Consider the following 69,809-nt stretch of genomic DNA (forward strand, 5'->3'; position numbering starts at 1 on the left):
AAAAAAAAAAAAAAAATTTTAAATGCAATCCCTCACAAGAAGTTTACCTATTAGTTAACAATAATTTAATTTAATATATTTAATATTTATTTTATAATAATAGATGTACCATATATGTGCTATTTAATAGTGTTTATTATATCCCAGGCATTGAATCACTAAATTAAACATACATCAGATCAGATCAGTCACTCAGTTGTGTCCGACTCTTTGCGACCCCATGAATCGCAGCACGCCAGGCCTCCCTGTCCATCACAAACTCCCGGAGTTCACTCAGACTCACGTCCATCGAGTCGGTGATGCCATCCAGCCATCTCATCCTCTGTCGTCCCCTTCTCTTCTTGCCCCCAATCCCTCCCAGCATCAGAGTCTTTTCCAATGAGTCAGCTCTTCGCATGAGGTGGGCAAAGTACTGGAGTTTCAGCTTCAGCATCATTCCTTCCAAAGAAATCCCAGGGCTGATCTCCTTCAGAATGGACTGGTTGGATCTCCTTGCAGTCCAAGGGACTCTCAAGAGTCTTCTCCAACACCACACTTCAAAAGCATCAATTCTTCAGCGCTCAGCCTTCTTCACAGTCCAACTCTCACATCCATACATGACCACAGGAAAAACCATAGCCTTGACTAGATGGACCTTTGTTGGCAAAGTAATGTCTCTGCTTAGTTGTTAACTTCTCACAATAATATGTAAGATAAGTATTGTAATTATCCCCAAATTACAGATGGATAAAATTAGGCTCAGAGAGATTAAAGAATTTGCTTGAGATCTCAAAGTGACTGTCAGACCCAAGGTTTGAATGAAGGCATTTCTGACTCTAAAACTTGTCTTCTTAACCATTATACTATGATGCTTGAGACAGGTTTTGTATAATACAGTTTTCATGCATGTGTGCTAAGTTCCATTAGTCTCTTTGTGACTCTGGATTGTAGCTCACCAGGCTCCTCTGTCCATGGGATTCTCCAGGCAGAATACTGGAGTGTGTTGCCAGGTACTCTCCAGGGGATCTTCCTGACCTAGGGATCTAACCCATGTCTCTTATGTCTTCTGCACTGGCAGGTGGGTTCTTTACCACCAGCGCCACCTGGGAAGCCCGCTAATATAGTTATATTATCACTATTACAGAATGATATAACAACACACAAAATCATATAGTTCAACTGGAAAACATTTATATGAGATTATTAGTTCTCTGGTACATAAAATAATTGCAAAAGGAGTTAGACAAAAAAATATGGGTAAGGGTTAAAGTAGCCCAAGAAAGTGGCGTGGAGACAGAACTTGAATGAAGCTGGATCTTGGACAGTGGATCAGAGGAAGGGATCCAACACTAAAGTCTTTCTGTATAAGCACTATATGTACATTTTCTTACATCCCTCACAAGAAGCTCAGTTCTCCCCACTTACCAAGGGGAAACCAAGGCTCAAGGAGGTTATATAATTTGCCCAAGTCTGAACTTTTAAGTGTGAACTGAGACTCAAACCCAGATCTCTCTTCCACTTTGTACTGCATCTGGTTGGTAGAAAGGTCCAAGGAGAGCATTCTGGTGCAAGGGAGCAGGTGGAGCAGAGAGAGGAGGCTGGAATGAGCAGGATGCCTGTTTGAAGGAGGAAATGAATAGGGAGGCCTCAAGCCTTCCATCCTCTTGAGGAGCAGAGGGTGGGACTTCCCAGGAAGCTCCGCCCACTGCAAAGGATTGCAACAGGGTGAGGTGAGGGGGAGGGTTCTGGGGTTCCTGGAAGGTGACTGAAGCTCATAAAGCTGGCACTGTGCCCATTGCGTGGCTAAAACTGGCCCTGCCCAATAGTGCTGGGGTGGGAAAGCCATGGCTCCAGAGCTAGTTCCTGAAAGTCTACCACCCAGCCCCACAAACACTGCTGCATTCTAGTCCTGGTTCTCTCCCAGAACCAGACTGCCTCCTGGCTTCAGTTCTGTTCCAGTTATCTCTCCACCAGAGTCTGACTTCCAGATAAGTAGACTCTTCTCAATTCCCAAGCCTCTGAGACACTCTGGTTTCCAGGTTTCTAAGCTTCTGAAGAATACACCTGCAGAGATGTGGGTTCGATTCCTGGGTTGGGAAGATTCCCTGGAGGAGGACATGGCAACTCAGCCCAGTATTTTTGCCTGGAGAATCCCATGGACAGAGGAGCCTGGTGAGCTATTGTCCATAGGGTCGCACAGAGTCAGACACAACTGAAGCTACTTAGCCTAGCCTGTCATTCCCCAGCCTCGCTTATTGATCTCCTTTAATCTTCCCCCAAACTTCACTGAACAGGTATTATCATCCTTATCTCCATTTTCCCTTGTAAAGAAACAAGGCTTAGGAAGGTTGAGTTGCCCAAAGTCATGTAACCAGTGAATGCAGGGACTCAAGTCCAGGTCTTAAGATTCAAGATCTGAACAACAACAACATCATTCTACTTACTCTACACCACAAAAAGGTGCAGAAGTCAAAGGTCAATACTGAAATCAGCTTGATTATATTCTTTGCAGCCAAAGATGGAGAAGCTCCATCAGCAGTCAGCAAAAAAAAAAAAAAAAAAATTGGGAGCTGACTATGGCTCAGATCATGAACTCCTTATTGCCAAATTCAGACTTAAATTGAAGAAAGTAGGGAAAACCACTAGACCATTCAGGTATGACCTAAATCAAATCCTTTACAATTATACAGTGGAAGTGACAAATAGATTCAAGGGATTAGATATGATAGACAAGAGTGCCTGAAGAACTATGGATGAAGGTTCATGACATTGTATAAGAGGCAGTGATCAAGACCATCCCCAAGAAAAAGAAAGGCAAAATGGTTGTCTGAGGAGGCCTTACAAATAGCTGAGAAAAGAAGAGAAGCTAAAGCCAAAGGAGAAAAGGAAAGATATACCAGTTTGAATACAGAGTTCCAAAGAATAGTAAGGAGAGATAAGAAAGCCTTCCTCAGCGATCAATGCAAAGAAATAGAGGAAAATAATAGAATGAGAAAGACCAGAGATCTCTTCAAGAAAATTAAAGATACCAAGGGAACATTTCATACAAAGATGGGCATAATAAAGGACAGAAATGGTATGGACCTAACAGAAGCAGAAGATATTAAGAAGAGGTGGCAAGAATACACAGAAGAACTATACAAAGAAGATCTTCATGATCCAGATAACCATGATGGCATGATCACTCACCTAGAGCCAAACATCCTGGAATGTGAAGTCAAGTGAGCCTTAGGAAGCATCACTATGAACAAAGCTAGTGGAGGTGATGGAATTCCACTTGAGCTATTTCAAATCCTAAAAGATGATGCTGTGAAAGTGCTACACTCAATATGCCAGCAAATTTGGAAAACTCAGCAGTGGCCACAGGACTGGAAAAGGCCAGTTTTCACTCCAATCCCAAAAAAAGGCAATGCCAAATAATGTTCAAACTACCACACAATTGCACATATCTCACATGCTAGCAAAGTAATACTCAAAATTCTTCAAGCCAGGCTTCAACAGTATGTGAAACGAGAACTTCCAGATGTTCAAGCTGGATTTAGAAAAGGCAGAGGAACCAGAGATCAAATTGCCAATATCTGTTGGTTCATTGAAAAACCAAGACAGTTCCAGAAAAAAATATCTATTTCTGCTTTTTTGACTACGCCAAAGCCTTTGACTTTATGGATCACAATAAACTGTGGAAAATTCTGAAAGAGATGGGAATACCAGACCACCCGACTTGCCTCCTGAAAAATCTGTATGCAGGTCAGGAAGCAACAGTTAGAACTGGACATGGAACAACAGACTGGTTCCAAATCGGGAAAGGAGTACATCAAGGCTGTATATTGTCACCCTGCTTATTTAACTTCTATGCAGAGTACATCATGAGAAATGCCAGGCTGGATGAAGCACAAGCTGGAATCAAGATTTCTGGAAGAAATATCAATAACCTCAGATATGCAGATGACACCACCCTAATGGCAGAAAGCGAAGAGGAATTAAAGAGCCTCTTGATGAAGGTGAAAGAAGAGAGTGAAAAAGCTGGCTTACAACTCAACATTCAAAAAATGAAGATTGTGGCATCCTTTTCCATCACTTCACAGCAAATGGATGGGGAAACAATGGAAACAGTGACAGACTTTATTTTCTTGGGCTCCAAAATCACTGCAGATGGTGACTGCAGCCATGAAATTAAAAGATGTTTGCTCCTTCAAAGAAAAGCTATGACCAACCTAGACAGCATATTAAAAAGCAGAGACATTACTTTGCCAACAAAAGTCCATCTAGTCAAAGCTATGGTTTTTCCAGTAGTCATGTATGGATGTGAGAGTTGGTCTATAAGGAAAGCTGAGCACCCACGAATTGATGCTTTTGAACTGTGGTGCTAGAGAAGACTCTTGAGAGTCCCTTGGAATTCAAAGAGATCCAGCCAGTCCATCCTAAAGGAAATCAGTCCTGAATATTCATTGGAAGGACTGATGTTGAAGCTCAAACTCCAATCCTTTGGCCACCTGATGCTAAGAACTGACTCATTTGAAAAGACCCTGATGCTGGGAAAGATTGAAGGCGGGAGGAGAAAGGGACGACAGAGGGTGAAATGGTTGGATGGCATCACCGACTCTATGGAGATGAGTTTGAGTAGGCTCTGGGAATTGGTGATAGACAGGGAAGCCTGGCGTGCTGCAGTCCATGGGGTCGCAAAGAGTCGGACACGACTGAGCGACAACTGAACTGAATACCACACAACATACTCCCCTTTCTAGATTTAGAATTAAGCTCCAGGGGTTATGCTGGACTATTCTGGACTCATCTATCAGCCTTCGTGTGTCTTAGGTTAGGTGTGGGGTTCTGCTACCTGGGAATAACCCACAGATGCCAGGACTGGGAACCTCAGTCCTCCCCAACACTCTGGACCCTTGAGAGCCACAAGCTCTTTAGAGCTGATAGTGGGGCTCAGTGTCCTGACTCCTGAGTCAATTCTCTTAGAATTCTTATATATGGAAAGGAACCTCTTCAGAGACCTTTTTTTTTTTTTATCCTATCCTCATCCAAACTGGAACACAAGGAAAAACCAGTGGATGGCTTAGGACATCTGGCTCCACCATCTGGGCCTCAGTTTATATCTCCCTTTCCTTACTTGAGTAAGAGGGGCCTCACTATTCCCTGGTCCCAGACCCCCTCCAACACCTCCCCCATCCATCCGGGGTAACCGCCAGGCTCTGCAGCCTAGGATAACGCCCAGCCCTCCCTTGCACCCTGTGGCTGCCTCCCCTTTCCGTCTGTTGAGAGAGGAAGCCAGGGGGTGGCGGGTGCAATCCTGCAGGGCACTGATAAAAGGGCCAGCCCTGCCCCCGCCCCCTGGGGCCACTGCGGTCAGCCCAGCAGGCAAGCAGGCCAGGCAGCCAGCTCCCTCTGGGACCTGTGGCCCTCCCCTGGTTTCACCTCTACCCACCCCGCCCTACTCGGGAAGCTGGTTGCATAACCCGGTAGGGTGTTTGGCAACACGGCTGTGGCTTGCCCTGATGCTGATGGTGGTGTGCACACACACTGGGGTGAGGGTGGGGTGAATTGACCAGAGGTGACAATAAGACAGCCTTTTGGGGGTGCGTGAGCAGCATGGATGAAGAACGGTATAAGAGTAAAGATATGTGGCCATGTTTTTCTCCACACTCTGTCTCTGCCACTTTGGTTGACGCAGGAGGATCTTGGGGCTAGGAAAATCTTAGGTATTCTGCCTTGCCTAGCTGCAGGCACTGTCCAACCCATTCAGGCTCCTAATACCCTGTTAATCTTACATCAAGCAAAGGAGATTTAAGATAGAAGGAGGTTGACTCTAGACAGCAGGAATCTGAAAGGAGGGGACTAAAGGAACCATCCAGACCCCTGGGGGGCTGTAAAGAGTGTTCTTGGACTGCCCTTGAGGTACAGTGGATAGGAATCTGCCTGCCAATGCAGGGGACATGGGTTCGATCCCCATTCTAGGAAGATTCCACATGCCGCGAAGCAACCAAGCCCATGTACCACAACTACTGAGCCTGCATTCAGAGCCCAAGAGCCACAACTACCGAAGCCCATGTGCACCTAGAACCTGTGCTCCGCAACAAGAGAAGCCACTGTAATGAGAAGACCACACACTGCAAGAAAGAGTAGCCCCCACTCTCTGCAACTGGAGGAAGTCCGTGTGCAGCAACAAAGACCCAGTGCAACCAAAAATAATAAATAAATACATTAAAAAAAAAAAGAATGTTCTAGAGGCAGAACACAGCCTGCTAATCCCAGTAACAGCCTCTTCCTATGGGAGGGGAATAGGGTGAGGTGGGAGAGATATCCTGGCCAGCCGCCTAAATGAAGGCTGTCTGTTGACTTAGCTCAGCCTGTACAACCATGTCTGTCCCCGAAAACAAGTAAACTGCTTCAAACATGCCTTTGACTCGCACATGGGATGAAACACAACCTCCCTAGTTTGACTTTCAAGACTTTTACATCTAGCCCCAATCTCCCCAAGCTTATTTTTCACTACTTCCTTCCCCACACTCCACCCTAGGAAACCCTGAGTACTCTTCTCAGTCTGATGCCTCTGGGCTTTCACACCTCAGCTTGGAATACCCTTCTCCCCTCTTTTCCTGATGAACCCTGAGTCATTCTCCACAGCCCAGATCAATTGTCACCTCCTCTGTGAAGCCTGCTCTGAATTTCCCCAACAGTAGTTCAGCTCCATAGGACCTTTTTTTTGTTTTTTTGATGTGGATCATTTTTGAAGTCTTTATTGAATTTGTTACGATATTGCTTCTGTTGTTAATGTTCTGGTTTTCTGGCCACAAGGCATGTGAGGTCTTACCTCTCCAGCCAGGGATCAAACCAGTACCCCTGAATCGGAAGGAGAAGTCTTAACCACTGGCCCTCCAGGGAAGTCCCTCCATAGTACTTTTTATAGACGTTTATTACTGTATCTGACTCTTTGTGGCCCCACGGACTGTATTCTGCCAGGCTCCTCTGTCCATGGGATTTTCCAGGCAAAAATACAGGAGTGGGTTGCCATTTCTTTCTCCAGAGGCTCTTCCCAACCCAAAGACTGAACCCGCATCTCCTGAGTCTTCTGCACTGGCAGGCAGATTCTTTACTACTAGTGCCGCCTGAAAAACCCCAAATTCCCTGCGTAGGCTGTTAATAAGGACACAGACTGTTCTTATTCATCTTTGTGTGGTTCTGGAGTGGGAAACATAGTAGACCCACAACAAATATTTGTTGAATGAATGAATGATAAGTAGACACTCCATAAATATCCATTCATTCATTGGATAACTTGTGTTATAATTGTATGTGCGATGCCACAAATAGTGTCCTGAACTGGTGGCTTTCATTCAGCAAATGTTTGTTGACTATCTGATACCATTGACTATCTGACTAAACTGATACCATTATTGAATCAGCCACAAGTATGACTATCACCACCTCTCATCCCCTCCAATGGGCCCAAATAAATACATAAGCTACCTGAGTGTTCATGTTTGTGACCTAAATTCATACCCAGGTCATCAAGAGATTCTGAACCTGCATGTAACATGCAGTGAAGCCATGGGTCACCTCCTGCCCCACACAGATCATGTATGTAGAATTATGATCTCCTGGGGTAGAGATTCAAATCACTGAACTATGGGTTTGGCATGGGTGTTGATCAAACCCATACACACAGGCTGCAGGTATCACATTGCCTCTTGAGTTGCTTGCTTGTGTTATTGGGTTGGGGGCATCCTGAGAGAGAACTGGGGTGGCTGACATAGTACTGTAATGATGGGGAATACTTGGAAGACTCCCAGAAGCTATTCTTTACCAAGTGGGATAGAATGTTTTCATTATTTTTATAGTGAACACAAGCCTATCACAGAATGCTGGCTGAATGCCAGTCATGTCTTAGGGTGGCACCTGCCTACCTCCCCAGTCAATAACTGCTTCCAATTTATCTTGAATATCATAAGAAAAAAAATAAATAGAAAAAAGTGCAAGCTGCAGCTGTAAGGAGTGAAGCTAGACATAGGAAAGACTTTCCTTAGAGCTGAAAGCTACTAAAAGCTAGGAGGAAGCCAGACTTTTCTCCTAGTCTCTGGAGAAAGATCTGTTTGGCCTGGAACTTGGGTTGTGGCTTGGAGGCAAATGGATGAATGAGTGACTTCCAGGGGTACTTCCTGGCCTGCCCCAGAGCTGCTGTGAATGCTGGCGGGGGGAGGGGACCTGACACCCTACACACATGTCCTGTTCTGTCCAGAGTATGTGGCTGCCCTGTGACTGGGGGGACTGCCTGGAAGAAAGGACAGAGGGCATCTAGGGTCCCCTTTAAGGCAGGTGAATAATGTCCCTGCCAGGCGGCTCTCCCCTACCCCAACTCCCCTCACACACTGACAACAAACCTGGCCAAGAAAGAGGCCTTTGTCCTAGGACATCTGAGGCTGCAGAGGGAGGGGAGAAGGCTACAGGTGAAAGGACACATCAAAGCGGCTGGGCCCCCCTCCCCTGAAAGCTCCCCTACCCCTTTCCCAGAGCCCAGGCTTTCCTGAAATAAAAGAAGTGTCCCGAAGGCCTACCTGCCTAACGACTGGGATGCTAGACATCTGGTCCTTTTCTCCAGCTGCTCTCCACCCTGCCAGGACTCAGTTTCCCTGTCCTGAAGACAGTCAAAGGGGCAAAGGGCAGGGGGTACAACTTGTATGAAGTTTAGAGGTCGCTCTGTCGCTTAGATCATCAGGTTGGAATTCATCATACGCATGGGAGAAACGCAGAGCTGGCTGGACTCCTGGGCTCACACGGAGGGCTGGGAGCCATGTGTGCCCCATGCTGGCCGGGAGCAAGTTGGGGGCGGGGTGTGGGCAGAAACCACACCGGGCTCAAGTTTCCTCTCTTCGCCAGAAGGGGCAGGAGGAGAGGAGGGCCACGGGGAAAGGGGAGGGTTGGAGGAAGGACGGAGAACTCTGGCCGAGGGCTTCAGAGAAGAGGCTGGTGCGCCAGCCCGGAGCTCCCCGCACTCCACACTGGGCGCTCAGCGACCGCCTGGAGCTCCCGGAGCCTTCACACTGGGCGCTCAGAGATGGCCGGGGGGCGGGGCACGGCCCTCCGCGGCTCTCAGAGGTAGCAGGGATCCTCAGCCAGGAGGTGTCAGCCCAGACCGGCCTCATCTCTCTCATCGCTCTCCTCACCTCGCTGGGACCCTGCCACAGGTGCTTGCGGGGCGGGCGGGGAGAACTGCAGTGGATCTGGGGACAGGCTGGGGAGGTGGAGGAGGCAAAGGGAAAGAAGAATCAACTCGCAGGGCGATCCTAGGAGGTCGCAGACCTTACCAGGCTGCCCCTGGTCGAGGAATTTGACAGGTGTGGGAGACCTACGTGGCTTCTTGAGCCCTTTGGGATTCTTGGGGCAAAACGCTATGGATGGGGACCAGACAGTGGTTCCCCGAGGGATGCCTCAGGGGCTGGGGAGTGACCCTGAGTAACCCTTGGGCAGACTGGCTGTCGCTGGACTCTCAGGTATGCGGTACCATCCTTTCACCTACTCCATCCCATCACGCTGCCCTGCCCAGCCATCTGGGGAGGTCTAAGGGAAGTTGAGGAATCTGAAACAGTGGACACCTGGGCGGCTGAGAAGTGTTGTTGCACCAGGATGGGCTGCTAGGGCTTGGAGGTGCTGAGTTCTCGCCTCTCTGTGTGCCTTCTCTTCTCTGGGCCTGGGGCAGTGGGGATCAGCTCGAAGTGGGAGGGAGAGGAAGGCATCCCACTGCAGCATAGTTGCTTCTGACTGGAAATCTTGGCAGCTGAGGAGACAGTCGGCTGGGGACAGTGGCAGAGAGATCACCTGTCACAGCTGCTGGAGCTGAGATTCTCTATCATTGGGCTTCCTAAGGACTGAGGTTGGGGTCTAGTGACTGGGTGATGGGACGGCAGAAACTCGTCCCTCTTTCCCTTGTTCCCATGCACCTGTTTGAGTCATGTGTGACCCCACATATCTTACTGTGCTCAAATCTCTCTCCACACCCTCAACTCCCTCTCCCTCCCCATGGCTCCCTCCACCCACCCCCTTTCCCCTCCATTCTGTTGCTTTCTCTCACTTCTGTGTGCCTCCCTCTCTTTGGAAATTCTTTCTAATCTTTCTAAGCTGCAGGCTGCTCACACATCACTCCACACCCCAGGTTTTACTGATCCCTCCCCATCCTTTCACTGCTTCTGTTGACACCTGGAGAGGAGAGGGAAGTCTAGTAAGCCTCAGAACCCCCTTGTCAAGGTGTTAGAGACCTGGGGCAGCAGATGGGGCCGAATACCTTCCTCTCCACAGCATCCCTCCCCAAATGGTCCTCAGTCTGTATCCTGAAACATAAAGCTCCATGTCATTCTGTGTGTACTCAGGGATTGTGATAAAATCTCTTTGGGTAAGCCAGAATGGTTTAGGATGAGAGTAAAGAGGGTGGATTATATTCCCTGGAGATGGTGTCCATCCTACATGATACGCAGTGTTGGGGAGCAAGATGGGTGTGTGACCTCAAAGTGTGGGCTAAACTGGAAAGTGAGGACCATTTGCTGTAAAAGAAAAGGGACACAGGGAGGCAGGCTGCACTTTCCCAGGACCTCTTCACCTTCTGTACCCTTCGTGATGTTCTATTTGATCTGATTCCTTCTCTCTAAGCTATACCACTGGCTGCCAGCTCCCTGGCCTGTCTTCAGGAAGGTAGGCTCCTAAGACCCAGAGGAGCCTACAGCTGGTGTATAGACCACCACCCATCTCTGAGTGTCTAGGGAAGAACACACTACTCCCTTTTGGCCTGGCACAGACTTGTACCAGAGAGCAGGCTGGAGTTGATCCTGAGGTTCTCCTTAACTGCCTCTTTCCTTACTTCCTGTCTCCCCCAGTGACCCTTCTGGATTCTCATTTCCCTGTCCTAGGGTAAAGGGAGAATTAAATTCCTGGTCTTTATGAGAAGGGGCTGATATCTAGTTTCAGAGACCAGGGCAGCCTAGAACCCAGCCTTGCCTGGATCGAGGTTGTGAAAGAGAAGTCTGGAGATTACTTGCCAGACTTTCTGGTTTTGTGTTCTTTCAAGTAAATCCATATGGTTGGACTGGTTAACAGTTTTCAAAGTACAGTGGGCCTCTGGCACAGAAACACCTACCCAGGCCACTTGTTAAAGTGCTGATTGCCAGGTACCTGTACCTATGAACTCAGTTTTGATGGATCTGGGACAGCTTTCAGAATTCTGTGTTTTCACAAGCACCCCAGGTGAATGCAACCCACAATAAAGTTTGTGATTGCTTGAGCCAGATAAAATCTACTGTAAGGAGGTTCTCCAGGTCTGTCTCCATTTAATGGCAGAGAATGAATAGAAAGCAGTTTACCTCAGATCATGCATGTGGAATGCCAGAGAACCTGGTCTCCTGCCTCCTAGGGCAGGATCTTTGTATTGCACTTAAGAGTCAGATCCGGGAAATTATACAGAGGGACAAAACGGGATGTGTGTGTGTGTGTGAGAAGGACTATGAGGCAAGAGTCATTGTCCCTGCCCCCTAAACCCCTTCTCCATTCACTTTGCCTTTGGGCAATTTCCGCCAGAACCTGGGTGGAGAAGGTGGGGTTCCGGTGTTGAAATGGCATCCTGGACAGACATAAACACCCCGCCCTCTGCCCACTGGCCAAGGGCCTGTGGCAACTCCCAGCTCTAGGGATGGCCATGCAACAAGGAGTGGGCAGGCAGGGACTTGGGGTGATCCTCCTTCGAAAGGACAATTTGCAGCTCTCGTGAATTTTGTGGTGAGTCAGAGTGGATTCCATATTAAATACCTGTGATAGGCCATCCTTGTGGTGATCTAAGGTCATCCAACCCTGTACTCTGTCTGTTCTTCTGTAAGTCTCCCCCACCCACCCAGTCTGCCTGCCTTTATTTCTACAGCAAACATAGGGTACAGTGCGTGGCCCTAAGAGATCAGAGGGCCCCTGCCAAATCTTTTTGGAGTGTCTTGCCAAAGGAAGGGAGAACAGATGAGGGTGAGATGGGTGTCAGGGAATAGGGAGGTGGAGTGAGGAGAAAGGGTGACAGAAAGGAGAAGATGAAGGCAGGGCTGAGGGATTGCTGAGAATGTTGAACTGTCCAAGCAGAGAGGGAGGGACCTCCAAATTCAACTTGTCTCACTCTCTGGTTTTACAAATGAGGAAACAGAGGCTCAGAGAAAGGCGACGGCTTGCCCGACATCTTGCTGCTGCGCAGGTCTGCAACTCCAGCCCAGATCCAAAGCAAAGGGGCTGGAGGGGAGTGAGTATTCAAGTCTCTAAAGAAATATTCCCTAGAAGAGAAAAGAGGCCAAGATTCCACAGAAGGAGCTGACTGAAGCTGCCTGCCAGTAGAGTCTCGGCGTAGCAAGACACGGGAGCAGCACTGGGAAGGCGCCTGGAAGGTGGGACAGGCAGTAGAGTCAGCAACCCTAGGTACCAGACCTGCTCTGCTATTGAGCAGCTTGAGTCTCAGCTTCAGAATGGACCTTATAGGATCTTTGTGAAAATCAATCTCATAAATTAATGCCTATAGACTCCCAGGCTCAGTTCTCAACAAATGCCAAGTAAGTCTTTGCTGTGGTTACTATATGACCTGGTTTGTGGGGTGGGGTATAGCCAAGAGGACCCTTCAGGACACAGGGCAGAGGTCCAGTGTCTCCAGAGACCATTCCTCCTCTGCTGCCTGCCACTGATAAACTTCTTATCTGGCCCAGGCAGGGGAGCCCAGGACCAGGATAGGAGGCGAGGGCAGGGCTGCTATCAGCCAGCAGGCCTGGGCCCTATCTTAGAGAAAGGGAGGGGCTGTCTGCTTGGCTCTTCCCACAACACGCTCCTTGGGGATCCCCAGGCACTCACTCTCAACTTGGAAGGAAAAGACTGAGATCCTAAAACTGAGGGCAGAGGAGGAGATCAGGAGTGATCCCTGATGCTGCTGCAGGAGACAGGAAAAATAAAACCACGACCCTAGGTGATGTGGCTTCTCTCCTGGCCTGTGATACAGTCCTGAGGAGTTAAGCAGTAGGGGAAAGAGAAGGCATCTTATCTGAAAAGAAGATAAAACCTACTGTGCTCCCAGAGGAACTGCCTACAGCCATAGCAGGTGAGGTAGAGATAACACAGCAGAAAAAGGCTTTCTAGCTTAAGGAGTTGTTGATGAGTCCAGCATGAATGGGGGGGTGAGGCGTCTCCTTCCCTCAGGTGAAGCTGGAGGGAGCCGCTCCGTGCATGCGCGCGTGTTCAGTCGCTCAGTCGTGTCAGACTCTTGGTGACCCCATGGACTGTAGCCCGCCAGGGTCCTCTGTCCATGGGATTTTCCAGGCAAGAATACTGGAGTGAGTTGCCATTTACTCCTCCAGGGGATCTTCCCCACACAATGATCAAACCCAAGTCTCCTGCATTGGCAGGTGGATTCCTTACCACTGCGCCACCTGGGAAGCCCAGCTGCTCAATGAAGAAGGACAAAACTGCTGACCCATGGCAGGAGAGGCCCTAACCCTTGTTTCTCCTTTGATACAGGTTGCTGGGACCATCTGGGCTCTCGGGACCTCGGACCAGGCCCTGGCCCAGTAGGATGTCCCCGTGTCCTCCACAGCAGAGCAGGAACAGGGTAACACAGCTGCCCATTCCGGAGCCAGGTGAGATGGAACTGACTTGGCAGGAGATCATGTCCATCACTGAGCTGCAGGTAAGCCAGGTAGTGGGGAATGAGGTGGTAGGGGGAGGAAAAAGCAACAAAACAGGGAGTCTGGCTGGGATTGAGGCCCTGGGTGTGCGTGGCAGGGGCTGGTGCTGGAGCAAGCAGAGCCCAGGGTCTCAAGATAGAGATTTTCTGGACACTGTGAAAAGAAGGGCTGGAGTCGAAGAGATCTGGAGGGAGGGCCAGAGCGTTGAGGGGGAGGGGTGCGGATGAGCAGGAGATAGCAGTGGTGGGAAGGAAGGATCTGATTGGGGGTGCAAGCTCTCTGGGCAGCCACTCTGCTCACGTCTCTCTACCTCACCTCCTGCCCCGCCTTCCCTTCTTCACCTTCCTCTGTTCTGCCCTCTTCCAACCCTGCCCATCTTCGTTCCTCATTTCCCCCCACTGTCCTCAGCAGCTGGGCCCCTTTCCCTCAGGTAGCAGAGCTGTAGTTCAGGGGCCTCAGGAAGGTGGGGGGTGGGGTCAGGCTATGCCGGGGTCCTTTCCTCCTGCTACTTGGACAAAGGGGTGTCTGTTGGCCTAACAATGATGCCTTTGTCCCCAGCTGGGCTGGAGCAGGGTGGCTCCCCGATGTGGGTTGGGGGCCCAGTTCTCCCCGGCATGTTCTCTCCTCCTCTCTGCACCTGGGCAGGGACAGAGGGACTGGAGGGGAAAGGGCAGAGCTGACGGAGGCTCCCTGAAGTAACTCTCTGCCCCAGACCTGGCACTGTGCCCACTCCATTCTCTCCTGCCGCCAGCCTGGGCCCTCAGGATCTGCCCTAAGCCCTCTTCCCACACAGCAGCTCCCTCTGCTGGGCACCCGGGGCATGGCCAGGGTCTGAACTTGACCCTTTGACCCTAGATAATGGCAGCAGGAAAAGGGTTCCAAGGGTCATCGTGGAGTGACTCCTTGTCTTCCTGAAGGAAATAAAGGGACAAGAGACATCTCGAGCCAGTAAGAACTTCTCCCGAAGAGGAGGGGATTCCACAACTGTTGCGGCATTAGGTAGTCCTTTCTGAAGTCTGACTTCAGCGAGTGCCCTTCCTGTTTAAGCCGCTTTCTTCATGAACTTACTCTGTCACAACTTTGCCAGAAGCTTTCAATGATTATTAGCAACTTTCTGTTCCCTTGTGATTATCTCACTGGTTCTTTCAGTGGGACTCAGATTGGTTCTGAGAGAGAGATGGTTTCTTCTTTTCCTCAGCCCATCTACAAACCTCTTGGTGTCTTTTCTTGCAGGGTCTGAATGCTCCAAGTGAGCCATCGTTCGAGCCCCCAGCCCCTGTCCCATACCCAGGGCCCCCACCGCCTCCAAGTTACTGCCCCTGCTCTATCCACTCGGAGCCTGGCTTTCCCCTTCCTGCACCACCTTATGAGCTCCCAGCACCCACGTCTCATGTCCCAGACCCTCCGTACTCCTATGGCAGCAACATGACTGTACCAGTCTCCAAGCCACTGACCCTCTCGGGCCTGCTCAGTGACCCCCTCCCAGACCCCTTGGCCCTCCTGGACATTGGGTTGTCAGCGGGGCCATCCAAGCCCCAAGAAGACCCAGAATCTGACTCAGGATTATCCCTCAACTATAGCGACGCTGAATCTCTTGAGTTGGAGGGGACGGAGGCTGGCCGGCGTCGCAGCGAGTATGTAGAGATGTACCCAGTGGAGTACCCCTACTCACTAATGCCCAACTCCTTGACCCACCCCAACTATGCCTTGCCACCTGCCGAGACCCCCTTAGCCTTAGAACCCTCCTCTGGCCCTGTGCGGGCCAAGCCCACTGCACGGGGGGAGGCAGGGAGTCGGGATGAGCGGCGGGCCCTGGCCATGAAGATCCCCTTCCCTACGGACAAGATTGTCAACCTGCCAGTAGACGACTTTAACGAGCTGCTGGCGCGGTACCCGCTGACAGAGAGCCAGCTGGCCCTGGTCCGGGACATCCGAAGGCGGGGCAAGAACAAGGTGGCTGCCCAGAACTGTCGCAAGAGAAAGCTGGAGACCATCGTGCAGTTGGAGCGGGAACTGGAGCGGCTGGGCAGCGAGCGGGAGCGGCTTCTCCGGGCCCGAGGCGAAGCCGACCGGACCCTAGAGGTCATGCGCCAACAGCTGACGGACCTGTACCGTGACATTTTCCAGCACTTACGGGATGAAGCAGGCAACAGCTATTCCCCTGAAGACTATGCGCTACACCAGGCTGCTGATGGGGCCATCTTCCTGGTACCCCGGGGGACCAAGATGGAGGCCACAGACTGAGCTGGCCCGAGGGGATGGGACTGGTGATGGGGGTTTCCTTCATTCTCTTCTGATAAAGGTCCTCCCCATCCATGAGGCCCAGTGGGAGCTGAGTTCTGTAGACCAGGAGGGGACCACAGCTGGAAACCCGGCATTTGGAAGGTCCGAGGTGTGTTCAGTGAGACTTGCCTGGAGGCAAGGATGTGAGGGGAGGGCTGGAATCTCTCTTCAGTGGTTCAGTTTTCTAGGTTTCCAGTCTCGATTGAGCTTTGGTATATAAAGCACTCTATGGAAACGGCCTTGTGCGGTCTTCTTTTTCGAGGGAGGGTGATGAAGTGGGGTGCTCCACAGACCTCACTGCCTGTTGGTGGTGGGGAGGGTGTTCTGCTGAGCTTGCTCCTCTCTCTCCCCTATGACTGTAGGAGACGGGACACACGACAGTTGGGCCTGAGCAGTGTGATCTACCACTTTTAAACCCCTTCTCAGAGCCAGAGGCCATGATTTGAGGAGCCCCATCTTCTTCAGTGGCCCCCTATTTATAGAGCTAGGATTGCTGCTGGAGCTGGCTAGACCCTCTCTGTAAGAGGTTCCCGAGTGTTAGGACTGAAAAGCCTAGAATGCCCACAGGACAGGCCTTTCTTGATTGGAACAAGAGAATTGGATTGGAACCCAACTTTCACCCTGATACTGGGAAAGACTGAGTGTAAGAGAAGGGGGTGACAGGGGAGGGGGTAGTTGGATGGCATTACGGGCTCAATGGACATGAGTTTGAACAAATTCCAGGGGTGAAAGACAGGGAAGCCTGGCGTGCTGCAGTTCACAGGGTCTGAGCCGAACACCACTGAGTGATCAAGTTTTAGAGGACTTCACACACCCAGGACTGGTAAAACTTGCTCCACAGCAACATACCATGTGCATTTTGGTTAAATCATCCATCTCCCTGGTTATGTTAGATATTACCCAATTCTTGTTTTAGTGTGCTGCCCTTCCCCCACCCCCTACTTCCCCTTCTATATCTTTAAAGATCTAGGGCCTTTTGCTAGTATGTTTTTTAGAACAATTAAGTTTCAAACTCCCTCCACACACCTTTGTCCTGTTGCTTGGATTTGGGGCAGTTCCCAATCTTCCTGATCACTAGATTATATAAATTACCTCTTTGGAGTATTTTGCTTCTATTTAACATTTCTATTCCATTTCACTAGAGAAACCTTACTTCCAAGTTCTTGATACTCATTAGTTTTAAGACAAAAAAAAATCAGAAGTGATTGAAATAAAAACTTAATGGCTACAGATTCAGAAAAAGTTGGTCTCCAGTGAACAAAAACTTCCTAATAGATCTGAAGACAGTCCAACTTGTCAACTTTCTCAAAAACTTGAAAATGTGAGGTCAGGTAGTTTGAGATAGCAGACTCAAGATTTTTCATTCAAATCAAAGCCACAAAAATGGTAATTGAGACTAGACATTTATTCAACAAATTATTTAATAGGCACATAATAAGCTCCAGGTATTGTTCTAGGCACTGGAGATACTGCTCATGGAGGTACACTAGTGGGAAAGACTTCTCAGACACATATATTCATCAGTAAGTACTTCAGGTGAAAGATGGAAGGGTGGGTCACAAAAACTGGTTATTTCATATAAAAAATGGGGAATTTCCTTACTCGTAATTCTGGTTAATAATGGACCCATGGATTCACAAGCTTTCTTTTACCAAAGATGGAAACAGGCTAGAGAAAAATACAAGCACTTGCTCAGAGTTAAACTACTGCTTTCAAACACATTTCTAGGCTTATTACCTTTGTGAAGGTGAAGTACCTCCTTTACTTGTGGCTCTTTTTGAAGCTGGAAATAATTGACCAATAAAAGCTTGTTCACTCCTGGATGAGGTCCACTATGCTCAAGAACTTAACACTAATAAGGAATGAGGGTCCAATTCTGGTGTACCAGACACCTGGCTATCATTAATTCCTCTATTTCCCATTCTCAAACTTCATCTGGTAAAGAACAGGCAGCATCAAGTTATTTACCGTAAATATCATGAAGGAAGACAAAGAAAACAAGGCACAAAACCAAGTTAAATGCATTTTATTTTTTAAGTTCATTCACAAAACTGAATGATTGATTCAAGCTGCACAGCAGGTAGTAAATAACTGCATGGCAGTGACAAATCAAGCACCAAGAGGCTCAGATAAAGGTCCTCATAAGGATGTTTCTGCAAAAAGAAAAAAGAAAAGTACATAAGCAGATGAAAGAATCTACCATTATACCCATTCTCTTCACTGAGAATCCCATTGTTTTAATAGTGTTTGCTGGCTAGTCTATTAGGTAGATAACAGATCAAGCTATGAGACCTCTCTAGTCTATGAGGGACAGCTTGTCATTTTTCTTTAATACTAAACACTGTTGCTTTATAAAAGCTTACCTTTTTATCCATGAGCTTGGCCTGAAGTTTCTGGATTTTTTAAAGAGTTGATATGCCTGTGATAGCAGAGTCCTCCCTAGAAAAGTAAACAGCCTTTAGAACTAGCTTTTTTTCTGAGACAAGTTCCATCTCAGGCTAACCCCCCACCTCCCACTAACGGCCCACCCAACCTCCCACAAGCATTTGGGGGAAGATTCTAATATTACTTTGAGCCATTGTTTTAAGGAAATAGATCAAAGGAAGGTAAGAAATATAGAAATTAAAGGGTAAATATATATCACAGTAGAGGTAATTTAAAAAAGTGCTCACTTCCTTCATTTGGGAGCCACCAAGAGTAGGGTGTCAATTTAAAGCAACTCAGTTCCAGAAAAACCAAGTTCAGCTTAACTGGACTAGTTTTGGCTCAATATATTAAGGAAAATGAGAAGGCTGGATTTTAGAGAGCTATATGGATGTAAGTAAAATCTGTTCTTACCTATCAGCATAGCAATAAAACCTTTTCTCCTGGTTCTGACTGCTAGTCCTAAGAGTCAGGTGTGCCTTACTCTTGTCTGCCTCCTTCCTTGCGATGGTCACTGAAACTTCTCTCTCCTAGCTTTCATGGAGTGCCGTGGCCTGCCCCTGGCTTATCTGTACTCCACATACCACAAGTGTCTACTCTCAGCTGTAGAGTGTCTGGGCTCGGAGCCATTCGCGCTATACTTGCTAGCAGTTCCTAGTAGCTGAAACATCTCTCCTGGATCTTTAAAGGCATTGTCACGAATCCTGAGGTATCTGCAAACTCCCTCAATAGTTAAGGTTCCACCTGCCATTGCAAACTCAGCCAATATCAAGCCCATGGAACTATTACCCATGCTTTCCCACCCACCTCCACCTCCCACCCAACCCCACCCCAACCCCACCCCCCAACTTCCAGGTAACACACCCATGGGATGGAGTACACAATCCTAGTGGTAAACAATTATCTATACTACTAGGTACAATGGCACTGAAATTGAGGGCACCAAAGCGAGGGCTCAAAGGAAGCTATGTACAAATAACAATGATTGGATAATAACGTTATAAAGATTTTAAAAGTCATTTTCTATACAAGCAACATTTTAGGATGGTTGTGTGATCTTGTGCTGTATTTAAAGGAAAACTGCAGTTAGCATGTATTTAAGTAGACAATATGGTTTCTCACCACATGAAATTCTAATCTCCATATAGTAAGTGGTCAATCCATAAACCTCTATAAAGACCCACCCAACCAGGACAGAAAGAAACTGCAGTTTTCCTTTAATGTAAGCCTTTTTTTTGTGTTGAATAAGATTCTTAATGGCACTAGTCAGTTTTAAAAAAGGTCTTCCCCCAAACTTCTAATTTGTGGATTTACGAGGTGGCATTAGCCAGCAGCTGGTTTCTATTCTCTGGCAGAGTTTTGAACTTGAATTGATAGAAGCATTCAACATCAGGGGTAGAGGGTAGGGAAGGTCCAAAACTCTGCCAGTCCCGAATCCATACAGTTGTCATTCCATTCAAGAGGGTATTAAATCTTTTATTGATTACACATGATAATGGATGATACACAAGCTTCATTCCCATCTATAACTTTATCTGGTACCATAATTCAATTTAGATATATTGCATAGGATGTGCCAACAATCATTAATAACCAAAAAAAATAAAAAAAAAAACTCCATGACTTTGCATGGGTGACCCTTTTAACGGTGGACTCCAGGTCACAACACAGTAACTGTCAGTTCAACTACACCAAGGTTCTGAAGACAACAGCTTCTCCACCAAGCAGGTTGTAAATAAATTTCAAATGGAACCTGGCATCACCCTGAAGGAATTCTAACTTCACACTGTTGGGGTAGTTTACCAAAATGGCTTCAGAGTAGACTAACTTTACACAGCACATTAAAAAAAAAAAAAAAGACATTTATTCAGCGTCATGATCAGACTATTACATTTAGCAATCAACAGCATGGGTGCAAAAAAAAAAATCTACATTAAAACCCTTTGTTGGAATGCTTTACACTTTCCACAGAACAGAAACTAAAATAACCTGTTATACAATTAGTCACAAGTACAGTCCTCGAGTTTTTTGCCCATACACATGAGTATTGTCTAAAACATGTCTTCTTTGTAGCAGCTAGGCCCTGCCACCACTGTGCTTGGCTGAGTTCACAAATCTGTTGTAACCTGTAGCTTCCCTGTCACTTCTCTGGCTCTCCTCTCCTGCTAAGCTTTGTTTCCTGTTGAACAATATGGAATAAAGTTGTTAATCTAAACATATTAAGACTCAAGGCTACAATCCAATAGCAAGTTGTTTCCCACAAATTTTGCTGATCTGAATATTAACTTAATATCCACAATTTTACTGTAATTATAATGTTAACTATGTTGCACTGCTCAGCTATATTAGGGTTACTGGGTTCATTATAAATTACAATTAAGTGAGAATAACAACAAAAAAAGGTGTTCACTTACCTGGCAGTAATTAAAACCTTCTGCCACTGCCATAGCTACTGCTGCTGCTGGAGCCACCATAGCCACCTAAGAACAAAATTTATTCTCTTAAGCTTTAGAAGTACGAATAGTAACGATGTTTTTATAGTTGGGGCTTAACCTATTTACATTGTTTAAGTTGAAAATCACAGGTTGGGGGAGCCCAACTCAAACTATTTTAACTCAGTCATTTAAAATTTCCTCAACGTTTTAAATTGTCAGCATTTTGTTTTCCCCATTTCCTAAACAATATTAGTTTAGCCCTCCAATACAACATATATACCATACCTTGGTTTCGTGGTTTGGCAAAGTATTGGCCTCCACCACCATAGGGGCCAGAACTTCTGCCTCCAAAGTTTCCTCCTTTCATGGGTCCAAAATTTGAAGATTGATTGTTGTAATTGCCAAAATCATTGTAGCTTCCGCCACCTCCAAAATTGCTTCCTAAGAATGGAAAAGAGGACCTTTATATGTTATTCAGGGAAAATGAGAAATCCTAGTGTTCAGGGTAAAAAAGTTGCTTGATCTGCCTTGCTCCCAAACTTCTGTGGCTCCAATTTCAATCATCTTTGTATTTCATGTGCAAGGCACTCAATTGAATAATCCAATTAACTAAAACTTCACCCAACTCACCATGGCATAACAAAAGGTACACATTCTCTCGCCTTTAAGGCCTTCACCCAGCCAGGGGCACAGCAAACACATGCTGGATACATCAACTAAGCGCCTAAGATCCCAAGAGTTAACACTAAATCCTGCTAGACGCTAATCTAATTCCAATTGAAGACACCACTATCCACTTAACCATCTATCTATTTGGGAGTGAGGCGGCCCCAGCTTAAAGCTAGGAGGAGGTAGCATTGCAAGCCCATTAAAAAAAAGTACCATGCAGCACAACACACAATGCTTTAAAACCATCAAATCCTCCTAAGGATAAACTCTAAAAGGCTAATCTAGCTATTGCACCAAGTACTTGGATCACTGGATACCTACCACTACCACCGCCAAAGCCGCCTCCGCCTCCACCGTTGTTATAGCTGTCATAGCTGCCACTCCCGCCATAGCCACTGCCCTGGTTTCCATAACCCTGTCCACCACTTCCATAGCCTCTGCTTCCTCCAGAGTAACCAGGGCCGCCTCCTCCATAACCACCTACAAGAATACAAGTCTTCTCAATAAGACAAAAGTATTCAGCAGTCAAATTCTGTGCAAGCATGGCTAAAGGCCTGCTCACAACATGCTATTAGATCATTGTTGAGCTTATCATGCACTAGGGTTTTAGTCTCTACTAACCTATTCTAAAGGTTGCCAAAATTTTTTACCTGTGGTTCTTTAAAAAAACTTACCGTCATTACCAAATCCATTATATCCATCCCCACTGCCACCATATCCGCCACCACCACGGCTGCCACCAAAGCCACCTAGAAGAAAATGGAATTTAAAAACCAGGTCTAAAGTATGTGGACTGCATACAAGTTACCTTATATTAAGTACAAATTTAAGGAAGCATTCAATTAGAACTATTCCCATATTTAACAGTTACTGGTTAGAGAGGAGCCAGAACTATATCTGGATTAAAATGTAACTTTCAACAAGTCATCAGGGGATCATTACCATTTTACCATTAACTCTTTATTAGTAAACTATAGCCAAACATACCTCGACCACTGAAGTTTCCTCCACGACCAAAGTTGTCATTCCCACCAAAACCACCTCCACGACCGCCACCAAAGTTTCCAGAACCACTTCGACCTGAAGAATCAAGATGAGGTGTTGGGCTATACAGACAGACTGTAATTATTCAAAATTATGTTTACGGTTTAGTTAAGTAGCAAACTCACCTCTCTGGCTGGATGAAGCACTAGCCATCTCTTGCTTAGACAGGGCTTTTCTCACTTCACAGTTGTGGCCATTCACAGTGTGGTATTTCTGAACTACACGATTTTGGAAATAAACAGGTCATCTCAGAATTCAGTATACAGCATAGATTTCAGAACCGTTAACAAATGCCAGCCACCTGATACTTACTGACAATCTTGTCTACGGAGTCATGGTCATCAAAGGTTACAAAAGCAAAGCCTCTCTTTTTGCCACTGCCTCGGTCAGTCATGATTTCAATTACTTCAATTTTCCCGTACTGTTCAAAATAATCTCTCAGGTGATGTTCTTCAGTGTCTTCTTTAATGCCACCAACAAAAATCTTTTTCACAGTTAAGTGGGCACCAGGTCTTTGAGAATCCTAATGTAAGAAAAATTAACCTATGTTATTGAAACCTATTTAAGTTAGGAATATTAAGTCTATTATACCCCCACATGTAAAGTCCTCCTAGTGGAAATCTTTCAAATGACTAATGCAAGAAGGAAAAAGGTACTTACTTCTCTTGAGACGGCCCTCTTTGGTTCCACAACTCTTCCGTCCACCTTGTGTGGCCTTGCATTCATGGCCGCATCCACCTCCTCCACCGTGGCATACGTGACAAACCCGAAGCCTCTGGAGCGCTTGGTGTTTGGATCCCTCATTACCTTAAAATGTTTAATACGTGTTAAGACCCCCGAAATGGTTGACTTTTCTACCTTGACTAAGGTTAACAAGAAACTTTATTACCAACAGTTTATCTCAAGTCCTTCCTTTTCCCATTAACCATCTGCAGTAAATTAGTTGGGTGCTTTTTTACTCAGTTAAAGCCACTCCATACTTACAGCTACCATCCTATTAGCATTCAAACAACAACCGCAGAAACTTAAGCCAAGGAAACCAACTAGTTCTACAGCCCTTTGTCTCTTTCGAGTCTTACCACACAGTCTGTGAGCGTTCCCCATTGCTCAAAATGGCTCCTCAGACTCTCATCGGTTGTTTCAAAGCTCAATCCTCCGATGAAGAGCTTCCGCAGCTGTTCGGGCTCTTTGGGAGACTAGGAGAGGAGGAGGGGAAGAATTAAGCAGGGCTATAACGCAAATTATCTTTCAGTTGCAAGAAAACAGATAGCAACGTACGAAGCACTTATTGTTCCTTTGGGGCGCAACAAACCACGTGTTTCTCCCCACTGGGGGAGGCAAGATGTTGGGGGCTGGGTGGGCTCGGAGGCTCTGAGCGCATGCGTCCCTTACTCTCCCTCCGACGCACGCGCAACAAAAGGACTAAGAAAGAAAACTACATGGCCCACATCCGTCTGTAGCTGCTCTTTTAAAAAGCAGCCCATTGGGACAAGGTAAAAAGCAGACTAAATGTGCCTAAGAGTTTTGCAAGGGGCACCGAGCAGGCGTGATTGCTAAGGGTCGCAAGACAGCAGCCTCATGGCGACGAGGACAAAATGGCGACCTCAACTTAGGGAGGGGGAGGCCCGGGCAGCGATCGAAGAACCGTCGACAGGGCTGGGGCAAGCAGGCAAACAAACTGCACCCTGCTAAACTCAGGAAAGGAAGAGGAAAGGATATTCAGCTGGGGAGGGCGTCTTACCCACCTCTGATTTAGACATGATGGCAGTGGAGGCGGGGAAGACTTCAACGATGCTTTCTCGGCGGCGTCCACGGGCAGAAAGGAGTAACCTCACGAATGTATCTGCCAGCCTACCTTCGGCCTCCCTTTTTTATCCCGCCTCCGCGCTTTCGGCATTGGTAGACTCCGCCCCCGAATAGCTCTGATTGGATATTTGAAACAGCTTTCCCCTACCATTGGTCTCTGGTGTTGCATTGCTGTGTAACGTCATCCATTTGGGCGTTCTACGCAGTCTCCACCCCTCGGGGTCTATTGGCTCTCGAGTAATATTATTCTTAACTAGTGTGATTGGCTAGTAATTCAATCATTCATGTTCGAATGTACTTAAGTTATTTAAAGAAACTTTTTAATCCTCTACGGCCTTAAATGTTATATTCAGTTTACCTGGCAAACCATGATTAATACTATACATCAGAAAAGCAGTTAGCAAGTTACAATAGTTTCTTTTTTTGACAACGAATGCCTGCTGAGCGCATGTGTAGGAAAATGGCGAGTTTACGCAGGCGCGTAAGAAGTTCCGTTTGGCGCTAGGAACACGTGAAATGGCGGGCAGAAGACGGCGGCGAACCTAAGGCGCCTGCGTAGTGGCGGGAGTTGGGCCCCTTTTGCGCAGGCGTAATGGGCGGGGAAAGGGTCCGGTCTCAGGATTGGTCGCGCAGGCGCAGGGAAGGATCCGTTTTGGCGGGCGGTTGGCGTTGCGCAGAAGGCGGCAGCGGCGGTGGCTTGTGGTCTCACCACAGAAGAACAGGGGAGACGTTAGCGTGAGTGGTCGGTCTCGATCCCGGGTAAGTGGCGGACAGTCTTGCCTACGCATACGAGGTCTTGAACCGACTCCAATTGGTCCCGTTATTGTGTGTAATGAATGGACCGCGGGGGTGGGGGATCGTGAAGGGGGAGCGGTGGGTCCACCCAACCAATGGAAGAACAGGGGCGGGATGTTTTATCCCCGTAGGTTCTGTGGAGCTTTGCAGCCGAAGAGTTTGACTGGCGAGTGTATAGGCCAATTGGGTCTGCCTTTAGCTGCCGACTGACCGGTCCTTGGGCCATCGGTATGTAGGAGGAGGGCTTGCTCCTCCTGAGCAGCGGCTCACTGAGCCAATGAGCACGAAGCGCGCGGTAGGTTGGGCTCCTCGGAGAGGCAGCGGTTTGACTCCAGTGGGGGATGCGGGAGTCGAGCGCTTAAATGGATAGACCAAATCTGGAGCCAGTAGGCACACAGCCTATTGAAAGCGCTCGGGCTGACTGCCCAATCAGCGCTCCAGCAGAGGGAGGTCTTAGATTTGGGGATGCGAGGATGAGGAGTCACTGCCTGCGATGTCGCGTGGGGGTGGGTATTTTATCCACAATGGTTTGAACGAAGCCTTTGAGCTTCCAGGCCACACACTTATCTGGTAGGGAAGCTGTAAGTTTGGTACTGAATGCCTGAATTTTGGCTTTTGTTTTCCCACATCGGTACATCCCACAATCCCACATTTTTAGGTTGGGGGGTGGGGACAAGGAATGTTTTTTGACTTTGAGAACTTCTTTACGAAGACTGCCTTGAAATATTAGAAAGTGTAGGATAAATCTCTTTGTACTGTTGCGGAAAGGTACCCAGGAAAAGTCAACATAATAGTAATAATGCATATTTCCACGGACAAAGAGATTTGTAAATCCATAGAAAAAGTTTTGGCAAGCTAACATAACAAAGGGTGTTACCTCCAGGGTTACAGTGGGATGGAGACAGGTTGGATCTCCAATGTTTAAATCTTTGCAGGGATAATAATTTGTAATTAAAGTTAAAATTTAAAGCCAATTGTTTTTGTGTTTTTTAGTTACAAGCAAGTACTTCTCACCTCAAAAAAGTGCTGTTTTTCTGTTAAGAACTAAGGTGACCCTCGATTTTAAAATGCAAATTTTGAAAAGGTGACTCTGAGTACTTGCTAGGCATCATGCTAAATGTTTTACAAGCATTGCCCATGTCTCCAGAGTCTTTTAAGTTCTTCTCTGAGCATCTTTTCTCTGCATCTGTATCTCTCTCTTTAATCCATTACAGATCTCCTAAGCCCTTTCTGCTGTTCCTTTGAGGACATCTGGATTTAGATAAAAAAACAAGTTGCTTAAGGAGGTTAATGCTTAGGATGTTGGAGATAGGACTCATTCATCACCTGGGTTGTTTTTTTTTTTTTTGCCTTTTGATTTTATTTCCTTCAAAGTATTTTATAAGTAGTCCATATCGTGTTGGTAATGGCCATTCTACTGTGTCCAGTATTTTTTAGTAAAATATTTTAATTACATATTGACTGTATCAGAGTCTATACTGCTCTATTATTTACTGATTTATTGTCAAAGAGAAAATCTTTAAATATTGTAATAAATTCAGATCCACATGAAATACTGTTATGAGTAGAGACTTTTCTGATATACAAAAGGAAGATGATTTTAACTGAGCTTATTGTGAACAGAGGAGAGATTTTCCTGTTTGGCACTTGCAAAAGGAAAACCTATTTTGTACTTGCTTGTAAGCTGTTTGTAGGTATTCTAATAATGTAACTACTTCATTTATAACATTTATAAGAACTAAAGTGGTAACAGATTAAGGGTGAAAAAAAGTGAAAGCTTTGGTTGTTCAGTCCTGTCTGACTCTTGCAACCCCATAGACTGTAGCCTGCCAGACTTCTCTGTCCATGGAATTGTCCAGGCAAGAATACTGGAGTGGGTAGTTATTCCTTTTTCCAGGGGATCTTCCCGAACCAGGGATCGAACTCGGGTCTCCTGCATTACAGGCAGACTACCGTCTGAGCCACCAGGGAAGCCCCATCTGTCCCTGATTTATTTAGGTTTGAAAGGAATACAGTTTTGATCTACTACAGAGTTTTTCAGTCTCAGCGATATTGACATTTTGAGCTTAATAAATGCATCTCACCTCCCCCACACCTCTTCTTGGGACAATCAGAATGTCACCAAATGTCCTTTGAGGGAAGAGTGCAAAATCTCCACTTGAAAACCATTGATCTGAAATGACAGATGGTAGAATCAATTATCTTGTCAAAATCTTTTATTTTACCAATTGGAATTTAGAGATAAGATGGGTGAAGTGTTTAGGAAATGTTGATTCTCTCTTCAGATGTAGAGTGATCACTGTTTGATTGGATAAAAGGAAAGCTACATTAACGTTTTTACCATTTCTTTCCATTTAAACACTGATTGCATCTTGTGTTTGGCTTCCTAAAATAATGGCAAATAAGTTTTTGGAGAGGTAGACTTTGCTTCAGATGCCTCTTACATTCTCATCTGACTTAATCCTCTTTCCTTTAAAGTTTCACTATACAAACATACGCAAAGCATTCTGACATTTTCTCATTTATAGTACTCTATTTCATTTTTTTAAAAACACAGGTTGATTTCTGCTGAACTGATTTTTCAGCTGTTTAGAGACCCATACTTTGGGGGAAAAGAATTACTGACTTGAACAGGTAAACCAAAACATGCCTCCCTAGGTTACTCTCTGAGTAGATTCCTTTCATCTCCAGCCCTGCCTACTTTGGTCTATAAACAAATTAATCAGTGATCCTTAATTTGATGTTTTTTAATGGTATGTTTTTATTTGAAAAATTTCAGGAATTGTACCTAGACTTTTTGGTTTACTGTGATGTGTGAATAAAAGTTGCTTGTTTTATTGTAAGTTCTCTTACACTGTCATAGTTAATAGGTCTGATAAACATTTCTCTCTGGTGGGGAAATTTTGGTGAGTAGTTTTTAATTGAAATCTGAGACTATCATATTGAAAATCCTAAGTTTAGACTTATTTCTTGCTTTTGGAGAACTTGGTTTGATTGTTAACTTGTACAGTCTGTTAACAATACAAAATGCTGAGTCTGTGTTACACAAATTTCAGACACTTGTGCTTAGAACTTAGAGGCATATCCTGTTGCATCCAAACATAAAATGATTGTTGCTGCTGCTGCTACTAAGTCGCTTCAGTCGTGTCCGACTCTGTGCGACCCCAGAGATGGCAGCTCACCAGGCTCCCCCGTCCCTGGGGTTCTCCAGGCAAGAACACTGGAGTGTGTTGCCATTTCCTTCTTCAATAAAATGATGGTTATCTAAAAGGAAAATGAAATCCAATAGGTAGAAAGCTTCTCTCAGGTAGGAGGTGAGCAGGATGATAACTGGGGAAAGACAAAGACAGAGCATACCTTTGAATTGACTGGATTTTTATATATCTAGGAAAGTTCTGGTGATTTTCAGAGCCCTTGACAGTATTTCTGGAAAAGAGAGAACGGTATCCAGGATACAGAGGTTTCTGAGGAAGACTAGTATTTTTTGCTTTTACCATTTATTTAACCACATAGCATCATTTTTATATCTTATTGAAATAGCTCATATCACATCTCCTGGTAAAGCATTTTTTTCTTGTCCTTTTATTTTGTCTGTTTTTATTTCCAGTCACCTAACATGAAATTGGGCCTAAATGCTCTGGATGTTGACTTTAAAAGCAATAAATTATAGTGCTAGATATCATTTATAACTGACTCAGTGTGGCTGATATTTACACATTGTTACTGATGACCTTAGACTCTGGGCAATTGTCTTTTTTCTCTGACATAAATTGATTTCCCTTCCCTCCTTGTAGAGGATGGCTTTAACTGATCATTGTACTAATGGGAAGGAGTCCAGGTCATCCTGAGAAGAGTTGGCTTGTGCAGAGTCCAGGACGCAGATTTGTTGGATTTCTGTAAGCCACTCGAAGCCACATATTCATTTCTGATGACAACTTTACACTTGTGTTGGCAGAACACCCACGGTGACAACTGTTGCCTATGTTTAGTCTGCCCGGGAGCTCTACCAGCTAGCATGTTTGGGGGAAAACCTACACTGTTCTTGTTAGCAGCTATGTAAATATTAGACCTTTCTGAATTTGTCTTCTCAGATCTGCCATCCTTTTAAGTAAATTGCATCCTCTGATTGCCTCAACTTACCTTTAAAATGAAAGATTAAAGGATTTAGGCATTCTTTGGGTCATTTAAAGCACAGTTCTTTTTGCATCAGTAATTAGTTTTATAAATGTTTGGTTTATTATTTTTAAAATTTTATTTCCCCTGTGTCTTAGTTTCTTGTGGCTGCAATTACCACAAACCTGGTGGCTTCAAACAACAAGAGTTTATTCTTTCACAATTCTGAAGGCCAGAAGTCTGCAATCAAGGTGTTGAGCTGGTTCTGGAGGCCCTAGGGGAGAATCCCTTCCTTGCCTTTCTAGCTTCTGGTGGTTGTCTGTTTTCCTTGCCTCCTCACTTCCTGCTCAGTCTTCACGTTGCTTTCTCTGTATGTCTCTCTCAGAACTCCTGCCTCTCTTAAAAAGATATGTGTGCTGGCATTTAAGGCCCACCTAATAATCTGGGATAAATTTCTCCTTTCACATCTTTAAAGCACATCTTTTGCCATATAAAGTAATAGTCACAACTTTGAGGGATTAGGTCATGTATATCTTTGCGGGGTGGAGGGAGGCATCATTCAGACTACTGTACCCTGGTTCTTTAATCCCTATCCAAATAAATATTACCTAATTCAAAAAAGAAAAGGTTATTTTTTAAAATGAGGAGCAAGTGGTGGGGAGAGCAGGCAAAGGCACAGGAAACTCAAAGTGAGCAATTTGCCTTCTTTGGTCCTTAGTTTCTTATGGAAGGAATTGGCTAGGTGATAACTTACAGTTCTCTAGCCCTAAAATTTTTTATGAAGTGACTCCTACATTGTCTTGGGAGTTTATTTTTGAAGTCAATTTTAAATGCAAATCAATAACTCGTTCTTACATTTTGGGCCAATATAGTCCAACTGGTTTTCCCTAGAACTTGAGGGACAGAAAACTGAGTTGTTGACTGGTTGTCAATTTCTCAGGGTATTAACACGTGATAACAAACCTGACTTGGGTGTGATTTTCTAAAACGAGTGTAATAGACTAGCTGAACCACTTTTCAGTCATTCCAATGAGGCTGAGGACTGTGTAGTCTGGATTTCCTATCCAGTAAGAATAGTTCATCAAACTTAAACACTTAAAGTCAATTTTACCTCAATTAAGATAAGTTTTTTTTTTAAAGAGAGGGGAGTAAGCAGAATTTTAAGGGGGAGAAAGAACTGACAGATTTTTCTACCTGAAACTAGGTCATGGACCTAGATTTAAAATTTTTCACTTGCAGTCTTTTTTTCTTTTGGCTGTGCGGCATGCAGGATCTTAGTCCCTGCAGTGGAAGCTCTTAACCATTGGACCTTCAGGGAAGTTCTGATGTGCAGTCTTACTCTTCAGACTTACGGAGTGCCTGTGGCATCATGTTTCACTGCTAGGAAGCACACCAGAAATCATGGGATTGAGATGGTGTCATTGAAAGGACTGCTTCAAGATCAAGTTTTATAACACACTCATTATTTATTTCTTCCAGGGAGTGGAGGAACCAAATTGAATTCAAGTGTTTCTCTGATTGTAATCTACAATTCTTAGAATAAAACAAGTTCATATCTGAGCCAACGGGCATAATTATGTCGGAATAAAATGCCCTGTACAAAGAGGTCAACCCAACAGGCTAGGAAATCTATCTTTGGTTTCTGAGGCAAATCCTTGAACTCCATGTGCCTTGTTTCGCATCCCTAAATCAGTAAGACTCAACTCACCTCACAGGGAGTTGTGGAGGGTAATATACTGCTAATTTGTTCAGTATTTCACAACAATAAATTATATCTAGTAATCTGATAAACATAGGCAAGCCTCATTTATGCATGTAGTTGGAGACAAGGATAGATAAAACTTACAGATAGTTCAGAAAATTCATTAAAGTTATTTTTAACTACTACTGTTATCAAACATTTTATCTTTTGTTTCCTGTGTACTTTGCAAAGTTTTCTTATTTTTCCATAACAGACATGAGGTAAGTAGGGCAAAGAGTTAACACTAATGTAGATGATGAAGGGATCAATTCATCAAGAGGAAACAATAATTCTAAAATTTACATAACTAATAATCATCAAAATACAAGAAAGAAAACAATAGAACCTTAACACCTTTTAGTTTAAAAAAACAAAACGGAAATAATGTGTGCTCTGGGGTCAGTCGTGTCCGACTCTGCAGCCCCATGGACTTAGCCTGCTAGGCTTCTCTGCCCATGGCATTTTCCAGGCAAGAATACTGGAATGGGTTGCCATTCTTACTCCAGGGGATCTTCCCAACCCAGGGATCAAACAGAGTCTCCTGCATTGGCAGGCAGATTCTTTACCACTGTGCCGCCTGAGAAGCCCATTAATAGAACAGGTAGACAGCAAAGCAGTAAAGACTTGAATAGCACTGTCAGTGAGCCTGATACCATAGACATTCATAGGATATTCCACCCAACAGTAGCAGAATATACATTATTTTCAAGTGCATAGCAGTATTTAACAAGTCAGACCATCTATCATAAATCTCAAAAGGATTTGATTATACAAAGTATGTTTTCTGGCTGTAATGGAATTAGAAATCAGTAACTGTAAGACACCTGGAAAATACCCCAAATAATTGAAACTAAACAATATACTTCTGAGTAACCCATGGATCAAAGACAAGATCACACACAAAATTGGAAAATATTTTGAACTGAATAAAAATGATGACATAACGTGTGGGATATAGCCAAGGCAATGCTTAGAGGTAAGTTTATAGTATTAAATGCTTTAATTAAAAAGACAACGTTTGAGATTGACATGGACACACTGCTATGTTTAAAATGGATAAACAAGGTCCTACCATATAGCACAGGGAGTGCTGGTAGATGTTACATGGTGGCCTGGGTGGGAGGGGGTTTGAGGGGAGAATGGACATGTGTAGATGAAGGGCTGAGTCCCTTAGCTGTTTACCTGAAACTATCACAACATTGTTAATCTGCTATACCCCAATACAAATATAAGGTTTTTTTTAAAAAGGTGGAAAGATCTAGAGTCTTTCTATCTTAACTCAGAAAAAGGGATAAGAATGATGATGTTTAAGGGTACAGAGTTGGAGTAAGTAGTAAATAAACTCTAAAGACCTAATGCAGGACTTCCTGGTGACACAGTGGATAAGAATCCACCACTAATGCAGGGGGCGTGAATTCAATCTCTGGTCTGTGAAGGTTCCACGTGATGCACCGCAGCCACTGAGCCCATGCTCTAGAGCCCGCAAGCTGCAACTACTGGAGCAAGTGTACCTGAAGCCCGTGCTCTGCAAAAAGAGAAGCTCGTGCACTGCAGCGAAGAGCAGCCCCTGTTTGCCACAACTCGAGAAAGCCCTCACACAGCAGTGAAGACCCAGTGCAGCCAAAAATAAAATTATTTTTAAAAATAATAAATCAAAAAATACCTAATGCATGGTATCATGAATATGGATAATATTGTACTGTAATTATATAATGTGATAAATATGACTACACTGTCTACTATATTACAATATATAAATGTATCAAAGATATACATGCTGTATACCTTAAAATATTACATGACAAATTCAATTTTTAAAAATCAAGCCCAAAGTAAGCAGAAGAAATAGTGAAAGTAACAGTAAGCAGAAGAAAGGAAATAGTGAAAGTAAAAGCAGTGAATAGTTGATGAAATATAAAACAAAACCAGTAGAGAATAAAATCAGTGAAAAAGTTGTTTTTTTGGGAGAAGATAATGTAGTGAGCAAGTTTGATCAGTGAAAAAAAGACAAATTAGTAACATCAGGAATAAGGGATATCACTACTAATCCTATAGACACTGTAAGAGTTATAAGGGAGAATTATGAACAATTATGCCAGTGCATTTAATGTCTAGGATAAAATGAATGGCTTCCTTGAAAGACTACCAAAGCTCACTTCAGAAGAAATTAAGAACCTCACTATTCCTATGTGTATTAAGGAAATGGAATTTGTAGTTAAAAGCCTTCCCACAGAGAAAAACTGTTGGTCCAAATGGCTTCACAGGTGAATTTCCCCAACTTCTATGGAAGAAATAACATCAATTCTACGCAAACTCTTCCAGAAGATAGAAGTGTATTTTTAACTTCATCTACTATCAGACATTTAACTTCTCTGCTTTATATATTTAAAAGTGTTTTCTAATTTTTTTATTCCCCCACAGCAGACCTGTGAGATAAGCAGGGCAAAGTGCTAACACCTTAGGTTAAGTGACCTGTGTAGTTCAACTTTTCAGTGATCTAGTTGGGATAGGACTCCTATCTTATTCCTAGTTCTGATACTGCTACTGTTAACTAGTTGCCCTTTTAGTAGCTTTTTTTTACGGCAGCCTTTGGGATGGTGCTAGCCACTGATGAGTGAACCAGGGAGAGACTTGGTGATACTTCAGCTTAGTTCTTAAGTTGAAGACGGGCTTAAACTCAGTGCTCATGCAATATTTGACACTTACTTGGCTCTCAATAAATATATAACCAACCAGAGAATTTTAGAGCAAGGGTCAGTATTACTGTATCATCCTTTTGGCATAGGCTCTGAGTTGGGATGATGGTTGGAAGCTGGACAAAAAGAAACATCTTATTTGGCTTAAGCAATGTGTCAGAATGCTCAGTGGAAGAGCTGGGTGGTCTGAGATTGGCCATCCCTTAAGCCATTTATCTGATGGTGGCCTTTCTTTGCATTTAACTGTCAATATATCTAAAGTGTAGAGCACACTTTTATGATATTGTAGCATAGTAACTCACACTTACATGTCAATAGAGACACTTGCAAAGATGTACAAGGTTCAATAATTTCTGGTGTGGGTTTGTTTCTCCTGTCATCACCCATTATGTGTTTTTTTACAGCTTTTAAATTGCCACAGAGAGAAATTGGTCAGCATCTTAATAGATGGCCAAGGAGCTGCCAAGGATACCGTTGTATGGGATGGGAAAAAGTTCAATACTGGGTTGATTTTATTTATCTAAATTGTAGGCTGTGACTTCAATATAATTCATGTTGCTAATACACCAAGGTAATGGCAGAGCACAAAACTATGCCATATGTTGAAGGAATGCTCTCTTACTCCTGGAAGTTTTACAGTCTGAGATACCTTTCTTATTCCAATTATATAAAAACTTATTGTCAGGATGTGTTAATCAGATTTTAGCATACTGATTTAAAGTCTAATACCATCTCAATAGTTACATTAGAGATTTTAGTTTATGGTTATGCAAATTAATTTTTATGACTCTTGAATGTCTTTGCTAAATTAAGACTGTGGTAGAATGTAAATTGTTAGGCATAGTAGAAGCTCTTCCTTCTAATAGAGGATATGTTGAAATGACTTGAAGAAACCATTGTAACTTAAGCTGCTGATAACCAAAATCTGTACAAGCTAGATAAGTTTGAATCTTAAAGTTTACGACTATTTGAGAAATGCTTTATGACTGTAATTTTAATTGGGGATGTGCACTTCAGTTTTCTTTTAACTCCTCCATATTTTGTGAACATGATTTGCCAAAGTGGTATGTAAAAATCTGAGATTCGCAGTCATCTACTCAAATGGTACTCTTATCCATTTCTCTTAAAATTTATGGAGAAATTGCCAGGTTCCTCATGAAAGGTGACAAGCTCTACTAGTTCATGCTTCATCATATTTAATTAGTAGAGAGGAGTGGGTGTGAGTTAACACTTGCCAGAGACTGTGGTGCTTTGAGAAATTCAGTACATTCCAAGGATAGAGGTGTTCAGAGGCACCATCTGGAAGACATTTCCCCTTAGTGGTACCAAATTCTACTTTCTCTTCAATCGAAAAACAATTGAATAGCTAACCTCTTGCCCATGATGGCTTTAGGTGTGCCCTAACTAAATTTAGAGAAAGCAGACACTTGGGAGACGAAGCACAGTAGATTTGAATGTAGGAAAAAAACAAATCCCATGTAAGATTATTTTGTGGGATTGTGATCTGGTAATGAGATATCAAGAATTTGTGTGTTACTGCTAAATATACCAATGAACCAAACATAAAACAGTTGTTCTGAGAACTGCTGTAGTACACATTCATTTATATTTTTTAATGGGGTCAGAGCTTGGAGGACAATACAGTGAAATTTATAGGGTAGCCTTTATCTCCATTTATAATGTATATGTTTTAATCTAAAAGAAGAAAAGACTCTACTCCCTTGCTTGCTGGCACAGGAGGGTTAGATAATCAGCAAATAGGATACTTTGCCCCAGAATAATTCTGTGACTGGTGGATGCAGTGCCCTGGCCTGATTTTTTAAAGGATGGAGAACTGGAGCTCTGCTAGCCAAGGGAGGAGCATTTCCTCTTTCCACACTCCTCTCTATTAATAAAGTTTGTGTTGCCTATATGTGGCTTGTTAATGATAGGGGTGTTAACGACCACAGTTAATCTTCCTCCTCAACTCTTTCCTAATCCAGTCTCTTAAGTAGACATTTAAAAAGCTTTTAACTCCTCTTGAATTGGGTGCTCATGGGCTTTTGGTGGATGTGGAGTGATAGTTATCAGCCCATTTAACAAAACCTGAGACAGCCAGGACAGCTGTAATGTGCATCTCTATGCTGTGTTTTTGTTAAGATGCCACATGGCTAATACTTTGGAAATCATAAATCTAGTGGAAGAAAACATCTTTATAGAGGGTATTTTAGTTTTATGCTGTATGTGTGGCAAACCTAAAACCATTGGTACTTCTAGATCTATGAAGAGCAAAGAATACAGACCAGATTAAAACGGTTCTGTAAATTTGGTTTCTTTTCATCTTTTTATTTGCTACAGTGGGCTATAAAGAGGACGCCTTGAAGACAACGCTATAGCTGACAGTTTAATCTTCACATAAGCCAACAGCTTTCCCCAAGGGCCTTAGGGGAGACTTGGGAGTTTCTCAAGCCTGGACCAACGGAAGTCTCCTGTCAGTGGCATATTTAATTAATACATGTGAGAGGGACCTTTGCATATGCCCTTGCCCTTTTCTGCTCTTTAGAATGACTTTTTTTATAGAAGATTTGCGTTCTTAGTGTGCTTATAAAATTTATATTAAAATTCTATAAAAGAGCTCATTGATTAATGCATTTTGACACTTGGTTTGACTACCCACAATAGTTCAGCGGGTAGTTCAGTGAGGCAACTTAGCAGTTGCTTTTATTACTTTTTAAACAATACAAAGAAAGCTTAGAGAAAGACTTAGGATTATTATATATAGGCATGTGTGTGTATTTTGGCTGCCCTGGGTCTTCACTGCTACGCACAGGCTTTCTCTGGTTGTGGTCAGTGGGGGCTTCTCTTCATCGTGGTGCGTGGCCTTCTCATTGCGGTGGTTTCTCTTGTGGAGGAGCACAGACTCCAGGTGTACAGGCTCAGTAGTTGTTACTTGTGGCTTCTGGGCTTCAAAGTGTGGGTTCAGTAGCTGTGAGTGCCTGGGCGTAGTTGCCCTGCGCATGTGGAATCGTCCTGGACCAGTGATCGAACCTGTGTCCCCTACATTAGCAGGTGGATGGATTCTTAACCACTGCACCACCAGGGAAGTCCTAGTTTATATATATATATATATATATACACACACACACACACACGCACACTGTGTATATACAGTGTGTGTGTGTGTGTGTGTGTGTGTGTGTGTATGCTTTTGCTTGTAAGTCGTCATGAAAATGCAAAAGCCACCAGGACAACTGACATTGATAAGCAGTGAATGGAGGGATTGGGCAGAGTACAGAAACCAACGGTCTCATGTGAGTGGTTCTCTGCTTCCAGTATTGATCTCTTAATGCAAACAGTTAATCATGACATCTGTTGTTCTTCTGGGTTGCCCCAGCTTTCTGTGATGCCCTCTCTAATTTCTGGGGACTGGCAGTTTTTACCTTTTTTTTTTAATCTTTTACCCTTACAATGTGTGGGATTTTTGGGTCCCTCTCTGCTTCACCTCCTCACCTCTTCCCATTTTCTCTCTTTTTTTTTTTTTCTGGAAGATTTCATCTGTTAAAGAAGTTCCCTGTCATCGACTTGGAATGTACGTTCTGACTGCCTGACCGCAAAGGTCTTTGATGTTTGTCCAAGGCTGAATTCTCACCAGATTCCCTGGCTTAGGTGTTTTCCCCCAGCACACACGGGCTTGCCTGTAAGATGAATTTGCCTTGTATCATTGATATGAAGGGTTGGTGGGGCCTGCTCTTTCTCGTGATCGGATGGGCACTTAAATTGCTGGACTCTGTCTGTAGTTGTTGATGCCTTTACCAGAGAGTTCCTGTGTGTGTTCAAGAAAAGGCTGAGATATGTTATGTCTGAAAGACGGGACTTGAGAAGCTCACCGCTTCCCATGGAGATTTCCATACGGATAATAAGGTTGTGCTCAAGAGGCTCGGCCTCTCTTCCTCCGGCATGGTATCGGGATTCTACCTTAATCTCTCCATCATCCTGCCAGCCATGTCTCATTTCTCACACTGGAGCACTCCCTGCTCCCAAGCTCAGCGTGAACCACCAGTCTAGATGCTTTATCTGGTCCAGGCTCTAGCCCTTAAATTGTCCGTCTGGCTTTGTGTTTCATTTGACCCTAATACACTGGGTCGCACTGTCTAAAAGAGAATTATGTCCCCTCCGATGTCTGAGTGCATTTCTCATTTCTTACTGCTGCTCCTGAGCAGATCTGTAACTTCAAGGTTAAGATAAGACACATTCCATCAGAACTATGTCGTCATCCTTGCCAGCTTCTGATCTGTGACTGTCCAGGAGATTTACAAGACAGTTGCATGCCATTCTTTACAGAATATTATGGTTGGACTCTGACTCCTGGCATCAGGCCCAATTTGATTTGTCAGCTGTTGCAAAACCCATTTCCCAACGAGAAAGGGATCTTAGCCATGTGCATTTTAGCCAGTTCTTAAGAGTGGGAAAGAGGGAATTGATTTGGTTCTTTATTTCTTGATGTTTTAAGGAGAAAGATGGGACACCAGAATGTTTTTGTCCGTTTCCTCATTGGATTCCCTTGTTTTCCCTGAAAGGTTTCACTAAAATCTTACTATTGCTGTCATTCTTTCCTGTCCCTTATCCCTTCACAGAACTGCTATTTTTTCATTCTGCCGTCTCCAATGTTTTCCTGAGTTGTAAGGACTAAGAATTTTGCCCTTGAGAGAAAAGGTTACCTGCCTTTTCTCTGAAAGTTTATTGGTTTACCAGCAGCAGGTTAACAAAGACAATGTTCCTCCTTTCTTGCTCTCTAACATGTTGAACTGCAGGAGTTACTCCATGTAATATGGCTTAATGGCTTAGGAATTTGGAAGGTCACGTATTTCCTGCTGCTGTTGTATTAGGCCCTGTAATATTTTATAAACGCTTCTCTTGGGGGACTTAACAGCCTTTGGTTTCAACATAAACTCACCCTTTCCCTTGGAGGTAGGCAGTGGGGATTTATTTGGCCCCCTTTAGTGATTCTGGGGTTAGACCTAAAATTTATTTACTCAGGATCACACATGGCAAGTTAATCACAGAATCACAACTCTGATCTAATTCCTTTGGCATTGTTTTCATATCCCTTAACTATGAAAAGTTTTAAAAACTTACAAAGAGTTGAGAAAGGCAGATTTTACTCAGATTTCCTGATGAGTCTATTCAAAGTTGAAGAAATTCTTATAGTTGAAAACTGCCCATTGTGCTCTCATACCCTACAGTTTCTTATTTGATAGGCAGAATAATCACCGTTCTTTTTTTTTTTTCCCCCTCAGTTGGGTTCTTTGCTTTTGATTGTCCCTTATTCATACTCTCTTGTGGCAGCAGCCTTTGTCTCTAAAAGACTCATATCTGTAAAGAGAGCAGAGTTGTGGAGCTCTCTAAAATGTTCTTTAAGGCCAGCAGAAAGGAATATTCACAGGACTGCAAGTCTCTTAAGTCTCTTTTCTTTATCTCAGTCCTCCTTTTCTCAAGTATTAGGAATTTTTAATACACGGGGTTTTTATTATTATATTGTATAATTAATGTTCCAAGTGGGTAATTATTTAAAAATGTGTTTTATAATATTACAAAAACAACTAATGAGAAGTGGTTTTCAATTAACAGTAATGGTTGTGACTGGACTGTTCCTTTCCCTTCTGTTTTTTAAAACTACTGGAGAATTAAATTGTTTTCTGTCTATAATTTCAGTTGAAATTCGGTAGTGCTTCAAGTCTCTAGATTCTGTTTCTGAATCTAGCAATCCCCCAAGAAGGAAAGTTGTATAGTATCTTTGAAATACTTCTCCCTTTCCTGTTACTCCCTGCACCTCCCCCGCCTCCCAGTTTTAATTAACTGTTCAGTGACAGATGGTAGAAAAGGCCTCGCCTAAAGTGTTCCTGGCGGGCTGGATTAGGGGGTCGTAGTTTGTCCTGATCTTGTTGTAGAAGGATCTAGCCTTTCCCCGCCCCCACTTCCATTTGAGCGATAATCCTGTTAGATCTTAAAATGCTATTGATTAAATTCCCAGTGCTCTTAGAGAAATAAGCACAAGTTCTGGATTTAAAAACCCAAGAGCCAATTCCCTGGAGCTCTGAATGCCTTAGACTTGAGGCCAAGGGAGGTACCTTCCAACTTCTCCACCCTGCCTTCACTGAAAAGGAAAGTTAAGCCTTTTAACTTTTCCGTTTGCTTCTCTCCCCCCTTAGTCTAGTAAGGCTGCCAGTTGCCATGGCAACGGACTGGGACAGCTGCGCAGTGGCGCCTAGGCAGCTGGGTGGGGGCGGGGGAGCTGCCAGCCCGCCAAGCCCCAGACCTGGGAGGGGAGGCCCCTCCTGTTAGCCCAGAGGGAAAGAAAGAACTGGGGCGATCCGGTAGGTAAAGGAGGGAACCCCCATTCATCTTCTACCTTTGGGGCTCCTCTTCTGCATGAAGGTATAAAGGGAGATTGTCCTCTTTCCTCCCTGAAACTGAAGAACACATATGTAAATCCTTGTTTTTCCTCGTGAGGCAGGGGAGGCCATAGTCACAATGCTTAACTGCATGCATGTAACCCGGGGCTGGTTTTAACCCTGGCGCTCTGACCTAAACTGCTCAGCTCCCGGAAATTCCAAGGTGAGTGGGGGTGGGGTGGGGTATTCTCCCTGGAATATGACATTTCCTGTCTCTGGTGAGGTTGGAGGCTGCTTTTATTTTAAATAAATCAGATTTTTTTTCCTTGAAGCTAAAGGACTTTCGTCTGAATTCGTGGAAAAATTATTTTGAAACTCCTTACCTTACATTCCCCCCACTCCCACTCCCTCATCCAAACGAAGTATTTTGATAAAAAGAGTTTTTTGGGTGGGCACACCTATTGCTAGTAAGTTCTGGAGGTATGATTTACAACTATATATCCTTGGAATTCCCTAAATTTTGCTAGTTTGCAGTAAATTGATTAATGCAACTTTTTATGGTACTCAAAGACAAAATTCTGAGATTAGTAGTGACCTTTCCTATTCCTGGGGTGGTCATCTGATCAGAAAGAAAATGTTTTTAGAATGCTGAAAAAAAAGCTTTAAGGTTTACAGCAAAATAAAATGGAGTTCACCTAAGAAAACAATCCCTGCTACTCTATAATCCAGACTCTAGGCACCATTTAACAAGGTTAAGGAAGAATTCTTAAAAATGATTGTGGTGACAACAAGGAGAGAATTTTAAAACACTAGAGTCTCTGCTGTATACCCCCTGGTTGTGCATATTTCTGAGCTTAACTCAATTTCCATTTGTGTTGCCTTGCTTCAGCTTTCCTTGGGCCTATGAATGGTTCTTCTGTGTTTGGAGGCTTCATGTTGCTGTGAGTCTGGGACCAGACCTCTGTTTTCCTCCTCCTCTTCCTTTGGCCCAAAGTCAGCTCCAGTTAAGAGGAGAGGTACCTCCTTAATATTTGGATTAGTTGAGCCTTAAGAATTACTGAACAGCCCAATGACTAGTTTTGATTTTTAGGACAAAAAAATATTTTTCTCCTCCCTGCCTCCCTCCTATCCCCAAATGAAAGATGAGGCTTAATATATTTGAGGTGTCAGCCTTGCTTTTGTGAGCTGATGGATGCTCTGAAGGGACAAGCTCAATTTGTTGAAGGGAAATGTACCGAGTCACTGAAAATGTGGTGAAACATGCCAGAGCAGGCCTTTTTTGTCCTGCTAAGAGTCTGCTCAGAATGCTCAGAGCAGGGGAAAGTTAGATTTTGGTGGCTTTTCTTTTTTTTTCTCTCTCATTTTTATAGAAAATCTTAAATAGAAGGTTTTCCATATTTCTCTTCCAGTTTATGACTTGTAGACAGTTGTAGAGGTACCAGGAGTAAAATACCACACACTACTTGTTTTATGGAATCTGAAATTAGAGTTAGATAATTGTGGCCATCTAATAATTTTGATCTTGTGAGCCAAAGAGAAAGTTGTAATTAAGAAAGTGGGGATCTGCCCATTTTTGGTTACATTCTTAGGACTCATCTGTAGAATGTTTCAAAACCCAAGAGAAAGGTACAGGGCAGCTTTGTGTACACCCGCTGCATCCCATCAAGAAGAGACTGAACATTTTAACTGCCCACATGGATTCTGACCATTTTTGTCCTTTCCATTTGCAGGAACCCGGTGGCCTTAGTCCTTCAGGTGAATCAGCGTGAGACATGGGAAAGAAAACCAAGCGGACAGCTGACAGTTCTTCTTCAGAAGATGAGGAGGAGTATGTTGTGGAGAAGGTGCTAGACAGGCGTGTGGTTAAGGGGCAAGTGGAATATCTACTGAAGTGGAAAGGCTTTTCCGAGTAAGTACTTTCTCTCATGCTTTGGGACTCAGGCAGGTAGACAGCTTTGGTTCATTTCCCTGTGAGCCATCACCATCTTTGTCTTGTTCTTTCCTCACCTGTACTCCTTTCTAAGAGTTGCAAGACACTGCAGTAAACTAAGCAAAGTCTCCGCTTCTTGGAGCTGATGTTCTAATGAGACTGCTTTTGAGAGGCAGTGTAATGAACTGGTTAGAAGCGTAGATTAGGGGCCAGATTGCCTGGGTCCAGATTCTTGCTCCCACCACTTACAGTATGAGCTGGGTGACCTTGGTGACGTTCCTTAATCTTCTTTCCTCCTCAATAAAATAGGGATAAGAAATAGTATATATCGTAGAGATGTTGGGGAAATGTATAGAGTCAGACACATAAGGTCAGTTTAAGTGTAAGCTGTTATTCTTTTGGATGTAACCAAACTAAAATACATACATTTAAGTAGAAGTTGTAGTTGATCCCATAGCTCTCCATAATGACCCTTGGCCCTCACAAGTGTCCTAGGATGAAACACTCATCTTCATTATTTTTTTTAACACTCATCCTAATAAGAGACTTAAATCTGAGACCCAATATTTATTTTTAAAAATTTAAATTATATATATATAAAACTGACGCAAAAGAAATTGAGTGAACACTCAAATACATTCCACCTCTTTTCTACAATAACACTTTTTAATATAATCTTTATTCCTCAATCTGTCTTTTTTACTATTATTTATTTTAAAGACCTTAAAACCCCTCTTTCACGTCAGTGAGCTTTAAGAATGATACTGAAGTGTTGAGTATTCAGAGTTAGGCAGTAACTGACTTTAAGTGCTGAAGTAAATATACACATACTGAAGCATAGAAGAGGTAGCTTGAAAAGTGAATTACATGAAGCTGTGTAATCATTAGGCATTTTGCCTTAATTTCTCATTAATTCTCTTCCCAGGATGCCTGATAACAAAGAATGGATTTCTCTGAACAGCAGTGAGCTGATAGGAACTGGTTTAGGCTCCTAGGAGTGTTCAATAGAAATGGAATGCAAGCCAGATGTAATTTTAAATTTTATGGTGGCTACATTAAGGAAAAGTGGAATTAATTTTAATAATATATTTTATTAGACACTCCCATCAAAATGCTATTTCCAAATTAATACAAAAATTATTAATGAAATTTTATATTTTCATGCTAAGAATTTAAAATCTGTTATATATTTTTCATTTTACAGCACATCTCAGTTCATACTAGCCACATTTCAAATGTTCATTTACCATATGTGGCTAGTAGTTACCATATTGAACATCACAACTTTAAAGTGTGAGACTTTAATAAAAAATTGAATGCTTTGTCAGTACCTTGGGACAAAGGTGTGATCAGGAGCCTTTGGAATATAGTCAAGGTTATTATGGGAATCAAGTTTCTCATCTGGAGCGTTGTTGGGGTTTTAGGCGGGACGGCTCATGCACTGCAGGATGCTTAGCATTTGTAGCACAGACAGAACTAAATGTGGGTCGCACGGCAGTCAGAATATGCCCTCCATATTTCTAAAGAAGTGTGGTATCATGGCATCCTCTAGAGTTGAGCATACAGATTTGAGAGGCCTAGAGCATCATGAGCTAGGAATTAAAATACACCTTCATGAAGGGGGCTTCCCTGGTAGTCCATGGGTTGAGAATCTGCCTTGCGATGGAGGGGACACTGGTGTGATCCCTGGTCCAGGAAGATCCCACATGCTTCAGAGCAGCTAAGCCCTGTGTACCACAACTGAGCCAGTGCTCTAGAGCCTGTGCTCTGCAACAGGAGGAGCCAACGCAATGAGAAGCCTGTACACCGCAATGAAGAGTAGCCCCTGCTTGCTGCAAGTAGAGAAAGCTTGAGTGTAACAGTGAAGATCACCACAGCCAAAAAATAAATGTTTAAAAAACAAAAATACACCTGAAGACTTTAAGGGTGTTTATTTGGCCCATTGAATCATCACTGGAAATTGTTGGGTGTTTTGAAGAATTTGAAGACTGTGTAGTTGAGCTATTGGTACCTTACATAGATAAAAGAGGTAAAGAAAAGATTTAGGGTAGATGGATTAACATTTGTCCTGAGTTTTTCAAAAGTATCTAGAGTTTCATTAAAGACTGAGACAGATTGTGCCCCTTCAACATTGTCCACAACTAAGTACCTGCTGTTTGCTAGGCAGTGGTTATATCCTACCTCATGTGTTCTCTATAATTCTCGTAACAGCCTTTAGAGGTATTTTCAGTTTACAGACGAGGAAATTAATTGTTTACCAGAGATAAAATACCTGATACATGCTAAAACAAGGATCCAGCATCACATTTCTTCGGTGCTAAAATCCAGATTCTTTGTAAGTTATACCATGTTGTCTTTTGGGAAAACTGATTGTTGTAGAAACAATACTAACCTGGTGGGGAAGGGATAATCCCGTTAGAAGATTGGCTTTCCTTGGAGGCAACAGAGATTCTTCTCCTACCTCCGCATCTTCGCTTGCGTACTGTACTACAGTGTTGGCATGCCTCTTGGTTTTGGTGCCTTAACTCTCCTGGGATAGTAAACTATATATATCTGTGAATTTGGGAGAAGTTATTGTACGAGGATTTTTTTTTTTTTTTGGCTGAAAGAAGAGCTGTGAGGGAGAGGCTTTCCAGTTTTAGCTCAAATGATTTAGAAATAAACTTTGTTTCATTCTTAAGCTCTTTTTGCAGAAAGCTGAAGTCTAGAGTAAATATCTCAGATTTTTCCATCATTATTAAGTTACAGCATGTGTTCAAACCATTCTTATTTAAAGATACTACATTGTTTTTGTTTTTAATAAAGTATCTAAAATAAATTGTGCATAAATGTAAAAAATATTTCCTAAGTCAGTGAAGGGATTATAGAAACTGTGTCTGTGATATATGTACAGATATATCTTGATGTAGCTAGTTCTTAATGAAAGAACCTCTGCCACTGGCTAGGAGTGAAGAGGATGCCTGGTCTAGTTTTTCCCAAAGAAGATAAATGTCTTGCTTTCATTACATAACCCGCTATTGGTATTGGTGTTTTGCACTTCTAAAATCCATGCTGGGAATACAGAGAACAAGTTTGTGAATGCAAACTTATTTTCCTCATAGAAGGACTCCCCTTGATCCAAGTTTAATTAGACACAGTTATTTAACTTGAATTATTTTTGCTTATTAATATAGAGATGCGTTTTGATTACCTAGTGACAGTAGACTTGAATCCAGAGCAATGAATGAATGCACTCCAAATCCCAGTTTTGAGTCTTTTCCTTTTTATGGTTTGCTTATATTCTAATGATTTAACCCCTTACTGCCTTTTTTTTTCTAATTAACTACTTAAGCCTTCCAACAATTTGTTGGCATTTCTTGGAAATATAAGTAACATAATTAAGACATAATTAATTGTCCTCTCTTCAGGATTTACATAGATGATGTATGAAATCACATTTGCCACTTAGAAAGCAGAACTTATATTTGAGTGTTTAACAGGTTTATTGATATACAGTTTACATACCATAAAATTCATTTATTGAAAGTATACAATTCAGTGATTTCTGGTAAATTTTTAGAGTTGTGCAACCATCAGCATAGTCCAGTTTTAGAACATTTCCGTAACCTCCCCAAATTCCCTTGAACATTTTTGTATTTAATTGCAAGCTCCAGCCACAAGGAACTACTGATCAGCTTTCTGTTTTTAAATGTCTTTCCTAGACATTTCATATAAATGGAATCAGACAGTGTATGGTGTTTTGCATCTGTTTAGTTTTAACTTAGCACAGTCTTGACGTTCTTCCATGTTGTAGCATATATTAGTATTATGTTCCTTTTTTGTTGCTGAATAGTATTTCATTGTATGGATATACCATGTTACGTTTATCTGTTCGCCTGTTGGTAGGTATTTGAATTGTTTTCTGTCTTTGACTACTAAAATGCTGCTATAATTGTGTGCAAGTTTTTGTGTGTGTGTGTCGATATATTAGATAGATTTCTAGAATCAAATTTATTATCTCCTTTAAGCATAGGGATTCTATTCCCTTTTTGCCTACTTGTCTTCTGTGAAGTAAAGTATTGGATTCCCTCCTACCCCAAAACTTCTTCATTTCTTTCCTTTTTTCTCCATTCTTGCCCAGGGAGCACAATACTTGGGAACCTGAGAAAAACTTGGATTGCCCTGAGCTAATTTCTGAGTTTATGAAAAAGTATAAGAAGATGAAGGAGGGTGAAAATAACAAACCCAGGGAGAAATCAGAAAGTAACAAGAGGAAATCCAATTTCTCAAACAGTGCTGATGATATCAAATCCAAAAAAAAGAGAGAGGTAAGCTTTATTTCTCCTCTCCTCCCCCCCCCATCCCCCACTCTTCTTCCCGTGCTTCCTCCTCGCTCCACCCAAAAAAAGGGGGCACTGTTTTGGTTGGTTTTATTCTGAGGATGGCCTGTAAGGTAGATTGTTGAACACGAGAGTTCACCGGGGAGGGTTGTTGATCCACTACAGCGCCCCCTCCTGGCTGAGTAAGAAATGTAATATGTGTCCACTGAATTGTGCTAAGGTGGCAAAATTAAATCCCTGTAAAACATTCAGCCACTCTGTGCCTTTTTTGTGAATAGGTGGCTGAGTTGTCTTACAGAGGGTCTTTAGTGAATTTTTTAGGGATAGAAAGAAGCTTTAAAATATCTACCACTTCATTTTTTTCTTTTATTCCAAAGATAGCACTTAACTTTAACCCTTTATAGTCTTTCTTTTTTAACTAAGGTGAAATCACATAACATACAACTAACCATTTTATTTTATTTTTAAATTATTTATTTATGGCCACACCAACACATGTGGGATCTTAATTCCCTGACCAGAATCAAACCCACGCCCCCTGCATTGGGAGTGCATAGTCTTAACCACTGGACCGTCAGGAAGGTCCCCAATTAACCATTTTAAAGTGAACAGTTTAGTGGCATGTATAGTCTCTCTTGATCCTATTGTATTTTTACATGTTTCAAATTAATTTTCATCTTCCTTTGGAATCTTTTTATTCAGTTTTGAAAATGTGTTTATGAAATTTTGGTTTGATTCAGTTTTTTTAATCCTGATATTTAGCTGTTAAGTAGCCATAACCACTGTTCCTGTCTTTTTTTTCTCATCTATATCTTTTCCATCTGTGCTTCCATTCCTTTCATTAATTTCAAGGTTGTGAAGTCTTTTGTGGTGAAGGATATATCATACCCTTAAAGTTTAATACAATAGAAGTGTAAGTCTGCTTCTGAATCTTCTAGCATCCCTGCCATAAGCATCCATATTTATCTTCATTCTCCCTGGATACCCGTCTTGGTAGAGCATTAGTTCCCAGCCCTGGCTGCATATTAGACTCATGGCAGGGGGGCAGCCGGGTGTTTCAAAAGCCTCCGGTGCCCAAGATGCACTCTAGACCAATAAAATTCAAATTTCTGTGGGTTGGACCTGTGCATTAGTATTTTCTAGAGACTTACACAGGTGATTCCTGGTCTCTAGAGGAGAGAAAATGGGAGAACAACTTTCCAAAAAGAATTGAAATAAGAATGAAAGATTGGAGGCTGTCAGTGAAAGTGGACGCTAGTATTTTGTTTGTTTCCCTGATTAATTTTATTTTTTGCAATCTTATTTTTTAAAACTGCCCTGTTCTGGTGAGATGTGTATATCATTATGATATAGCATACTAGTAAATAATTTGAAAATGCCTTCCCTTCTCTAAGGAGCTAAGACTTGGGTCTATCTTTCTTTTTACTTTTTTATTAGTCCTTTGTATTCTGGTTTTTGTCATTTGATGCATTTTCCAGCTAAGTAAAGAGACCAAGAAACAACACAACATGACTTCTGTAGCCATTTTTGACATACAGTATGTATTTCCTCAACCTAAGGTTTCTGTTCTTTTAAAAAGGAGCAGTCTGGGGGAGGGGGGCAAAAAAAAAAAAGGATCAATCTGACTTTGAGACACTGGCCAGTGCAGAGTTTGGTTCCTAGGCCAGGTTTTGATGCTGCCGACCTTGAAAACCAGCCCCCCACACACATGTCCCTTACATTGTAATGTTCATCTGGGGCCCCTGGCAGCGTTCTCAGCAGTCCTGATGGCTGTCATGTAGGCAGCTGGGAAGATAGGTGATTGTATATTTTAAAGGTGCAGGAGGGGATTTCGTTTCTTTCTTTAGACCACTGCAGAAAAATTTGTTAGTCGGCATTATGCCTGATTTAAGATTACTGCCTGTGTGATGATTTTAGCATTTTCCTCGCCTCGGCTCCTTTTCAGCAGCTTGAACATTTTTCTTCTCTTCCCTCCCTATGTGGCAAACTGTTTTCAGCCGCCAGCTATGATTTACGACTTGGTTGCTGTGCCAGCATTCCAGCTGTGAGCAGCTGTGTGCACATCTGGGAACCTCCTCCCTTTAAGCGCCCCCAAAAGAGGCTGTGCTTTTGAGCCTGTATGTCCCCTGATTCATGCATGGGATTTCCTGCTCAGTGTGGGCCCTGGTATCTTTGGGACCACCTGGATGCTGAAGGCTTTGTATCTCTCAGAAGAAAGCAAAGTGAACGGCAGATCAGAGATTTTATCATGAAAATCAGACATTGGCGATTTAGTTCATTTGGGCAGTCTTTCTAAGTCTTTTTTGTGTTACCATTAGATAAGCTGGCATTATCTTCCATAGTAAGGTTGTTTAAATTACCTGGTTTGTATAAAATTTCACCATTTTGCTCTCACCAGGGCCATCGCACCTGAATCAAATCCTATGCTCCTTATCTAGATTGCATGATTGCAATTTGACCAAGTTTGAATAATCCCCTACAGAATTTTTTTTGTTTTAAATCCCTCTCCAGTTTACTCTATAAAGCTAATGACCTATCTCCATCAGGAGGGGACAGGCACAGATCAGGGCCTCTTCCCCAGTGCATGGGGATTATAATATGTGATCTCTGAAAGAAATTTGCTATTTTACAGTAGTTCTTTGAATCCCTTCTTAATCTTAATCACTGTTCATTTGTAAGTACAGATGGCTATGTGAAAAGAAGTATTAAAAGTACTGGTCATTGTTAGGTGAACTGCAAGTCCAGAGAATAAACTCCAGATTGAGAGGTGGTATACTTGAAGTTTATAAAATGAAAAAGGATTTAGTTCACCTGGACTTGTTTATCATCTGAGAAGCAAGTTTAAGGATATTAGATTAGGGGATGAGAGGAGTTCCTAGATGATGACTCCAGAATATTTAAGGGATATTAAGCAGTTTTAGGGGCCACTCCCAGTCCTTTGACGGAATACTAAAAAGACAGCTGCATCTTCCTGCAAAATAGCTCTTAGCATCTCTGTTACTGGCTGACGCAGTATTGTATTTCTGCAGTTCTAAGAACTTTATGAATTGAGTGACCAAAATGGTATCCAGTAATATTAACTTAGGTTGTGCTTTATTGAGCTGAGAAACAGGGAGGTTTTTCACTCTTACCTCCAAGCTGTAACCTTTCTTCATCTTCTATTTATAGCAGAGCAATGATATCGCTCGGGGCTTTGAGAGAGGACTGGAACCAGAAAAGATCATTGGGGCGACAGATTCCTGTGGCGACTTAATGTTCCTAATGAAATGGTGAGAGAGATTGGGCCTCCCTCTGCAATTGTGTTTCTTTGCAGTGACTTGAATTCGTATGGAAGATAGGGAGGGAAGACTGAGTATTCCCCAACTAAGAATTGTGATTGTCAGGGATCTAAATTTTTAACTGATACCAGCTGTCAGTATTAAATGGGAATTGTGGTTCAGAGTGGATTTAAGATTGTAAAACTTTGGTATTAAGCCAAATTACATTAGCCCACATACCAGAAAATGGTAGAATTGAGGTAGGAAACATATAAACATGATCTAACCATTTATTTACACAGTTCTGAATCATTTACCGTTAACACCATGAGCCTGTGGCCATGGGATAGAAATTGAGGGAGGCTTTCTGCCACCACTGAAGACCAAGACCGCTGAATAATGTCTAAAAGAGAAAAGTAATCTTAACAAAAAGCATTAAGGATAATACTAGCCAAAGCACAGGTTATTTCATCCGGTAGAGGGAATAGCTCTCAGAGAAAAGTGTAGTTGCTTCCCCTCAGCTTGGTTTCTTAAAGTCAGAGTGATTTATGGTGCAGCCCCCCTGCCTTTCTGTTTCCATGTGTTCTGGCTTGTGATTTAAGTTTGATCTCTAAATAGAGGGTTCCTGCTACAGTGCCACTAAGGAAACTAATTAGCTTAAAAGTTGGATAGTCAGGAGGTTTAATATTTTATCTGATCGAAATTTTGAGGTAAATTACCCAGAAGCCTGTATTTGAAGACTCACTATAATCTGTCCAAAGTCAGGAGCTGTATTGACTGCTTTTCCCACTTAGCCATATGTGGAACTTAACGATTTACATTCACATATTAACTACCTTTTTCCACTACAGTCCAAATTTGGGTAGCTGCTCTAAGCTGTGTGTTTTCCCCCTCCTCTTCCTACCCATAATGCTTACCTCCATGAGTTCAGTATCTCCATTTTCTAGAAAAGGAGTTAGGTGGAGGGGGAAAAAAAGAAGTTAGTTGTCTTTTTCCACATCTCAGTGGAATGTTAATTAAAAAAAGTTTTTTTTCTTCTTGATTTGGAATCCTGGTTAAGGAACTTGCTAGATTTTTGTTGTTTTTGTTACACTGGATAGTAAAAAGTGTAACTTGGATAATTGAAATTTGCAGCTAATTCCTGCATTTCATTTTAGTGACTAGGTTTTACATTCTTTGCTGACTTAAATTTCTATTTTCTTATTGTTCCAACCTACAGTTCTGACCAAAAGGATGAGTGTTTAAAAGGCCAGAAGATGAGAAGGGTTAGGACCCTTTCATGATCCAGATGATCCAGAAACTGGATTGAGCAATTTATGCGTAATCAATAGGGCTGAATGTAGCTTTGATTGTGTGTTCACTCACGTGCTCATACACACAAATAAAACTTATGAAAGCAGAATTTATATAGTAGTTTAATTTTCAGCCTTTTAATTAAACCCTCTATGTGTTCCATCTATTCTAGCTGAAGTCTTCTGTTTCTTCCTGATGTAGTCGTTAAACGATGTTTACTAACAATTTGATTCATTGACTTAAATTTCTCCTTGAAATTGTGGAGCTGTTAGGATCCTTTTCCCTTTGATGGAGAGGAAATCAAGTCAGCTAATTCATAATTCAGTAACACAAACCAGTGTTTGGACAGACTCTCATTCTTCCTCTCTTCTAAGTCTCATATTCTTTCTCTCCAGGAAAGACACGGATGAAGCAGACCTGGTTCTTGCAAAAGAAGCTAATGTTAAATGTCCACAAATTGTGATAGCATTTTATGAAGAGAGACTGACGTGGCATGCATATCCTGAGGATGCGGAAAACAAAGAGAAAGAAACAGCAAAGAGCTAAAGGAGGGGGTGGTCTCTGTCATTTCTCTTTGTACATAATACATTCAGCTCCCTGCCTCCTCTCCTTTCTACCCACCCCCTTCTATCCTAAACACATCCATAAAAAATGTGCTTATCACTGTGCTCCACAGGAGAAATGTTGGTATTGGTTCTCTTGTAACATAACTGATGGTCTGATTCATGATAAGTGTCTCTCTGTGAAGACCAGGCATTTACATACTGTGTGTAATTCCCACCATTTTTTCCTTTGCCCTGCTCTCTCTCCCTTCTGCTCCCCTGTGACCTCAAGATGAAGTTTAACTTTTTAGTCACCTTAGAGTCTTGATCTTTCAGGGTTGGTTGCTTTTTAGGTGGGGGATTTTGTTATAATGATGTTGAATTTTGGTTTCTTGCTTTGGCTCTTAGAACATATTGATGACCAGCTAGCCTTTGTTTTGAGATGTTGGGATGGAAAAGATGTTGCCCGTCTTTTAAAAAAGCCAACAGCAACTGCCTACCTGTTGGGGCTTCCCCAACCTCATTCAGCTCTACCCAGGAGAATACAGGGTTCCTGATGTGGTCTTCTGGGCCACCCTCTGTTGTTCATCCTCACCATCCTCCCAGAAGAGCGGCATCCTTTGGAGGGCTTGAAATTTTCCATTCAGATTTGTCAAGGCACTCCTTCTAGCCCCAGGACTTTTGGCCTTATTTCTTAGCAATCCCTGATTCGGCTTCTGCAAGTTGGTGAAGTCTGTTATAAAATGACAAGATTATTAACTGTGGAAATTTGTAGCTATTAGTACATGAGGATGATGGGGTAGGATACAACTGTCTTTATTATCACATTTGGTACGTATGTATTATTTCCTTCCATCTCTCTCATTTGGATTATATATTTATGTAGGTGTGAGTGACTGCCTGGTGCTTGTGCCAAGGTGCTAGGCACCCTCCAACCCTGCCAACTTTTGTGGCCTCCCAAAGCAGTCGTGTTACCAAAGAGGCTTCAGACTTCTCAGTGGACCCCACTTTCCCCTCCATGCCATTATTTTCAGTGGGGAATTCTTGGAGGGGAGCCACTGGCCACAGTATCAATTTTAAATATTCATAGCATTTATAATCATAAATTCCTTGCTTTGTTGACTTCTGGATTTGCCACCAAGAGTCCCCAAAGTGTTAATGCCCTTCCCTTTTTCCACCATCAAATTCTTAGTTGGATCTTTTCTTTTTTTTAAATTTCTATAGAAGACTATCGACCTCCGAGAATGACAGGCCCCGGCATGCTGACACAGCCTCTTCCCAACTCAGCAAAGTATTTCTTTTTTGGCTTCTTCCTGCTTTGCCATTATGTTGAGAGGTTATTTTTCTGATTATAGCCTTCAGCCTTTGTTCCCCAAGGAACACCCTACTTCTCTTTTCCCTTTTTTTCTCGTAGTTAAAGGGGGCTAGAGAATCAAGACTAAAAGTCAGGAAATAGCAGGGTTTTGAGCATCCTTGTCCCAGCCTGAAGCTGAGGAAATAAGAATAAATGTTTAAAATAGCCTTAACTCTAGAGTTCACCAGCCATTGAGGTTGTTTTTGTGGTTGCTTTTGATTTTTAAAACATATAGCTGTCTGGCCAGGAGCATTCAACCATCTCTAGATTTTTCAGAGTAATGAGGGAAATGGAAAGATTGCTCCAGTTCACAGATGAGCCAAATAATATGCAAATCATATACCCGTTCATAGCATTTGTTAACATTGCTTCCCTGCTCAGCTGCTGATTGAATTCCGTGTGCTTGTATAAATTATGTCAAAGATTATACTGCACAGTTGAGAAGACAGCTGTTGCAGTGACATGACGGACTGGAACAATGAAGCTTTTGGTTTTAGCCATCCAGGAAAATCCTTCTGAATGGTAATGTGATTGGGTGAGAACTCATAACCCACACCTCAGATGGGTAGGAGTTTAATCTCCATCTTCTTTAACTAAAGGAATTAAAGGCCTAGATCAAGTGCTGGATAATTGACAGTTGTTAGTACTAATCTGATGGGCATGTGAAAGAAAGGATGGTCAGAAAAGAGGTCTTTCACGCGAGTAACTAAGGATATCAATTAGGATGTGCTAGAACAGAACAAATAGGCCAGAGCTGCCGAGAAGACCATCCGGGTCTCTCAATTTCCAGGTGGAGAAAATGACAGCTCATCCATGTGGCTAGTGTCTGTCTCCCAGGAGGAGTGGGCATGTAAACAGAGTCCAGTGACCATGTTTTTAGAGCGAAAATCTAGGCCATGGACAAAAAGCAGCCCAATGATTTGGTACTGAGATTGGTCTTGAGAAACCTGGGGCACATGGTTGCCAGGGTTACGGGTAATGTTTACGACATTCATCAAAACCTGATTTCTTTCAGCAAAAACCCCAGGATTGTCTACTATTCATCACTGCTTTAATACTTTAGTTTTCACTCCATTTATCTTTTTCTGTCCACAGTTATTGAAATCAAGGTCTTATACTATGTGCTGCCCAAACAACTTGTTCTCTCCCTGCCTATCCACAGCCAGTTCTGTAGGAATAGAGGGAGCCAGCCGCCAGTACTCATCTCAGCCCTTCAGAAGAAAGGAAACTAGACGCCTGTCTGTGCCTTCGGCATTTGATGGTGTCAAGTAGCTGTCCAGGCCCTTGGAGAATTGCAGCCTGGAACAGAAACCTGCTTTCGTGGGGCTTTCTCCTCTCACAAGAGTTAGTAGCCCTGGGCTAAGCAGTCTTAAATACCTAGGTCTCAGGTGCTCAAAGTGTGTTTTTCCTGTTAGTCCTCTTTCAAAACATCTTCCTATTGCTGAGTTTTTTCTTGTAATCAGCATTCAAAGATTTCTCCTTCCACAGAATGTAGCGGAGCTGTGAGCACCAGAGTCTACCAAGTCAGCATAGCTGCTTGCCTGAGCCCTGGGCTGGGCAGAAGCCCTCATGTTAAGATTAGCTGTTAGAGAATGTCAGCCCTGATGGAAGCACCCGTTTTTAACCTGGAGAGGGCCATATCATTTTTCCTTCTGCACTCCAGCTTTCCTGTGCGTTCTAACACTCGAAAGTCTAGATGGTTCTTGGCAGTCCCTCAGCCATATATCTGTACTACTATTGTTGAAGAAAAGCTGGTCTTGTTCTTGGGCAGTTTTCAATTATTCTTAACTCTTTGTTCCTGTGCTGTAGCCTCCCTGCAGTTCAATTTCCTTATTTTTAGGCCAAATCCTGGGGCCTGGAGGAAAGTGCTTGTGATTTTCATCTTGTGATTTGGTTGGATCTCTGTTTAACCCAGCTTAGCTAAAGTGCAGAGGGGTCAGAGGAATCCAGCGAGTGATTGTCTTTGCCCTTAGGGTTTGAATTCTGGGGCCTAAAATAAGTTCACGGTGGCACAAGAACCTCAGGAAGGGTTATGTCATTAGATTTGAGATGTGGAAATGGTTTCTCACAAACGGGGTCAAAGGAAAAGCTCATTTGGCAGCCATAACTCCATCCTTTTGGTTTAGGTTTTTAGAGTGAAGGTTAAGAGTGCCGAGATGTGTACTATTGTAATTAGACCACCAAGCAAGCATACCTGTCAGGGCAGAGAGAGGAAAGGTCTGAACCCAGTGTATTTATTTTTTTCATTTTGGCTCTACCACTAATCATAAAAGTTAGGTTTTTCAAAACTAGAGGTGTTACTTGGCTTGCCCCTAAGAGCATATGCTCAGAATTGGGGCCCCCACCCGCCCAGTTAGTCACAGTGGGTTTGTATTGAGCTGTCCAGTTCCTATCACATTAGTGTACACCAGCATTTACTTCATTCAGTGGACATTATTTTGGCCCTGGGGATACAAAGTTCAAAAAGATGCAGTCTCTGACCTCAAAGAATTTCCATACTGCTGCATAGTGTAATAAATGTTACAAGTGGGCACATATTTTACATTTGGGGGCAGAGACCACTGGTTGGTGTAGTTTGTGGTTCTAGAGTAGTCGGGTGATGGTTAGGTTCGTGTGTAGAAAAGATCTGTGACCTTGGATGAACCAAGGTAACTGGCCATAGATGAACTGCAAGGGCTTGTTTTAGCCCAGAAAGTAAAGATAACAGGTTTACTTAGAAATGCTACTCCTGAGAGAGAACAACAGGTTAAGTGGGGGTTGAGAACCCCTGGCTCTGGTCCCTAGGTTGTTTGCCGAAGTATTTAATAGTATAGTTAATCCTCGCTTGTGGAAAGCATTGACTATGTTGCACAGCCAGTTTTGTGTTGTTATCATTGTAGATTCTGTAAAATGTATTCCTTGCAAATCAAGAGTTGCTCACACCCTTTTCAGTTTCTCATGCTTTTTGAAGGAATTAACATGAGGCTGACTTGGAGCCTAAAACAGGGACATACTTTCCAATGTGCTGAAAAGAAGGCTTGGGCCCATCTGGTGATACCTGGGCCTCTGTTCTGGACAGTGTAGTTTCATTTCATGCTGCAAAATGGTGATTTCTAAGCAGATACTGTGTCAGTTATGCGGAAACCTCCCAGAAATACATGTGACCTGGAGTTTTTGACTTAATCCGTCTGGGGAGGTCCAGGATGAGGCCGAGCCATGCTAAGAGAGCCGTGCTGAGAAACAGTCTGACCTTAAGAAATGTCCTAGTTCTGACCATGTGACCACAGGAAAAATGATACTTTTCTCTGCCTGCATAATTGAGAGTTGGATAATTGAAAGTTGACTTAAAGGTGAAGGTTCTTTGGATAGCTTCATAAAAATCCTAGTTTCTTTTTGCTTGCGCTGAATTTCTTGAATTTTAAACTACCTCATCTTGTCTTTTTAGAGTTTCCTCAGCTTGTCGTTTGCCACTTTAACATCGTGCTTTACTCTGACTGTTTTCTCAGATGGAGTATTTCCTCTTTGTTGAGAGCATGTTTTCTAGCCTTTCGTTCTGATCCTCATTTCACCTAACATCTCATGTTGCTCCTCTGTCAGAGAAATGTCTTAAGATAGTTTAAAATCTTGGTTCCTTGGAATAAAGTGATCCTCCTGCTGTTTGTCTCTGAGGCCAGTAGGAGAAGGAGTTAAAACAAGGTGGGAGGGGAGGGGACAGACCCTGCACTGGAGGCGGCCAACGAGGGAAGAGCCATTAATTAAGACAATTTCAAAGTCAACTGATTGTGATCATTAATGTCACAATAGATCAAAACCTAATTATCACAGCCTAGGTAAGAGCCATCAGTATTAATCAGAAAATCTAATAGGAAACTATTATCAAGAAATTAGGCCAAATTGAATGCAGTGAACTTTTTATCTTGTCATCCTCTCCTCTCCTTTTTCTCTTTTTCTTTTTTAATTTGGTGATGTCCCCCGGCATTGGTGAGTGTGACCCTCACAGTTGACCCAGGCCCCGCTGGCCAGTTTGTCATGCTTTTTGAGGAATTCTGATGCAGGCTGACCCTGAATTGTCACCACTGCTTTAATCAGTCTTGAACTTGCGCATCACCTGGCCTTACCCAGTGTGATCAGCAATCAATGAGAAAAGGTTATATTTAGGTCTTGCAGTGGTTGGTCCTTCCTGGAACTAGAGTATCCCTGGTGGACATGATGCTGTGTGTGTTAACTCACTGTTTGAGCTTCTGATGCGCATAGGATCCTGTTGCTCTGGCTACTGCAAGTGGGTATGGAGGAAAGGAGGTGCTTCCTGCCTGGAGATTCTTCAAAAAGACCTTGGAAGAGGTTGAGTGTCATCATATCATGGCACTTTTAAAGGTTCAAGTCAGTGTTTTGCAGTTTCCAGTAGCTTCCGGTTTGATTCTAAACCAGGACTGGCTGTGGGTTTAGTTTAGTTTATCCTCTAGTTTTAGGATAACAGTCATAGTGATTTCTACCAGAATCCAGTATAAATCCAAAGGGGGTGGGGATATGTTTTTCTTTTGCTTTTTGTTAAAGATTTAGGCCTCTGGCAGGAGGTAGGAATATTACAAGAGTCTCTGACTAGTTAATAGAGATCACTTCGTACCGCATACCCTCTCCCTAAATGGAAAAATAAGTGTCACCATCTATCTCCATCTTGAACTGATGTGAAGATACCACAACTCCTGGGGTTGAGCTGAGGCAGAAAGGGTGGAAAGCTGCCACCCCTGGGTGTCATGGGGGAAGGACGAGTGGCACCAGCGGGTTGGTGCCAGGGTTCCCAGGGGAGCCTGTAGAGAAAGCTGCCACTGCTGTTGCTGGCCTTTCCCCACCAGCATGGAGGTTAGAGCACTCCCCACCGCCACTGAGGAAGTGGTTCTTAGCTTTCTGCTTGAGCGTGGTCTTGCTTCATTCTGAATTTCAGGATTTGGGTTACTCAGTATAGAACTTTGAGAAATCAGTGTGACTTAGTCCTTCACATATGGTAAACTGAGTATTTCTTTATAAAAGAATTCATGCCCTTAATGTTTAAAATGTAACTTTATTTTCGCATGACTTTCAGAAGTAGTTTGTTTCTTCTCCAAGACTCCTTGCATATGCTGGATAAATAATAGGCCATCAGTTAATACTTGTGGGTTGATTGAGTTCATCTGGTTTGCAGAGAGAGATCTGCCTACCGACTTCTTTTGCTCTCAAGTGTACTCTGAGAAAAAAAACACTCCAGGGTGTGGAACAAGAACTGAGTGGATGCTGACTGTGTGTGCCAAGCTCCTCCTCTGATTCATAATGGCTGACCTTGGGCAAGTCACTCCTTTCAATGCCTCAGTTCCCCATCTGTCAAATGGGGGTAATAATACTGACCTACCTCACAGGGGTGTTGTGAGGCATTGTAAATCATAGTTGACAGAATGCTTCAGGGTCCTCGATGGAGGATGCCTTGAGCCGAAGTCTAGGTTTTTGTCCTCACTGAGTTGTCCCAAGGTTGGAACTACTTAGTGACCTCGGCAAGTTCTCTGCCCCCCACCCCTCATCAAAGCTGCTAGTTCAGATGTTGACAGTGTTTTCATGAATGTTGGAATCTTAATAGTCCAGACTTACTTAGGATGTTATGGGGGACGGCACAGTATTTTCTGTCTTGCATCCACAAAAAGAGGCTGTTTGAGACTGAGAGCATTGGATTAAGGAGTCAGGTGCTACTGCTTGTTTCCCTGCAGGTTGGGAGCTAAGGCTTGGAACGTACTGGAGCTGTCTCAGGAGCAAAGTGCACACCGTGGGTGTGACTTAACGTTTCTCCCTCCCTGAACTGATCCCAGGACAGCTGGGTCACTTCACCTCTTCTAGGTATCTGTCCTCGAGCCGCCGCCTCCCCATAGGAACCAGCTGGTTCAATAAACATAACTGCTTCCTCCATCCCCCACCAAAAAGCCACGGTGGAAATTTTTTTTTCTAGGGACATGATTAACACTCCAAATTGGGCATTGATACTCCTGAGAGCTTCATCCAGTTCACGGGTTTCAGCATCTGTCATCTCTTTCTCAGTGTCCACTCTGAACCTGACTTTGACCTTTTTCCTTCTGGTTCGGGAAAACTCTCAGACACTATTTGCCCAGGTGTGGGCTCAAGAGCCTTACTCTCCATCTCAGTTTAGGGGCTCAGCCAGCTCCTCTTCTTCCCAATAGGGCTCTTTCTGTCCCTCTCCTTGGCCCTAGATGTGTAACCCACGAAAAAGCACAAGGTCCTGGCCCCTTGCTGCAGTCACATTCCAGTTCTTGGTCTTTTGTGGACTGCTCTGTTCACAGCACCGGCAGCACCAGGCAGTTCTGGGGAGGCGTGGAGGGTGGAGAGAGCACGTCTGCCATCCTGCCAAGTAGTCAGGAGCTGGTTCGCCCGCAGCCCACAGGCCTCCCCACCCCTTCCCACAGGGTGGGCTCTGAGAGACTCCAGGAGCTGGCTTTCTTTCAGCACTCAGTACCATCGTGAGCAGCAAAACAAATCACACTTTGTAGCCAGATTTCTGAATGGAAAAATGGGAAATTGAACTCTCTACGGACCTTTTTGATTTGTGGGGGAGTTTTGGTTGTTTCTTGGTTATATTTCAGCCAAACATGTTTGCTTTTGATTTTTTTTTTTTTTTTAGGATAAGTGATATATATATATGTTCGCCTTTTAAATGTAAATGTTTCAAAGTAGGCAATTTACGTGTTTCCACACCTGACATCTGATGCAGACCTCATTCTCTCCCCCCTTCCACCCACCCCCTTTCCCTCTTTTCATACTCTTGTATTGGTTCTAATAAATGGTTGCTTTTCAAGTACGGATCCTGAGTGGTGGTTTGAAGATGTGGGTCTTACCCTCCTTCCTTAATTTGGGCTTAAGCTCAGCCAGTAGCAGTACATGGGTTCCTGAAAGAGCTGGGAGAACAAGGGTTTTTTTCTAAGCACTCTTGGTCTCTGACTTTCTGCAAACAGCCACAGGGTGGCGCAAGCCTAAGGGAATAAGAGAAAGTGGACCCTGCTCCCTGCTCCTCCCCTTAACCCCTTCAGATTCTGTGCCTGCATGGCTGGAAGAATAAACGTTAACTTTCAGGGACCCCTAGAAACGTCAGCTCTTAGTTACTGAATTTGTGGAAAACCACATGGACAAACAGGTTTGAAAATCCCAATACATGTGAGTTTATAAATAATGACTATGAGCTTTTTGATTTGCTTCATAAAAACCAAAGGAATTGAGCATCTGATGATGGTGGGGCGGTGAGTGGGGGGGGGGGGCCAATTGGAAGTTGGATTAGAAAGAAAACGTAGATAATCAACGTAGATAGAACATTTGCTGGGTAACGTAAGCCTGTCGCAGTTTTGAATCTCATAGGAACGTGGGCAGAACCTCGGGAGCGAGCAGTGAAGACGGAGGGATGCCAGAACCCAGACCTGCTGAGAGGCGCCTCCTCTCCTTTTCCACCATCTCTTATCTGCAATTCCCCTCCTGTTTTCCCTTCTTGCTGCTGAGTTATAGGGTCTCCCCAGTCTAATCTCGTAAAGTCTCATGAAGACATCTGTAGGTTGGCTGGTTTAATGGTCCATGACCTCATAAACATGGGACAGGAGAGCCATTTGGTCCACTTCAGAGCCAGACCCTTCTGGACATTATTTATTTCCTACCTCTGAAGCTGGGGACTGCTTGCCCCCTTCCCTTTCCATCTCTTTCTAGTTCTCTCACCATCACGCACTTTATCTCTGCCTTGGGCCCGTCAGAAAGCGCGACTGGAGTTTTGACACTCGCTCCCACTCCTAAACAGCTTCCCTCCGGTGGGTCAGGGTATGCCGGCCCGGCACTCAGCTAAGCTCTTTGCCGCTCATCACTCTTCTCCCGGGAACCCTGGCTCTCAGCATGCCAGCAGATGAGCCCTCAGCCGGCCGGCCAGTCGTGCCTCCCCCTTTGTCTCCACTGAAGGGCTGCGGACCTTGCAAAATCAATGCAGCCCCGACAGCTTGGGGAAGATGGAGGGCCGCCGCGTGGGAGTCTGTGCTTAGCCGGATGACTGAGTGCATAGCTTGAAATCGCCCTGTTAAGAGGAAGCAGCCCCCCAGGCAGCCTCCTGCTTTTGGAAGGAAGTGGGAGAGGAGTCCCAGAGCCCCCGTGCTAGGAGCTGCTGCACCAGAGTGTGTGCAGAAAGCAGCCCATTACAGCCTGTGGATAGGCCAAGAGGCTCTCCAGGCCCGGGGTGTGACCTGTGGTGGTGGGTGGGGGACAGATAAGGCAAAGCCTGGCCAACTGGTGTGTGAGCACGCCACATGGGCACAGTGTGGAGGGTAAAGGGGCGGGGGAGAACCCACACAGACTCGCCTGCATAAAGTTGTGAACCCGGTGAAGACATGAATGCAAGGGTCTGGTTGTTTCCTCCTCCCAGGGCTCTCCTCCTCCCACAACCCCCTCTGCAGCTGTAACATCTTGCTTTCCAGGTGCCAGCTCCCTCCTCTCGCAGCTTCTGTCTTTATTTGTGCGTCGGTATTTTTTATGGTTTCTCCCTTTTGTCTGCTCCATCGTGTGTGTTTTTCTTTTTCTTTATTTTTTTTTTTCTTCTCATTCTGGTCTCTGCACCCCATGTTCTCTCCACCCGCTTCAAAGTCCATAAGCAGCCTCAATTTGGACATTTAATTTCAACCCCATCAAATTATTATCTTTCTTGCAACAACCTGGGACTCTTTATGAGCTCTTTCTACCCCACACCACCGCTGGAAACAGGTGCATCTCTTTCTCCGTATAATGTGGTGCCCCCCACTCCCTCCCACCCCCCAGACTGGGAGAGGCGATGCCGGCTCAGTGGCCTCATGCTTCCTCTCAGCAAAGCCTTGTGTGATCATTTGGTCATGAGCCAAGGAGAGAGAAAGAGCTGCTGAGAATTGAGCTTGCTGATAAATATGGAGGCTGCTGAGATGAAAAGGTTTGGGGTTATTATTGCACCCTTTCCTCTCTCCCCCTCCACCCCTTCCTCCTGCTGCTGCTCTCTTCTGGGGAAGGAAGCTGGTGAGGAGTGGAGGCACTGGCCACAGCTGCTGCAGCTTATGAAATTCTGCTCCTACATCTGCAGCAAGGGTGGGAGCGGGGCAGGTGAGCTCTGCTGGGAGAGGGAGGGGGGCAGGGATGCTGAACCCCCTGCCTGAGCTGTGCAGGAATGTGATGGGCCACTCCTGCGACTCCCAAGACCATGCAGCCCTCTCCATGCAGCCTGTTTCTGCCTTACTTCTCAGCCCCGACTGTAACCCGCTGCTGCTTTCCATTTCAACTCTCCTGGCAAGAAGTGGGAGAGTCAGCTCCCAGAGACCTGGCCTCTGTCTCAGCCCCCCTGCCTCTAGTCCCTGTCTCACTCCTCCACTCCGGTCTGCACCTGGAGCTGGGAGGTGGAGGGCATGGAACTGCCGCTTTGATCCTGGGCGAGAGCAGGAGCTGTCTGCTCCTCAGGGTGTCATTGGGGAGAATGCAGGCATGTCCACCGCTAGACTGGGACACCAGATCTCTCCACGTGTTCTCCACCCTCCCTGCCTCTCCTCCACCGCCTGCCCCTCTGACTTTTTCTCCTGTTCGTCACCCTCTGTCAGTTTCTGTTTTTCCCTTTTAAAATATTTTAAAAAATGTGTTTTTCCCTTTTTTCTCTCCCTGTTCTTTTATTTTCATGTTAGTAAGAGGGCTTGAGGGAAGAGGTTGAGAGGAAATGTAAAGTACACTTTTTTCCCCCACTTCCTTGAAGGAATGGGAAAGAGTATCACCCGTTTTCCTTTTTCTGGGGATTGGAGCATCTCTACCCTCAGCCCTTCTGATTTTCTCAGCAATGACGTCTAAAACGGATTTTCGTAACCTTGTAAAACCATTTATATTTTTATTGGTTTCTTTATGATTTTGTAGGGGAGAGAAAACCTTGCCATCCCTACAAAGTCAGTTCACTGTGTGATACTTTTTCTGTGAGAATTTTTAAGATAATCGCTTTTGAGAATTTCATAACCCTCCTTGAGATGACTGGAGTCTTGGGTGTTGTAACAAGGCTGGAAAACACTGATCTTTAGTGTCCAGCTAAGCCAATTGGATACTTATTTCTGTATGAATTTGTTGCAGCCTTTCATCATGGGAGTAAAAGCTTTCTTCATCAGGGACTCCTGTTGCCCCCATTCGTCAGCTTAGGGGATCAAGGACAAGTCAAAACAGTTCTCAGATTCCCGCCCTCACCCCAGAAGGCCCGCCCAGCCTGCCTTGTAGAGGGAGGTGAGGGACAGCGATCTGATCTCTCATCCCCTCCCCTTTATTTCACCCCACGCTTTTTTCACTCATTGCGGGTTTGTGGGTTTGGATCAGAGAAGGTTTCTGGTTTGGATTAAGGAGCTGAGTTAGACAGGACTGGGGAAGAACTTGCAGCTTGGATTGGAGGAGGTGTAGCAGGGAAGGGAGAGAAACGGGGGTACAAGGATGTCCCTGCAAAGGACTGGGAGACCAGAATTAAATGAGGAAGGATGGGAGAGAGGAGGCTTGCTGCTGCTACTGCTAAGTCGTTTCAGTCGTGTCCGACTCTGTGAGACCCCAGAGATGGCAGCCCACCAGGCTCCCCCGACCCTGGGCCTCTCCAGGCAAGAACACTGGAGTGGATTGCCATTTCCTTCTCCAATGCATGAAAGTGAAAAGTGAAAGGGAAGTCGCTCAGTCGTGTCCGACTCTTAGCGACCCCATGGACTGCAGCCTACCAGGCTCCTCCATCCATGAGATTTTCCAGGCAAGAGTACTGGAGTGGGGTGCCATTGCCTTCTCCGGAGAGGAGGCTTGGAAAACCATTCTGTGCTGGGGGCATGTGCGCATGCACGTATGCGCTACCGCAGATAGGAGGAAAGAGGCTCACCGCGGAGCCCGCAAGGCCCTTCAAGACTGAATCCTCTGCGTCCAGGCATAATATATTCTCCTTCACCCGACGCAGCGGGCTGGAACTTCACTTCTGAAGAGTTGAGGGCGGTGAATCAATGTAGTGTTTACCCTCATGTGTCCTGAGTTAGAATCATCTTTGCTGTGGACTGGATGACCACCCAGAAAATCTAGAAACTTTTAAATTTGGAACGTCCTTCTGCATCCTGAATGACTTCAATTTCCACCCTAGTGTAGGAGGTGGAGTGCCTAGAATCCTGATATTTCTTCCTTCAATCCCCAATTTTGCTTCCAGCATCCCAGGAAGGGTCTGAGAGGAGAGGGTGTTGGGTGCTGTGGAGTGGCTGTACAGGGGTCCCATTGACTGAAGGCAAGGGTCTGCTAATGTGCATTAGAGATTTCTCAGAACAAAATAGTTGTTGCTATCCCCCCAAAATGGATGAGGCAAACAGCTCCCCTTTTGCCACCAAGGAAATGGCAGGTCTGTGTGTGTATGAGAGTTGAAGGGGTGTGTTAATTTGAGTATAATCAATCCTGAATATTTATTGGAAGGACTGATGTTGAAGCTGAAGCCCCAATACTTTGGCCACCTGATGTGAAGAAGTGACTCATTGGAAAAGACCCTGATGCTGGGAAAGGAGGAGAAGGGGACAGAGAATAAGATGGTTTGATGGCATCACCGACTAAATGGACATGAGTTTGAGCAGACTCCAGGAGGTGGTGATGGACAGGGAGGCCTGGTGTGCTGCCGTCCATGGGATCACAAAGAGTCGGACACGACTGAGAGACAGAACAACAATTCTTAAATATATGTTTTTGCTCATTTGAATATGTTAAATTCCATGGAGTCCAAGTCGAGTCACTCTAATGGAGGGAATGCAATAGCCTAGGTAATTCAGGGAGAAGATCATCCCCAAACCCTTCATGAATATGGTTGAGAGGTGCTTCGAACTGTGCTCGGGACAGGCTCTGGAAGATGCCTTGTGGGCCAAGGGGAGGAAGGCATTAATGGTGGCAAAGGAAAGCTGCTCGTAGCTCTGTACCAGGACAGCCATACAGATCAGAAGCAGAAAATTGCAGGCACTGTGTCTATTCAGGTGGAAAGGCAGAGAGGCCAGAAAGGGCCTCAGGGGCAGCCTGCTACTGCAAGGCTAGCAAGCACATGGGAAGGTCAAGGGCACAAAGAGAGGCAGGATAAAGTGGGGTTGGAGAGAAATTAGGAAAGAATAGACGCTCACAACTGACCTTGCTCCAGAATTAGCCAAAGCACGAGCCCAGAACAGCCCGGGAAACTGGGAAAAAAATCATCAGATGAGAATTCAAGTCCGGTTTTGTCATTCATAGGCTGCATGATATTGGTTAAATTAATTTCCCGTGCTGGCTGTCAGTTTCCTGAGGGAAGTCAGCTCAAATGTTGAATAATTATTTCATTTTTCACGAAATATTTTATCTTTTATTATAACCATAACAAAAAGTTGATAAAAGGAAAAAGTGGAAAAACCATAATCCTATTATATTAATATATAATACATATTTTTATATTTATGTGCTTGATCAGATTTTTGCCCATAGAAGACAAATTCATATTTTTACATTGTGTGCCATTGGCGCAGTGGTAAAGAATCTTCCTGCAGATGCAGGAGACACAAGAGATGTGGGTTTGATCCCTGGGTCAGGAAGAGCCCCTGGAGGAGGAAATGGCAACCCACTCCAATATTCTTGCCTGGGAAATCCCATGGACAGAGGAGCCTGGTGGGTCTTTAAGTCCATGGGGTCTTAAAAATAGGACATGACTGAGTGAGCACTCAGCACTCACCATTTTGTATGTTTTTGCTTATCATAAAATAGTTCCATAGCACTATATATATATATATTTTTAACCCCAGGTGAAACACAAATAGCAGTATATATTCTTAACAATTATTGCTTAAAATTAATATGCATGTACTACATGTGGATTCTACCAGGACCTGGGGTCTGGAAGGCCCCCTCCTACCTCTCTGGCTGTTTTAACTCAGCCTCGTACCCTTGAACTAGTGATGGTCCCAGTGTTCCACTCTCAGCTCTGGTTCTCATTCCTGGGTTCCCTCCTCCTGAGATAGCTTGACCACTCATCATTTCAGCCAAGACGTACTGATAAAGCTCATGAGTCCCAGACCTGTCACTCTGGGCCTCTGTGTCCATGTGCCTTCTGCTGCCGCCTCCCGAGCATCCTGGAGGCTTCTCCAAGCAAAGAGCTTTATAGATGGAGTTACATCTTATTTCTTCCTTCTGAGCTCACAGTCTAGGATATAGTTGGTGCTGGGGGATGGTCATTACAGACTTTCTGAGAGATGGACAGTGAACAAGGATGTGAACATAATTTAAAGAATGACATGCAACGCTGTGGTCCGGGTTCAATCCCTGGTTAGGGAAATAAAATCCCATAAACCATGTTTCATGGCCTAAAAAAAAAAAAAAATGACATCAAGGGAGGTTGGATTTGTCTCCCTCATTACCTTCTCCAGAGGATCTCTTCAACTCAGGAATCAAACTGAGGTCTCCTGCATTGCAGGCAGATTCTTTACCATCTGAGCTATCAGGGAAGTCCTCTCTTGTTACCAGCAAGTGTGAAACTCACCAAGAACACTAATGTGGTTGACAAGACCTTCCCTGCCCAAACACTCTGGCCTCAGCTCCAGGGCTCCCTCCCGCCCTCCTGCTTTCTGCATGGCATGGTCTGGGTCTCAATACCCTTATCAGTGAGGCTGGCCCTTGAAGCACAGAAGATGTTCGATGGGTATTGAAAGGGGATGCTGGAGAGCTCGCCTAGGAGAGCAGGGCAAACATCTACGATGGAGAGAGAAGAGGGTTTCTAGAGGATGAGAGGATGGGAAGAAACCAAGGCTCAGAAGAAAGAGGAGAGAGGAAATGGAAATGGTGGGTGCATAAAAAGAGACAAAAAGAAAAGAGAGTCAAAAGAAAGGGGAGAAGGATGAGGTATGGTGGAGAGTGAAGGAAGAAGCATTACGGCAGGGAAGGGCAGCTGAGTTGTGTCCAGGCACCTCCTGGTCACCATCTCCATGAAAGAAAGGTGAGGAGAGTCTTGACAGGGACAACTTTAGCTAGCCTCCTGTCTGTGAGATGGGGCGGCAGAGGGCTGTGTAACCAGGAATGTCTTAGCGGGTGGATGGGTCTTGTCACAAGCTCAGAGAGGTCGAGACCAGACCGGAAATAGGGCTGGTATGAGGGAGGCTCTGGCCTGAGCAAGGGTAGGGTGAACCGTGGGTGGAGACAGAGGGATCGACATTGAGCAGCAAAGTAGAGCTGGCCATGCAATGAATGCACCGACACGCCCTTCGTGGTCTGCCTGAGGTGTCACGGTTGATTGGTGACAGAGTCGGGCCTGGAACCCAGGTCTGTCTTCCCCAGAACTTTTGCTGTGCTCTGCTCCCAGAGGCTTTAACTGTACCCTCCTCAATCCTGGGGTGCCTGCTTAGGGCAAGACTGGCCATGATTGAGGGGAGGCTGGGCATTGAGGAGGCCTGCTGCTGCTGCTAAGTCGCTTCAGTCGTGTCCGACTCTGTGCAACCCCATAGACGGCAGCCCACCAGGCTCCCCCATCCCTGGGATTCTCCAGGCAAGAACGCTGGAGTGGGTTGCCATTTCCTTCTCCAATGCATGAAAGTGAAAAGTGAAAGTGAAGTCCCTCAGTCATGTCCCACCCTCAGCGACCCCATGGACTGCAGCCTACCAGGCTCCTCCGTCCATGGGATTTTCCAGGCAAGAGTACTGGAGTGAGGTGCCATTGCCTTCTCTGTTGAGGAGGCCAAGGGAACAAAAAAGCAGCAGAAAAAGCAGGAGGCATTGGGCGAGGGGTGGGGGTGGGAGAGTCACCAAGACCTGCCTGGGAGGGGATGGTAGAAATAGACTAGGGAGTCAGGGACCAGGACTCAGTCCTGAGAATGGCCCAGAAGGTACCTGCCACTAGTGGTCAGGCAGCCTGAGGTGATTTGGGGGTTTGTGCTGCCCCCTGGTGGCCATTAGGGGAACAGCAGTGAGGACTATCAGCGGACAGGCAGGTGTGACCTCCACCACCCTGGGTAAATGTCTTGCTATCCCATGCATTTCTGTAGAATGCAGACTGCTGAAATTGGAGGTCCTGGAAACCTCAGGCCCTTAAGCGTCTTGGCTTGGACTGTGAGTGGAGATGCTCTCTTGCCCAGAGGGTGGGGGGCAAGATGGATCCTCACGTCATCTGCCTGGAATCTCAAGAAATCCAACACTTTTTGATATGGAACAAGCATACACGAGGCCTTCCCCTGTGACTCAATGGAAAAGAACCTGCCTGCAGCGCAAGAGATGCAGGAGACACTGGTTCGATCCCTGGGTCGGGAAGATCCCCTGGAGGAGGGCATGGCAACCCACTGCAGCATTCTTGCCTGGAGAATCCCATGGACAGAGGACCCTGGCGGGCTACAGTCCATAGGGTTGCAAAAAATCGGACAGGACTGAAGTGACTAAGCAGGCACTCAGGCATTTCATGAACTATTTCATTCAATCATTATGAAGTCCCTTTTAAGTGGTCAATACTCTTTCCATTATTCTCAGTTGAGAAAACAGCCTCAGTGGGAGGAAGTAACTTTTCCGAGGTGATGCAGCCCTAGGCCTCATGACTCTGAGTCTCTCACTCCTCATATCTTTCCAGTGGAGAGGTGCTTGGACCAAAAGGGAATGGGGTTGGGGTAGGAACTCTCCTGTGGCCTCACAAATGTCTTGTAAAGGATGCTTGGAGCCAGAATAATGTTTCAGATGTGTTTTCTACTCTGGGTGCCTAGGGGAACTATAACTGCATTCATTCAGTATTTCTGAACATCTCCTGGTGGGAGAGCCAGGACATAGCAACAAACAGTCCCTGTCTTAACAATTTGGTGGGTGCAACTGACCAAACGTTTATATTGTGAGTGTTAACAGATGTCATTACAGATTGCCAGGGATAAGAAAAATTAGGGTGGGAACAAATTTCTCCCAGAGGAAGAAATGTTTTAGCATGGATTTAAGGATGTGTTGAGCCAGCAGACAAAAGGGAGGGGCAGTCTAGGTGAAAACAAGGAGCAGGTACAGGTCAGGCAGAGGGAGAGGGCTCTGGGAGAGTTAAATACTCTCCTGCAGTTTTGTGTTGTTGAAGCACATGCTGTTATGTGCCTGGGTCTGGCTGTGATGCAAGGGACAAGGCTAAAGATAAAAAAGAGAGATGCTGGCGAAATGTGAGGGGCTTTCCTTGGTGAGAGTGAACAATACACGGTTTATTCTGCAAGCCTGGGGAGTCCATGGAATTTAAAACGCTGACCATGATTAGACCTGTGTTTTGGCAAGGGGCTTCCGGAGGCAGGACTACCACCTAGAAGGCTACGCGTTAGTCCTGGCAGGAAAATCTGCCCTGAAATCCCTGGCCTGAAGCGTCAGAGCAAGAGGAATACGTTGCATGACCCAGAGAGACGAAGAACGGGGATCTGGGCTTTTAGGCCTGGCCTGCGGCTGGCCGAGGCAGACAGACGCCCGGAAGGTGGCGCGAACCGGGGGAGGCGGCTCGGGGAGGCGTGAGACCCCGCTAGCGCCCGAGGCGGGAACAGACCCGGCAGAGGCGCGCGGAGAGAGAGCTCCCGCCGCGCGGGGCCCGCTGGCCAGGAGCCACCCGCCACGAATTTATGGTCCAAAACCGGATGCAGCTGTGCGCAGCTGGCGATGCAAATATATGCAAATTCACGCTGCCCAGACAGGGCTCTGTCGCCGGCAGCGTCAAAGGGGGATGGGGTGGGGAGTGGCGCAACCTAGTAAGTACTCTGCCGCTGAGTTCACACAGGGTGTGTGGGGTGCATCATCCCTGCCCTGACGGTCCCCTCTCAGGACTGTGACAATCTACTGTGACGAACATGGAGTTCCCTTCCTGTTCCCGATGACCCTGTGCACCCCACCCCTCAACCCTCAACCCTCACCCCTAGGATGCGGGCAAAGGGACGGCCCCGGCTCCAACGCTCTCTGAGCATCCCGGCTGGTGAGAGCTTCCTTCTCCGAGCGGAGGCAGCCGCACCGCAGTGGCTGATAATCCCACACTCGCCTCAGCCTCAAAAACGAATTTCTCCTCACCGCCTGGGGAGGGTCGGAAGGCCCGTTTCTTTTCATCCTTTCATTGCGATG

General features: G+C 44.4%; 3 protein-coding genes across 13 annotated transcripts; 2 read left to right on the top strand and 1 right to left on the bottom strand.

Annotated features, from left to right (window-relative positions):
* The first annotated feature begins 8,914 nt into the window (after positions 1-8,914).
* Positions 8,915-20,242, top strand: NFE2 (nuclear factor, erythroid 2). Of its 5 annotated transcripts, none has more exons than XM_061415804.1 (4): positions 9,107-9,170; positions 12,152-12,548; positions 13,501-13,669; positions 14,901-20,242. In XM_061415804.1, the coding sequence occupies exons 2-4, from the start codon at positions 12,508-12,510 to the stop codon at positions 15,909-15,911; spliced, it is 1,221 nt and encodes a 406-aa protein (XP_061271788.1). In that variant the 5' UTR covers positions 9,107-9,170; positions 12,152-12,507; the 3' UTR covers positions 15,912-20,242. The 5 variants fall into 5 exon arrangements, with proteins under 5 accessions (XP_061271787.1, XP_061271788.1, XP_061271789.1 ...); XM_061415805.1 differs by lacking the exon at positions 9,107-9,170 and adding an exon at positions 12,833-13,084 and having other exon boundaries at positions 9,193-12,548; XM_061415803.1 differs by lacking the exon at positions 12,152-12,548 and having other exon boundaries at positions 8,915-9,170.
* On the bottom strand, positions 17,961-24,382 carry HNRNPA1 (heterogeneous nuclear ribonucleoprotein A1). 4 transcript variants are annotated; one of them, XM_061415820.1, is made up of 12 exons: positions 24,268-24,382; positions 23,602-23,718; positions 23,183-23,329; positions 22,835-23,045; positions 22,648-22,740; positions 22,466-22,558; positions 22,153-22,227; positions 21,800-21,958; positions 21,095-21,250; positions 20,789-20,854; positions 18,314-20,553; positions 17,961-18,103 (listed from the first exon to the last, which is right to left on the bottom strand). In XM_061415820.1, exons 1-10 carry the CDS (start codon positions 24,280-24,282, stop codon positions 20,799-20,801), a joined length of 1,122 nt encoding a protein of 373 aa, XP_061271804.1. In that variant the 5' UTR covers positions 24,283-24,382; the 3' UTR covers positions 17,961-18,103; positions 18,314-20,553; positions 20,789-20,798. The 4 variants fall into 4 exon arrangements, with proteins under 4 accessions (XP_061271804.1, XP_061271805.1, XP_061271808.1 ...); XM_061415821.1 differs by having other exon boundaries at positions 18,314-18,389; positions 24,268-24,377; XM_061415824.1 differs by lacking the exon at positions 21,800-21,958 and having other exon boundaries at positions 18,314-18,389.
* A 551-nt stretch (positions 24,383-24,933) lies between these two features.
* Positions 24,934-59,547, top strand: CBX5 (chromobox 5). Of its 4 annotated transcripts, XM_061415832.1 has the most exons (6): positions 24,934-25,087; positions 25,255-25,351; positions 41,775-41,953; positions 46,095-46,281; positions 49,462-49,562; positions 51,239-59,547. In XM_061415832.1, the coding sequence occupies exons 3-6, from the start codon at positions 41,817-41,819 to the stop codon at positions 51,387-51,389; spliced, it is 576 nt and encodes a 191-aa protein (XP_061271816.1). In that variant the 5' UTR covers positions 24,934-25,087; positions 25,255-25,351; positions 41,775-41,816; the 3' UTR covers positions 51,390-59,547. The 4 variants fall into 4 exon arrangements, with proteins under 4 accessions (XP_061271816.1, XP_061271814.1, XP_061271815.1 ...); XM_061415830.1 differs by lacking the exon at positions 25,255-25,351 and having other exon boundaries at positions 24,935-25,087; XM_061415831.1 differs by lacking the exons at positions 24,934-25,087; positions 25,255-25,351 and adding an exon at positions 39,920-40,026.
* Positions 59,548-69,809: the final 10,262 nt, after the last annotated feature.

The sequence above is a fragment of the Bos javanicus genome, chromosome 5, assembly GCF_032452875.1.
Source record: "Bos javanicus breed banteng chromosome 5, ARS-OSU_banteng_1.0, whole genome shotgun sequence".
Lineage (NCBI taxonomy): Eukaryota > Metazoa > Chordata > Mammalia > Artiodactyla > Bovidae > Bos > Bos javanicus.

Bases quoted from the DNA above. Each gene is read 5' to 3' on its own strand.
- NFE2 (XM_061415804.1), top strand. From the start codon at position 12,508: ATGCCTATAGACTCCCAGGCTCAGTTCTCAACAAATGCCAA. The intron at 12,549-13,500 runs GTAAGTCTTTGC...CCTTTGATACAG, and splicing joins CAGTTCTCAACAAATGCCAA to GTTGCTGGGACCATCTGGGC. The intron at 13,670-14,900 runs GTAAGCCAGGTA...CTTTTCTTGCAG, and splicing joins TGTCCATCACTGAGCTGCAG to GGTCTGAATGCTCCAAGTGA.
- CBX5 (XM_061415832.1), top strand. From the start codon at position 41,817: ATGGGAAAGAAAACCAAGCGGACAGCTGACAGTTCTTCTTCAGAAGAT. The intron at 41,954-46,094 runs GTAAGTACTTTC...ATTCTTGCCCAG, and splicing joins AAGTGGAAAGGCTTTTCCGA to GGAGCACAATACTTGGGAAC. The intron at 46,282-49,461 runs GTAAGCTTTATT...TTCTATTTATAG, and splicing joins AATCCAAAAAAAAGAGAGAG to CAGAGCAATGATATCGCTCG.
- HNRNPA1 (XM_061415820.1), bottom strand. The intron at 23,330-23,601 runs GTAAGACTCGAA...AAACATTTTAAG, and splicing joins GAACGCTCACAGACTGTGTG to GTAATGAGGGATCCAAACAC. The intron at 21,251-21,799 runs GTAGGTATCCAG...TTCCATTCTTAG, and splicing joins CGGCTTTGGCGGTGGTAGTG to GAAGCAATTTTGGAGGTGGC.